This window comes from Prosopis cineraria, unplaced genomic scaffold (genome assembly GCF_029017545.1).
Source record: "Prosopis cineraria cultivar Desert tree isolate PC_DT_omini unplaced genomic scaffold, ASM2901754v1 PC3, whole genome shotgun sequence".
Classification (NCBI taxonomy): domain Eukaryota; kingdom Viridiplantae; phylum Streptophyta; class Magnoliopsida; order Fabales; family Fabaceae; genus Prosopis; species Prosopis cineraria.
The window spans coordinates 41,104,971-41,171,921 of NW_026555334.1; the positions used below are offsets into that span (position 1 = coordinate 41,104,971).

The 66,951-nt window shown below is 33.4% G+C and overlaps 5 protein-coding genes across 9 annotated transcripts; 2 read left to right on the top strand and 3 right to left on the bottom strand.

Annotated features, from left to right (window-relative positions):
- Window positions 1-2,999: 2,999 nt before the first annotated feature.
- On the top strand, window positions 3,000-10,430 carry LOC129307078 (increased DNA methylation 1-like). Its single transcript, XM_054947943.1, has 21 exons — window positions 3,000-3,281; window positions 3,361-4,160; window positions 4,440-4,511; window positions 4,604-4,808; window positions 4,992-5,100; window positions 5,460-5,552; window positions 5,691-5,783; window positions 5,880-5,978; window positions 6,101-6,182; window positions 6,261-6,320; window positions 6,395-6,447; window positions 6,554-6,720; window positions 7,541-7,751; window positions 7,939-7,996; window positions 8,158-8,214; window positions 8,321-8,566; window positions 9,109-9,173; window positions 9,245-9,301; window positions 9,387-9,480; window positions 9,835-9,975; window positions 10,087-10,430. The coding sequence occupies exons 2-21, from the start codon at window positions 3,399-3,401 to the stop codon at window positions 10,189-10,191; spliced, it is 2,829 nt and encodes a 942-aa protein (XP_054803918.1). The 5' UTR covers window positions 3,000-3,281; window positions 3,361-3,398; the 3' UTR covers window positions 10,192-10,430.
- Window positions 10,431-11,632: 1,202 nt separating this feature from the next.
- On the top strand, window positions 11,633-15,443 carry LOC129307448 (probable pectinesterase 15). 3 transcript variants are annotated; one of them, XR_008592369.1, is made up of 7 exons: window positions 11,633-12,088; window positions 12,190-12,361; window positions 12,467-12,673; window positions 13,314-13,564; window positions 13,665-13,881; window positions 14,678-14,898; window positions 15,310-15,443. XR_008592369.1 is itself a non-coding variant. In XM_054948420.1 (6 exons), the coding sequence occupies exons 1-5, from the start codon at window positions 11,676-11,678 to the stop codon at window positions 13,849-13,851; spliced, it is 1,230 nt and encodes a 409-aa protein (XP_054804395.1). In that variant the 5' UTR covers window positions 11,633-11,675; the 3' UTR covers window positions 13,852-13,881; window positions 14,678-15,063. The 3 variants fall into 3 exon arrangements, 2 of the variants coding, with proteins under 2 accessions (XP_054804395.1, XP_054804394.1); XM_054948420.1 differs by lacking the exon at window positions 15,310-15,443 and having other exon boundaries at window positions 14,678-15,063; XM_054948419.1 differs by lacking the exons at window positions 14,678-14,898; window positions 15,310-15,443 and having other exon boundaries at window positions 13,665-14,111.
- Window positions 15,444-17,749: 2,306 nt separating this feature from the next.
- LOC129305087 (UDP-glycosyltransferase 73C3-like) lies at window positions 17,750-19,509 on the bottom strand. The gene has a single exon (XM_054945004.1). The coding sequence runs from the start codon at window positions 19,442-19,444 to the stop codon at window positions 17,909-17,911; it is 1,536 nt and encodes a 511-aa protein (XP_054800979.1). The 5' UTR covers window positions 19,445-19,509; the 3' UTR covers window positions 17,750-17,908.
- A 6,358-nt stretch (window positions 19,510-25,867) lies between these two features.
- LOC129304608 (UDP-glycosyltransferase 73C25-like) lies at window positions 25,868-27,624 on the bottom strand. The gene has a single exon (XM_054944328.1). It carries the CDS (start codon window positions 27,482-27,484, stop codon window positions 26,000-26,002), a length of 1,485 nt encoding a protein of 494 aa, XP_054800303.1. The 5' UTR covers window positions 27,485-27,624; the 3' UTR covers window positions 25,868-25,999.
- Window positions 27,625-30,043: 2,419 nt separating this feature from the next.
- On the bottom strand, window positions 30,044-60,202 carry LOC129304607 (protein SHOOT GRAVITROPISM 6-like). 3 transcript variants are annotated; one of them, XM_054944327.1, is made up of 51 exons: window positions 60,146-60,200; window positions 59,977-60,067; window positions 59,834-59,888; window positions 59,603-59,734; window positions 58,959-59,030; window positions 58,478-58,568; window positions 58,254-58,349; window positions 56,833-56,911; window positions 56,675-56,738; window positions 55,462-55,565; window positions 55,169-55,274; window positions 54,253-54,342; window positions 50,574-50,651; window positions 49,850-49,917; window positions 49,680-49,779; window positions 49,419-49,556; window positions 48,605-48,694; window positions 48,407-48,472; window positions 48,085-48,180; window positions 47,916-47,990; window positions 47,393-47,452; window positions 45,586-45,675; window positions 45,078-45,199; window positions 43,597-43,726; window positions 43,434-43,513; window positions 42,476-42,611; window positions 42,010-42,091; window positions 40,620-40,762; window positions 40,464-40,544; window positions 40,284-40,384; window positions 39,822-40,060; window positions 39,628-39,737; window positions 39,320-39,451; window positions 39,111-39,185; window positions 38,899-39,032; window positions 38,703-38,775; window positions 38,372-38,503; window positions 37,889-38,067; window positions 37,680-37,802; window positions 37,153-37,213; window positions 36,965-37,067; window positions 36,085-36,178; window positions 35,106-35,211; window positions 34,239-34,352; window positions 34,077-34,151; window positions 33,166-33,264; window positions 31,616-31,687; window positions 31,429-31,514; window positions 31,259-31,352; window positions 30,650-30,757; window positions 30,044-30,571 (listed from the first exon to the last, which is right to left on the bottom strand). In XM_054944327.1, exons 1-51 carry the CDS (start codon window positions 60,165-60,167, stop codon window positions 30,374-30,376), a joined length of 5,145 nt encoding a protein of 1,714 aa, XP_054800302.1. In that variant the 5' UTR covers window positions 60,168-60,200; the 3' UTR covers window positions 30,044-30,373. The 3 variants fall into 3 exon arrangements, with proteins under 3 accessions (XP_054800302.1, XP_054800301.1, XP_054800300.1); XM_054944326.1 differs by lacking the exons at window positions 30,044-30,571; window positions 30,650-30,757; window positions 31,259-31,352; ... (4 more) ...; window positions 34,239-34,352; window positions 35,106-35,211 and having other exon boundaries at window positions 36,104-36,561; window positions 36,972-37,067; window positions 60,146-60,202; XM_054944325.1 differs by lacking the exons at window positions 30,044-30,571; window positions 30,650-30,757; window positions 31,259-31,352; ... (4 more) ...; window positions 34,239-34,352; window positions 35,106-35,211 and having other exon boundaries at window positions 36,104-36,561; window positions 36,972-37,067; window positions 59,576-59,734; window positions 60,146-60,202.
- Window positions 60,203-66,951: the final 6,749 nt, after the last annotated feature.

The following is a 66,951-nucleotide window of genomic DNA, read 5'->3' on the forward strand; positions in this document are numbered from 1 at the left end:
ACCAGATCGATATCTGTCCATTTCAATAATGGAGATCACATGTAGCTAGCTAGCTAGGGCTGGAAATGAACTCATGGAAGATTTCTTCATAAACGAGTTAGTTTGACGGTTCATATGCAAGTCGAATTTAAGGGGAGTTACTCAACTCGTCTAGATCTTGAATAGCTCATTTGAAGAATAATGGGAAAATATATATCTTTTTACTGATAAAAAAAACTCACAAGTATTTTGCTTATCACATCCCAATATCATCAGGGTGGATATTGGTCATAAAGGTAAAAACTACTGACATTCAGAAAGATTACCGCAGAATTATCGGCAATTAATTGCATATTCTTTGAAGGTTCTATCCTGCGACTGCCATTGATACGTTAAGAGAGATATCACATAAATGTAGGGCGTGATTGGCTTGGTTCTGGCTTCATCTGATTTGGAGATGAACTGTACCGCATGACTGATGCTTTGGTAGACTGAACCACGATTTGTATCGGCCGGTGCAAATCAGTTCCCCCGGGCAAAAAGCCGTCCATTTACACGAGGTTGGGTTGAGAAGTTGTTTGTGCTTATTGTGAGATGAGTATTAGTGTATTACTAATCTAAATCTAAACAATAATATAGTGTTGGATTTGGATTTTGTAACCCTAAATCGAACATCTTTCTTAATTGAAAAAAATAGTAACCATTAAATTATAATTTAATGATGTTGAAAAGGAAATTATAAATTTATTTTTAATACTAAATAAAGATTTTTATCTCAAAACTGTTAGATTATAATCAATGCGATCGACAGAAATGGTCTTATTGTACTCCACTCTCATCTTCAATGGGGTTTGCTAGTTAATATTCCTTAATCGAGGGGATCCGAATCCATTAATTTCAAGTCTATTATGATTATTAGAGAATGGTAATGTGAAATACCCTAGAAAATGAATAAAATATATATATAAATTCAATTTACAATCATGAAAATTCATATCATAACTGGAGGTGATTATTAAGGATGGATTACTAAATGAAAAATCTCAACTGATTTTCATATGAATGAATCCCTAGGAGTGGAAAAAATCATGAGTGATTTTTAAAAGAATGAATTATTAGGTGGAATCTTATGAGTGATTTTAGTATAAATGAACCATGAGCTTGAAAATTCATTTAGGAGAGATGATCAAATAAATGAACTATAAAAAGAGAGGGAGGGCTACAAACTCCAATCCAAATAAACTATAAAAGCGTAATTAACCTATCTTTGATATCATGAAAGAAGTCAAGGAATTTTTTTTTTTGAAAAAGTAGTGTTTTATATTGACCTGAAAAGCTTATAATATATAGATAATAGCCCAATAATACCTAATAAATACAAAATGTTTTTTTTAAACCTCAACAAAATAAATCTCAATGGATAACTTAACAAATATTAAATTGAAACATGCGTGATTCATGGGAAGTATATTTAATTCAGTGGCCAATCAATCTACGATTGAGCATATGCAAGGTTTTTCTGACATTAGTTCCATGATTATTGTGTGGGGTGCAAAGAAAATTAAACTCAATCTGTGGTGTATCAACTTTCTTTCAAACCTCATCAAGATCATCGGAAAGACATTTTTTTTTGTCACTATAGAGGCTTCCTTATGAGGATGATTATTCAGATAAGGAGCTTCGTCGTTATCCTGGCACCAGAAGCAAATTAACATCAGCTCATTATATTTAGCCACAAACATTCTTTCTTAATGAGCTTAATATCCTTTGGCAATCCCTTGATGACAACTTTCAGATATTTGGCCGATTCACTCACAACTGGATATATATTATAGTTATCTTACAGAAATCGTACATGGATCAGACTTTATTCAACTTCTTTGGATTAATATCAGTATAACTTATCAAATCTATAGTAAATAGTTATCATAAATCATGAACAATGAGACTTGTTTCTTAAACTTGCTGCATGCAATTTATAAAAAACGTGCTTAATTATAACTAGCTACATGTTTACATAAGAAAAAAAAATTAAAATTTTAAAATTTGAAAAAATATCAAACAATCAAATATATTGAAAGACAAACCAAGAAGTAATAAATAATTTTACTTCATCATCAATTTTCATTCACTTTTCAATAGTCGCCCCTTTTAATTTCTGCCAAAACCCAAACTCACGCTGCATTTTGTAATGTTTAAATACTCCTATTAAGTATGAATTACGAGTGAACAAATAATATTTTTTTCCCCTTTGAAAGAACTTCTCTTTCATTTATTTTAAAAATATAGAATCTTTCCTTGAAATAAAAATATATAATTTGTTTATATAAAAATAAGCTAAATTATATTTCTAAAAAGTATTGATGATACATGTTTTAAATGTTTATATTTTTTAAAAAAATATTTATTTTTAATGTAGCAAACTAAAATATTTAGTAATAAAAAATTAATTCAAACATGACTTAAAAACTATCTAATGATTAAATATTGTTATTGTTAAATAACTAAATGAATGAACACATGGCCGGCATCCCAGTAAGATGGATTATCTCAAAAGATTTTCATTTACAAAAAGCCCGAATGAGAGCCCAAATCCATTGATATATCTTTTTTTTGGGCTACACATTGATATATCTTTTGAACCCAAATGAGCGAGACCTCGTTACCCATTTTTAAATTCCTCTTATATTGGACTGCAACACCGTTAATCGAAGTTACAAGCCCTTTTGGGTCAAGGTTTCAGAATTCAGCAGCTTCGTTTTGAAGGTTAAAAAAAAAGAAAGAAAGAAAGAAAAAAAGAAAAAAGTGTCTTTGTAAACATTTTGAAGTGAAAGGACCACGTTAAGTCAACATCACTCAAAAAAATTATTTATAAAAAAAATTAATATAAAAATATTATTATTAAAATAGGAATGTAATTTTTTTTTTTTTTAATGAGACTTGTCCCTATTCTTTATCTAAGAAAAATTGAGTGTGGTTGTCACTCTGTCTTTCAAAATTGGCTTGAATTTACGGTTCTGTCATTTACCCCTTTCCCGAAATCCCAGATATCATCCCACTCAACTCCTCCCCCCCCGTCCCCAGCGAGCATGGTTAGCTGACCTTCCTGGAGAGGGTGATTGAAACTCCTGGACCCAACCCCGTCACCCTTGTTTGCTTCGTCACTCCCATTCTCTTTAAAACCAATCCAATTTTCGGAAAAGGGAGTTACCTTCTTCAAAACCCTTCTCTATATCTGCTCACTCACTCTTGTTATGCTATTCTTCTTCGATTTCTGCTTTAATGGACCCCATCTCTTATCCGTAGGTTTTTCCGTACCTTAATTCACAGTTCAATCACTTGGGGCATTAGACTTTTATCAATTTGTTTGTTTTTCTGCAGATTTAGGCACTGATTTGCTCCCTGTGTTCGAACCGGCCATGAAGCAAGACTCCCGATTACTATCTGTTTGGGAAGGCCAATCTCATGATGCATTCGTTCCAACTTCGGCTTCGGAAGCTCAATCTGGTTCTCACTTCCAGACGATGCTCGATGCTCAGGTCTCTGGGAATGGTAGTTCTAGCATGGTTGGAGGTGCTGTGGTGAATGGTTATATTGTTTATACTCGACAAAGGAAGGCTCGGCGTTTGTGTGATGGGTCTTCTGAGAACGAAAAGTTTAAGAGGCTAAAGACTTCTGTAGAACCGCAAACAAATGCGCACATTCCAGGGATGGAAGGTGGAGGCGGTGTGGAGGTAGATAATGTAGAACATAGAATAGAAATTGGAGTCAGTTGCAATGTGGAGAAGCCTAAAAGCTACAATGAGCTAGAGAACGAGCCCAGACAAGATCGTGCTGGGGAAGGTGGCTTCAATGGTGTTTCTGTAGTAATGTCTAACGGTGACGGTGTGCAGAAAGATGCTGGAGTTAAGACATTGAAGCGCTATTCTCGATCAGCTTTGAAAACAAAGGTTCGCTCTTCTGGCAAGGCGGGGAGTGTTTCAGAATCTTCCCAGGCTGAAAATACTAAATCAGACGGGAAGGTGAACGCTGCCCCCATCGCATTAACAGCTCCAAGAAACAAATTGGAATTGAAGATGTCGAAAAAGATTGTGCTCAACAAGAAGCCTATGACCGTCAAGGAGCTCTTCGACACTGGTCTACTGGATGGTGTTCCTGTAGTTTATATGGGCGGGAAGAAGGTTATTATTATTAGTCTATTTATTTATTTTTATGCGGATTACAATTGATGGATTATGGTACGTGTCCAAGTTACGTCCTTTGTTATTAAAGTAATAGTTTGACTAAAGTAGGACTTCCAAATTTAGTAATAGACATTTGAGTATTTTAGAGAAGTGTTGAGTCAAATAATTAATAACCTTTTATTAACGGGCTTGGCCTCCGGTAGAGTTCTAATCATCCTTTTGCCGATAGTTTAACTGGAAAAAAGTATCTTCAATATTGGTGCGTTTATATTACAGGCTTCGGGACTTCGAGGCATTATTAAAGATGGGGGAATATTGTGTTCATGCTGTCTTTGCAATGGACGCAAGGTCAGTTATGATTTTCTTTTTCACGTGCAGTGGATTTCTTAGTCTATACACTCCCTTGAGTTTTTGCCCCCTTCCATTTTCTGCCCACTTAGGTTATTCCACCTTCCCAATTTGAGATTCATGCATGCAAAGCGTATAAGCGAGCGGCACAATACATTTGCCTGGAAAATGGGAAGAGCCTGCTTGAGCTATTGAGAGCGTGCAGAGGAGCTCCCTTACATACTCTGGAGGCGACAATACAAAGCGTTGTTTGTTCTCCACCTGATGAAAAGTATTTCACTTGTAAAATGTGCAAGGGTGAGCTTAGCTTTGGTTACTCTTCGTCATTAACAGTTTTTTAGTCGGAGAGGTTATCACTCTGATCATGGAATGTTGAGGCAAAAGTCAAAGTAAACGAGGATAGAGTTTTATTTTATTTTATTTAATTTATAAGATTTGCTTTGTGTACTTATACTTTTCTTATAATTATTATTTCTACAGTATGTTTCCCTCCTTCATGTGTGGAAAGAGTCGGGTCTATATGCAGTTCTTGCAAGGAGACCAAGGAATCTCAAGACAGTTCTATTGATAAAGTGGGCAAAAGAGTCAGGTATTCGTTTTCTTCTCTCTCAGTTAAATAGGTTTTTCGTTTTCTTCTGATAAGTGTTCAGATGTATAATGCAATAAAGATTTAAAGGTGTCCTGCTTTATCATCATCATCATCTGATTAGAGTCCTGTTGTTTACCTAAAACTTACAATTAAAGGCTGTCTTTAAAGGGGTGGTGTTTTGTTAATCTTAGTCTTTGTATACCTACTTAATAAACATTAGAAATAATCTTCTAGACTGAATACGTTAGAAGTGCCACAGCTATCTGATGTAGCCTCTACCGGCCAATTTGAAAAATGGAAAAGAAAAGGAAACCATCCATATGTGATGGGGGTTTTTATTCCATGTTGCTATATTTCAGGTCTCCTAGAGCGCTTTCTGTTTCTAAGCAATCTGATATTTCTGAGAAGCGTATCTCTTCACAGATTAAGAGACACTGGAAGAAAAGGACAAAGTTGGTATTTATAACTATTATTTGTGTGTGTGTGTGTGTCACTAAATTTGTTGCAGAACAATTTTGTGCTCTCTTTGCAGTCTTTCATTTTAATTTTTTTGAACTTATATACTGCAAACTATGTTGTTACTTGTTAAGGTCGCCAAAATGGGTTAGCCGTGCAAAGTCTTCCAAGAATTCTTCAGTGACTATCCTATCACGAAAGAAGAGTCTTTGGAAGATGAAAAAGAAGTTTGTATCTTCCAGTTTTTATCTTTTTGGCAGCCATGATGTAATTTGGATATTTAACTTCCTTGTCAATCTTTAATAACCAAATCCTTTTATCAGGTCCTCCAAATTGTCAGTGAAATTGAAGACTGCAAGAACTACTTCAAATTCAATGCCTTCATCTTCACCAAACAAGAGTCACTGGAGGATCACTAAGAAGTTAGTTCTCTAGGTCCCTGTCACTTGCGTGTGTCTGGCTGTATTATTATAGTGTTACGATTTAAAATATCTCTTTTAATGATGACAATCTCCGTTTGTTCATCTGATATGCTATCCTCAAGGCACCAGCAGTTGCATAAGTTAGTCTTTGAGGAAGGTGGATTGCCTGATGGAGCTGAAGTAGCTTATTATGCACGTGGGCAGGTTATTTACATTAATTTCATGTGCAGGCTCATGTGCTTATGCCTTTTGCTGTGTTAACTGGTATATTCTGGTTGACAGAAACTGCTCGAGGGTTACAAAAAGGGCTTTGGAATAATGTGTCGATGCTGCAACTCTGAGGTATATTCCATTGACACTTTTCTTCTAAGTTTGTAAGCACTCCTCAAGATTATTTTATTTTAAACATTCTGCAGGTCAGCCCCTCGCAGTTTGAGGTCCATGCAGGCTGGGCTTCCCGCAAGAAACCGTGAGTTCTCCTACTTATTTTGGTTTGGGGCAGTATTTTTTTTTTTTTAAATTTTTGAATTGCTTGGTGCTGTTGAATTTTTTAAAACTGCAATACTTTTGGGCAGTTATGCATACATCTACACATCAAATGGGGTGTCTCTCCATGAGTTAGCTATATCTCTCTCAAAAGATCGCAAATACTCTGCAAAGGATAATGATGATTTATGCATTATTTGTTGGGATGGTGGAGATCTGTTGCTTTGTGATGGATGCCCAAGGGCTTTTCATAAAGGTCAGATATGCAGCACATAAAATTTGATAGACAAATTAACTATTTACTACTTTGGTCCTATTTATAAGGTGTCTTAAAAAAAGCAAAAAATGGTTCTAATTATAAGATGTCAAACAAAAAGATGAAACATTCACCAATAAGCGTTGGTCCTAGTGGAAGTGGCTATGGCCGTTTTAGCACTAGGTATCAAGTTCGGGTCTATGTAAATGCAAAAAAAGTCCTTAGGAGAGCTACCTCCTATTGGGCTCAACAATGCTCAAAAGTTCTGCTCTTTAACTTGAGAAAGTATTTTCACAAATAACAAGCTGACTCATGGTCTTCCTTTAATTAATAAGAGTATAATTGGAAAATTGGGAATTTTTTAACAAATAAAGCAACATAGTAACTTTTTAACCTTGATTAATGGGCACTTTATATAAAGCCCAAGAGATGACTCAGTATAAGATAAAGTAAAATAAAAGCACAATTAATAAAAGAACAGTTGAAGCACAAAAATAAAAATAAAAGCTATTTTAATAAAATAAAGTTCTAAGTCTCGTGTATCCTTTGTAGATGGCTTAATCTCTAATTTACAATTAATTACTAATATTATCGCTCCTAATTTTCTTTTCTCATTCTTCATTGTCTTCTATCATATTGCTGCATTTTTTATAAAGAAATAACCTTCATTTCATTTTTTTAAACAAACAATATTATTTTCTTAAATTATTTTAAATGATTTATTGAACTGGAAATAACACTTCCGAGAAATATGTGTTGTTTGACAAATAAAAAGATATTTATCTTCCAAGTGGCTTCTATATTCCATTGTAATGTACAGAATGTGCATCTCTGTTGAGCATTCCGCGTGGTAATTGGTACTGCAAGTTTTGCCAAAACATGTTCCAAAGAGAAAGATTTGTGGCACACAATGTCAATGCTGTGGCAGCTGGGAGAGTTGAAGGAGTTGATCCTATTGAGCAGATAACCAAAAGATGTGTGCGCATTGTCGAAGATGTTGATACTGAGCTCAATGGATGTGCTTTATGCAGGTACTTCATGGGGATTAAATGTCTATGTATGAGCTTGGTGTATATTTTTATTCTGCTGTTTGGAATCAGCAACTTTTACCTTGCTGTCTACTGCTATATTAAATTAATCATTTCCCAATCTTTTACAATTGTTAATTGTTAATTTTATATTTACCTGCACATTATGAAAATGAATTTGTGCATGTAGGGCTTGTGACTTCAGCAAATCAGGATTTGGTCCACGAACAATAATAATCTGTGATCAGGTATGCATGCTAGTCCATTGTCATGAAGCCTCAATATCAGCATGAAATAGCTTTTGTCAAGTTCCCAAGTTCATAAAAGGGCATGATTATTGATGCAAGTATTAAATTCCATGGGGATCCTTCCATGTTCATCTATTCTTGCCCTTCTCCATTTTTTCCAGTGTGATAAAGAATTTCATGTTGGCTGCTTGAGGGATCATAAAATGTCATTTTTGAAGGTATGCTGTGTGTTCCCATGTCTTAATATGTGGATACAATAGTTTGGATTCCAATCTTGTGTGTAGTCTACTGGCCATGTTATAATTTTTCTAGGTCTAATGACAGGAATTGCCAGAAGGGGATTGGTTTTGTTGCCATGATTGCTCAACCATACATTCTACTTTTCAGAACCTCCTGGTTGGGGGGGCTGAGAAACTTCCAGAACCTCTCTTGGATGTTATAAAGAAAAAGCAAGAGGAAAAAGGTTTAGAATCCCTTAGTGATATTGATGTGAAATGGAGGCTTCTTAGGGGCAAAATTGCTTCTCCTGAAACTAGGCCATTTCTTTTGCAGGCTGTCTCAATCTTTCATGTATGTTCTGTCATACTTCAATATAAATTGCTTCATCCTTTTGTTTTCCCTCTTGAGGGGATCAACATCATAATTCCTGCAGGTCTCCAATTATAGATCTGCTTTAATTCTTCCATGCAATATACTTTATTTTCACATTTTATTGGTTATGGATGGTGTTAAAGTTTGTTTTTAAGCTTATTCTCTATTTTTATCTATCTGTTTGCAGCCTGGATGATTTGTAATTTATTAATTGAAGTATTTAGATAAAGGTCTAATTGAAGGTTAAACATATATTTCCCGTTCAATATACAATATAAATGGCTCCATGTCAAAGTAACTGATGTTATTATATTAATATTATATCACAAGTCAGCTTCTGTGCAGGCTTATGCCTGAGCGTGTGTCTTCATGTTCTATGAACTCGGGATAGTAGATAGGGGTATGGCTTGTGTTTAGGGGCAGGGTTGATAGTTGGCTACAATGATTATCTCACTTTGAGAGAGCATTTGTGTTTTACCTTCTGGACCCAATTTTGAGTTTGCGACCATGGCATGTTTCAGGAATGCTTTGACCCTATAGTTGATTCAATTACTGGACGCAATCTTATTACGGCCATGATATATGGGTAAGAAATTCCTTAATGGTCATGTGTTTGCTTTTCTTTTGTCTCCATTAACATGCATCTCTCGCGTGCAGAAGGACTGTTCGGAGACAAGAGTTTGGAGCGATGCATTGTGCAATATTAATGGTCAAGTAAGAAGTGGTTATCATCGTTTGACTCTTTTTTTTTTTTTCATATTTATATTACTGTTCACAAATTGTTTTCTTGATATTGCAGTTCAACTGTGGTATCCGCTGCCTTGCTTCGAATTTTTGGAAGTGATTTTGCAGAGCTCCCACTAGTTGCAACTCGTAGTGTTAACCATGGAAAGGTGCGGGACTATAGCCTGGCAACCATTCTCGCATTAACCATATCTGTCTTCTAAAATCTTCCTTGCCCTATTTTTATTGTGACCCACACGTGTAAGATCTGTGCGTGCTTAGTAGGTCGTGGCATTCCATGACTGTCAGCAGTGGTATTTACTAGTGAAGCCAAAGCATGATCTCTCTATTGTGTTTTCCTGTAGATGGACTTCTAGTTGTTTGACCTGGTGGCATCATATTCTTCCTTCCCGTTGAAACTTTCTGGAGATGGTTTCATTATTTACTGTTGATATGGATTTGTATGGGGAAAGCTTATGTTGTAGTAGTGGATTAAGTAGACGTTTTTTGGTTTGACCTGACAGGGGTACTTCCAAATGCTATACTCCTGCATCGAGAAATTGCTGACTTCTTTAAACGTGAAGAACCTTGTGTTGCCAGCTACCGCTACTGCAGAGTCCATTTGGATTGAGAAATTCGGGTTCACGAAGATGACAGCAGATGAGGTATTCATATTGTTTGCTTCATTACCTAGAAACGTTGTGGTTAACATTTTGGCGCTGCTCCTACTTGAGCCTCCCAAAAGGATTTGACTGGGCTCTCTCTTTATGCTGCAGCTTAGCAACTACAGAAAGAACTACCAGCAGATGGTGATATTTCAGGGGACATCCATGCTTCATAAAATGATTGCTCCGTGTCCGGATATCAAAAATTCTTCATGAAAAAGATAAGTTTTAATTATAAAAGCGGAAAGTTTGTAACTTTTATTCAATGTGTAGCCAATTTTGAATCTGTACCTATCAGTTGTTTTTAAGTATTTAGAGTTTCATTAAATTAAGTTATGGTTGTGCTGTTGAATAAAACGTGGGTAGGTTGTACCGTATGACATTGCAATATTTCCTGGGCATGACCTTCATGGATGTCATGGTCAAAATGATGAAAATTCAAGGTATTTGCACCTTGCCCTACCTCCCTGATGAAATCACTTGCGGACTTGGCCTTCGATGGGTGGGGCGAAATTTTTGTATGGCTTTTTAAAAATTTTATTGGAAACTTTTAATTCGTTATTTAAATAAATTTATTTAAGTTAAAGAAAATCAACTCACTAATAATATATTTACCTTTCTAAAATTAAAAAGTAAAATGTAGTCAAATTAACATCAATCTCACGTATTTACATAAAGATTGCGCGGAAAATGCGCAAAAGCTGCAGAGATTTTACGATGCTTCAACGAAGATTGCACAAAAACTAACCAGGGCTTACAATAACTTGCCTAGAACTTTTACATAGATTCATTTTCTAATACTAATAACAACCACAATAATAATAACTATAGAAGGTCAATTTATAAAACAAAAATATTAAAATTCAGCATATGAAATCATGGAAGGTCTAGACACGTATCATCCTTTGTTGTCCTGATCACCTTCGGAAAGTGAAGAAGGGCACATGTTCACTTTTAATTTAATTCAGATCAAGCACAAAAGAAAATCGTTCGATTCGCTATGATCTGTGACTGGTTTTGTATAGGTGCGCCGCGGCAGCTTGAGTAAGCTCTGAGTCTGGGTCTTCAAAAATGAATTGTGAGACCGAAAGCATTTAAAAGGAATAATAGAGAAGAATTGTAATTAATCCATTTATAATAAGTTTGAATATTTCTTCAACCAGACTATGGATTCAAATCCAAGTATCGGTAATTGTTTAACTGAATTAACACAGTGCATTACAAGCCAAGAAGACAGCTTCTTGGATTTCTTACACACAAACAATCATATAGTCGTTCCGGATTGCCGCCGGCCAACATTATCTTTGCTTTCAAAGTAACCAAACAACAATATTGACCACTACAGAGAACCTTCAATCCTTCATATATTATATCATCTATCGCCTTATATTCTCTCTCCAATTTTTAGCTATCTTAGCTTCTCCACCTTCCAAAACTTCATTCATTTCTGCACATCTCTCTCTTCTCTTACCATTAAATTAACTTTTCATTGCTCTCACCATAATGCTTATAAAACCAGACATTAGAGAAGATAGGTCCATACATTTCTTGCCTTCCACTCCAATCTTGCGTCAGTCAGACCTGATCACATGCACATAATATAACCATACATACCTCACTCTGTCCTCCACGCCAAACCCGTTTCCTAACTCAAAATAACACAATCTCACGATCAAGCTAACTCATAAAGCTTTTTAACTATGGGATTCAACAGAATCCTCTTCTGGTCACTTGCCTTTTTCACTTTTTCCCTTTCCATCATCATTGTTCGCCATTACACGCCACCTTCCCTCACCACCATCGCTTCCATTAATCCTCAAAGAAATTTCAAACAACATGTTATCTTAAGTAGGATTATAAAGCTCAGTGGGGCTGAAGACTTTGTGTCTCTAATAACAAGATTTGCGAGGCTTCACCCCAGAAGGAAGCAGAAGGAAAAATGTGACAAGGCCACCTGGGATTCTGATCTTATTTTGGACTACAATGTGAGTCTTGTTTTGACGGTTAGCTTAAAGGATTGTGGAAATTTTAGCAGCATACAAAAGGCATTGAATGCTGTTCCCGAATCGAGTCCTGATAAAACGCTTATCATTATTGATTCTGGCATATACAGGTTCGTCATCTATCATTTAGTTTTGATAATTAATTTTTTCATTATTAATAAAGTTACTTTTTTTCCCCAAATAATCGATATTTTAACTGGGAAAATGATAGAGAGAAGGTAGTGGTGGAGGCAAGCAAAACAAATTTGATATTGCAAGGTCAAGGATATTTGAACACAATCATAGAATGGAATGATACTGCCAACTCGACAGGAGGGACCTTTAATAGTTACACAATTGGAGTCTTTGCTTCTAAGTTTCTTGCTTACAAGATTAGTTTTAAAGTAAGAAATTAAACAAACGTGTTGGTTTAATTTTATTTTACACCTTCAATTTTACGGATTGGGAAAATTAATCTAGTTTTAACATTTGATCATATGAAAATTGAGAATACGGCCCCAGCACCGTCGCCAGGTATGATAGGAGCACAAGCAGTTGCATTAAGAGTGAGCGGTGATGAAGCAGCATTCTACGAATGTGGAATGTATGGTGCTCAAGACACCCTCAATGATGATAGTGGAAGACATTATTTTAAAGAATGTTTCATCCAAGGATCCATTGATTTCATATTTGGGAATGCAAGATCTTTTTACGAGGTAAATTTCAATTGGGAAAAATAATATTAAAGTCTCAAACAAAGAATTTATAACAGTTAAATTTTTGATAAAATTTTTAAAAAATTAACTGTAAATATTGATTCAAACAGTTAAAAATTTTAAGAGTTTTAATTGTAAATAAGAGATTTAAATTCTAAATATAACTTTTAATTTGTAATTGCAATCCTTATTTACACCTATCTAAATCAATATTTATAATTTATTTTTCAAAAAATTGTCAGAATTTAACTGTCATAAATTTCTTGTTTTGAGACTTTATTATCATCATTCTCCCTTTTAATTGCCTTTGCTTCAAAGAAACTTATCCTTGATGATCATATCGTATTTATATAAATAATTCTTCAGAACGATGCATCATGGCAACTGTGTGCAGTAATGTGGCATTATTCGCGCAATCGTCAAAATTTACGTAATTTATTCCCTAAAATCTTTGATTACTTTATGCTTATTCCTATAAGGCCACCTGAATACACGATTATTAGGGGATTAGTTGAAATTATGCAATAGTTTTATTTGGAATGAAATTTCAATGTCTGTACTTTTGAAAATAGTTGATAGTTTAAAACATTAATTAAGATAGTAAATACAAAAATGAGTGCATTATGGCTTTTGATGCTAGGATTGTACCATAAACTCTATATCAGCTGAAGAAGGAGCTATGATTTCTGGGTCCATCACAGCTCAGGCAAGACAGTCGGAGAATGAAGAAACTGGATTTTCATTTGTGAATTGTAAGATTATTGGGAGTGGAAAAGTGTGGCTTGGAAGAGCATGGGGAGCATATGCCACTGTGGTCTTCTCGAAAACATTTATGTCTGAAGTTGTTGCTCCTGAAGGATGGAATGATTGGTCTAATTCTACCAGAGACATGTTTGTGATCATTATCTCTTCATTTTTTTTTCCTAATCCCTCTCTGTCTCTTCTATGTTGTAGTCCAAACGCACAAGTTGTATTTTTTTTTTTTTAACAGGACTGTCTTTTTTGGAGAATATCATTGTCTTGGAGGTGGAGCCAACTACTCGTCTAGAGTCACATATGGAAAGCAACTTAAAGACTATGAAGCAGGACGCTTCATGAATGTTTCATATATTGATGGAAACGATTGGCTTCTTGATCATCGAACAAACTTAGATGTTCTTCTAATGTCAGAAAAATAGGGGGGAAAAATCTTCTCTCTTCTTGAATTAGTAAGTTAATAGTAAACCAATATATTGTTTACGCCGCTTTAATCTAACTCGCACATGATAATGGTGAGGAGGAGAAGATAAGGTTTAGCTAGATTGAAACCTTCTTTTTAGAATATATTGTTCATTATTGATTTGTTTAGAAATGTTGTCTTTTAGTTGACTTCTTCAGTCTTCATTGTGAACCGTCCTATGAGCGACAATAGTGATTCCAGAATTATTCACTTCTTTGTATAAATGCATACAATTCAAGCATGCAAATGTTTTAATTAAATTGTTACATTAGTGATTTAATTCTTGAATTTGGCTAAAACTGATTATAAGTTTTGAAATGATTCAATTTACTCATTGATGGCAAATAACATGGAAAAAGAGGAAGGCCGATGTGACGGAGAGAGCAATTTGGGACTTGCATGTGGGAATCTTGTGGGTGACTATGGATGAGAATGCATGAGAGGGAAGGTGGGGGATGTACATGATCCATTGGATATAGAGAAAGTTTTGCACGTGATACTAAAAACTGTGTGATAAATGTCCATGTTACATTTATACATTAGACAATCCTACTTGAAAGTTTTACTTTTATATAAATTAGGCAGGGTCATAACTATTATATTATACATGGTCCAAAATAATTATTTATATAAATATAACTATTAAGATATCTACCCTATGTTTCTTTGATGCATAGGATATGCACAAATTATGCACGAATTATAAAATAGATGTGCACGAATTATGAACAATTGTGAATTAATATAACCTTAGTAAAAAATACCAATGAAAATTATTGTAATAGGAGAACATGGGACATTGGAGATTTTTCAAAAGTCATGGGCCTTTGTTGACCATGGGCCGAAGCCTGCATGGCAATGGATCAACTTGGCCCATTTTGTTCTGGATGAAGGATCTGCAGTAGGAGTGAAGAGACCCTTCTCCTTCCACCGCTTCAAGAGCCATTTCTGCAACTGCAACCGCTCTTGGACGAGGATATTGTTCTTTAATTTTAAGATCGCGCAGGTTAAAACTCAGCCGTTCAGATCTTTATTCATTTATTTCTTTATAGTTTGTAGTGTTATTATCGGAGTGACTCCGTTATGATGAGTGGCCACGATTTGACATGCATTAATTTAGTTTATACTAAATATATATTAAAATCTAGGTATATAATTTTTTCACTCTGGATTTTAATAGATTGAGTCCATATTAAACTGAAGATAAGCCAAATCCGTTTGAGTTTTGCCCCCTTAATCTTTGATGTTATGAGGCAATAACATTGAATATAGCTGTAATACGGATTTGGTTAATGATGAACCCATTATTTTTTGTGATTTTTAGAGGCTTTTAGACTTAAAAATGCTCTTTAATTGCGATAAATTAAGGAAAAATGAGTCATGTAGCCTCACTTAGTTGTTGTTTGTAAAAATACAGGAAATGAAAAAAGAAGGGACCCAAAATGAGATTAAAATAAGAGAATTCGAATAAAGTTCCAAGAATAGGCCCAAGAAAACTCATCCACCCATAGATGAAGCACAAAGACACTCAACTCGTCATGAATGAACAAGGTTTTAGAGCTGGTTCTGACCTCAGTTATGTCTAGTCACGGATGAAATATGAAGAAGCATGATCGATTGCAGATGAAGAGGGGATTCTCTCTCCTTGACCTTCTGCCGCAAGTAGATCAGCTCAAGAGAGCCACGACCGTGTGTGGATGAAAGCCTAATGGGGACATTCCTTGCCCTTTTGCCGTGCGCAAATGAGCGTGCTGAAGGCACGACCACCTATGGACGAAGATCCGTTACACATGAAGGCCCATATTTAAATGAAATACTTTCTTTAATCCTATTTATATAACAAAAGAAAATAATTTTTTTTAATTATATTTATAAGTCACGTCATTAAATTGTTATCACAAATTTTTCTTTTACTCTCTATTGAATGTTAGAAAGAGAAATATATTATTGAAATATGTATATTTAATATAGACAAAGTTGAGAATTTATTAAATTTTAAGACAGAGTTAATGAGTTTTAAAGTTTTTCTTGATACTCATGAAATATATTGAAAGTGACTTATAAATAAGACTAAGAAGTAAATGTGAATCGTCAGATCCAACCTGAAAAGATGTAAAGCATCAAGATTAGGGCTCTTTGGGGTGCAAATTATATAAGAAAGCCTTATAAACACTTGGGATACATTCATTCTCTTGGATGCAATCTGGATGACTGAGTATGGAGCTTGAGAGTGATTTGTTTGATTTAAAGGGATTTTCTATTCTCCTACTTTGTTCTTTACTTGATTGTTTGATGGATTTGGAGATTATTATGGCTAAGTACATGTTTAGTTTCTAATTCCCTAATTAGGGTAAGGTGTAGCTTGGCTATGATGTTTCTATTCTTTTCTTGCTTTACTTTTTATTCCTATTGGTTTGGATTTAATGTTTTATGACCATTTCAAAATATTTTATCAATTTCAATTGCTTTTCCTTATTTTATTTTTGAGTTTATATCCAGCTAATATATTCTTTGTTGACGGGGCTGTTCTACAAACTAGAAGAAGAAAAGCAAATCTAGATTTAGGAAAGTAGTAAAAACCAACTAGATTAAAAATAAATTAGGGGTTTGTGGTGGTTTTAATTGTAGCTTAATAATTTAATTAGAGGGTTAAAATAAGTGAAAGCTAGTTTAACTTCAATTAAATACAACTTAATTTGCTGGAAGGTAATAATTCACATTTGTAATGCTGGTTATTTGAATTGAGCAAGAATGATTTTGGTAAATAAAAGTAGGACACTCCGATCAGTGAACCTTATCCCTTACACTTCATTGTTGAATGAATCATTATTTAACTTTTTTTGTTGTTTTATTTTCATCATTTCAATTTAATATTCTATTTTTTAATTAATTCATAATTGTTGCTTTCGAATGATAATTATCAATATTCTTTTTTGGATTTGACCCAAAATACTTTGAATTTATTATTACATTGATTCCGTACACTTGCAGAAGCCAATTAGTTAAAAAAATTGTGCAATGAAAAGAGTTACATTGATGCAATTCAAAAGGAACATGGTTTATGAATTTTATTGGAATGCAAGAAATGAAGCAAGTAGCAACAGACCAGGAGATTACTGTAGCAAAGAGTCTTCGCTCTAGTTTGCTGGATGTTATAGAAGAACCAATGCAAAGAAGTCTTTTCCCCCAATTGTTGTATGGAGAAGGATATGGCTTTTCTACTCTGGTTGTCTCTGGGGATATAAAACTTGGGAAGCTTGCTTGGAGGATTCATCACAGGAGGTTGCTTAGTAAAATGCAATGGATGCCACTTGGATGGGATTAGATTAGACTGGATATTGACGGTTCTGTCAATAGTTCTATTTGGACATGCTTCCTGCGAGGGGCTCATCAAAGACAGTGAAGGAAGATGGAAATACTGTTTTGCTAAAAAGCATGGCTACATCCCGATCATGATGAAGGCTAGACTCTTCGCTTTGCAAGAGAGCTTACAGCTTTGTTGGCTTCACGGTTGAGAGAAAGTTAAACTCCTCTCTAATTCCTTGGAGGTTATTCTTGAAATCATGAACATTCATGACGAGAACCATCTGACTTTCAACATTGTGCAAGATATCAGGTATCTCTTAATGAGAGATTGGGGGCTTATTTACTTACGAGCATTTTTACAGAAGCTTAACGTTGAGATTAACGTTTAGAAATTAAGCTTAACTTTTGTTCAATGAGAAAACAGTGAGCAGGGTCATAAAACCGTTATTGAGATTAACGTCTAGAAATTGATTCAAGGGTTTATTTAAAAGACCTAATGAAAAAAAAAAAAAAAAAACGCCTGCCAACTTAACGTAATTAACTTGTGAAGCTTGGACGACAAGTATTAATTCCCAAGAACTTTGCCAACAGCCAAAATCACGTGGTTTTCATTTTTTGTCAGCTTCTTTTTATGCCGTTGTAAATCAGGCATCAACAACTCAGCAATACAAGAAGTCAGACCCCAAAAGCTGAGTTAGTGCAAACGCTCTTCATGCATTAATTTTGGCCGAGTCGTGGCTTTTTGCTCCATTATTCATCTTCAACCCTTTGACATGTTGTGTTATGTCATCAATTAGCAGTGACATGTCGAGAAAAGAAGATCCACCTTTCTCCACAGCCTTCTCCGCCTTCTCCGCTAACAATCTCGCTCTTTCTCTTATTCTTCTGCTGTCTTCATCTTCACCCAATGCTTTCTCTACAGCCTCCTTCACTTGTTCCCTTCTCACTTGAACTGCGCCAAAATCCTCTTCCTCCCCAAGATGCACCACACGCTCACATCCCACCCTCACGCCGGTCTGCACCACTTGCACGATAACCTTCTCATTATAGAACTGCTCTCCAAACAAAGGAAACGTTATTAATGGTACCCCACTGCATATTCCTTCCAGCGTTGAATTCCAACCACAATGTGTTAAGAAAGCTCCTATCGCTGCATGTGACAGTATTAACACCTGAGGTGCCCAACCTCTTATTAATATTCCTCTTCCTTTCACCCTCTCCTCTAATCCATCTTCTGACAGTAATTTCTCTGCTTCGTCTCTTTTGTATGCACCTCTTAGCACCCAAATGAATGGTCTTTCTGTAGCTTCCAGTCCCAAACCGAGCTCCATCAATTGTTCTGGTGTTACTCGATTTAAGCTTCCAAGGCAGACATAGATGACAGATCTTGCCGGCCATGAATCAAGCCACTTCGTATAATAATGGCCTGCTTCTTCGTTGTCATTTGAGTCATTCTTGCCTCTTTGAGCCTTGTCCAAGTTGGTCTCGTTGGACAGTGAGACGGGGCCAATACACCAGACCTTTTTCCCGGTGACTTTTTTATACTCTTGCACGTACCTTGCTTCTAATTCTTGGAAGCTGTTCACCAGCGTTCCAAATGCGTCTCCTTCAGATTCTCTTACCATCTCACGAGCAATGTTCAGACCTTGGTTTTTAGCATTAGGATTGAACGCCCCCGGAAGCTGATATTTTTTAAATTCAATTCTGTCAGGCAATCCGGGCACAAAGAATGGTTCTGAGTCCGACACATTCTTATAGACCTTAGAATCATGCAGACAGTGATTGCATAGTAAGAAGAAACAACTAGTCCCATCAAATATTATTCTTGGGACTTGGAACTTTCTGGCAACATCAGCAGCAGGTAGAACATATCTGTCAGATATTATGCAGTCCGGAGTGGGATCAAGCTTTTCAAAGAGGTCTTCAAGTGGGTGCTGCAACAAACACAAAGCTCTGAAAAAGTTCCCCTGAAGATCCATGGAAGGCAGAGTATCTACGCTCTCATGTCCCTCAGGTATTCCGGACCCCGCATTTGGGAATCGTATAAGTTGAATTTGGATTGGTGAGCCAAGTTGAATCTCTCTGTCGATGTTGGCACTGACTCGAGCAGCATTGAGGGGTGTGGTCACTATGGTCACCTTCACGTGTCGCCGAGCCAATAGTCGAGCCATGTCCACCATGGGAAGAAGATGACCTGGTGCCATTAAAGGTATCACCAGAAAGTGCAGCTCAGGCTTGTACGCCATGGCAGGGAAATTCCAATGTGAGACTTGAACTCGCAGATTTGGGTGGTAAGGTAGTGGAGGCGGAGTTCCTGTGGGCTGGCTAAGTGGCCTCGGGTACTTCTATCCCATCATAAAAATGACGCAAGAGCTTACGTCAAATCATAAAAGGTAAGGACGGAAAAACACAGGATCACATTCGTCGGTGTTTGGTTTCAGTGTTCATTGCATAGAATGCATGTCTGTCACATCACATACCATACATGCTTCCTCCAGTCCTATTTATAAATCATTTCTACCAACTTTATCAATACCAATACAATAAAAGTACAAAGAATAAAAATAAATAAAATTCCAAACATGCCCCTATAAAATAAATTTAAAAAGTAATGTCCTGTTACTTTTTTTCTCTCATGAAGGGTAATTTTAAAAATATCTCTCAAATATTATCTAAAAAGACGCACCATGACTTATAAATGGGACCAAATGCACCTTCTAAAATGGGACTTATAAATGGGACCGGAGGGAGTATCTGATACATCGATTTTTTTTTAAAAAATATAAAATATGATATATTTATAAAAAAATTACAAAAATATTAAAAATATAATTTTCATTTAAAAAATATTCCACCTAACATTCATATACAGTTCTTTATAAAAATATTTAAAAAAATATAATCATTAATTATATTTTAATTCCATCGCTACCCAATTATCTACGGCCAAATCTCTGTTGATAGTTTTATATCTAGGGTTTATATGTTAAAATATTATATTATTATATTTTTATAATTGAAAAATATAATTTTTATCCCTTTATTATATTTAAAACTTATTTTTTTAAGAAAAATTTAATCTTTAACTTTAAAAACAAATTACAAAAATATATCATAAACAAAAAAAATTAATATCATAATGTTTAATAAAATTTAATTTCTTAAAAATAATTTTAAAAAATTAACTTAAAAGTATTAACTCATAATTTAAAAATATCATATATGTATCAAAAAATAAATTATCTTAAAATTAAAAAAATATTATTTCAATATTCTATGATTACATATCAATAAAGTATTAATAAATATCGATATTGAATATGATATCAATAGAAATATATAAGGTAATTTGAAATATTAATGTTTCATAGATCATGAGTCTCATGATAAATTTTAATTTAGATAATTAATTTATAAAATTTTAAAAAAATTAATATTAAATTTAATGATTTAAATTGAATTACCTAAATTAATAATAAAATAAATTTTTATAATTTTTATAATAAAAATAAACATAAAAAATAAAATTTAGAAATATGAGCCGTCCAAAAATTTTATGCTCATCACCAACCCGAATATTCGGGGCACATAAACAAGACGTAACGGATGATGTTGGGGATGTAATCCAAGTGAGGTTATAGGTGCAGAGATATGTCAGTCAAACAAAATCTCTTGCTTATCGTGCGAAGTTGCACGTGATTTTCAACGGATGGGACAAGAACCCAAAGGTTTTAGGTTTAGAAAAAATGACAATGAAGAACTCTATAAAAATATTAATTTTAATTAAAGATTATAATATTTTAAAATTTTAAAGATAAAAATATAATTTGTGAGATGAGATTTATTAACATCACTTAAAAATTTAGTAACTAATTTAAAAAAATTATTAATATATATTGTTAAAATATGAAACCTAATTTAGAAATTGATTGTTTAACAAAAAACGTCACTTGTAAATTTACTAACCCAACTTAAAATATTTTTTAACATATATTATAAAAAAATGAAACCCCACTTAAGAATAAATTATTTAATAAAAAATCACATTTTGAATAATTTATTTTTTATTAAATAATTAATTTTTAAATGGGATTTTATTTTTTTATAATATACGTTAGAAATTTTTTTAAGTCTGATTAGTGAATTTTCACGTGGTGTTTTTTGTTAAATGATCGATTTTTAAGTAAAGTTTCATGTTTTCACAGTATACGTTAGAAATTTTTTTAAATTGAGTTAATAAATTATCAAGTAGAGTTTCATGTTTTTATAATATACGTTAGCAATTTTTTCAAGTTGGATTAAAAAATCTCCAAGTGACGTTAGTAAATTTTACCTCAAAAATTATATTTTTTTATTCCAATTAAAGACTATTGAGATTTATAAATATTATGATCCTTAATTGAGATTAATGTTCTTAGATAATCCTTGATTGTCATTTCCCTTTAGATTTTTCTCTTGTGGGTACATAAAAATTAATATTTAAAAAATGAAGTACATATCGGCATATTTGTTTTTTGAAAATTATGTTGAGCTAATATGGCTTTTTTTATAATATACTCTTCATACATTTTCTCAATAATTACAGTAATATGATAAAGTATTTTTTTAATTTAATTAATTACAAAAATTTTAAAATTAATTTAATTTTGTTGTTTTTGATGAACTTACATGTAAGATTGTGATAAAAGATTTCTTATTATATTGAAGGGAACTTATTTAAATTAATTGAAAGAGTTAAATTAATTTATTTTAAAGTTTTAATTTTGAATATTAAAATATGCTAATAAATAGTTCTTCAAAGTTCAAAAATATTTCTATTTTTATATTCAAAATATAAAAATCTTACAATTACTTAATTAAAATTTCCTAAAGAAATCACTCAAAATTTTATATGAAAATTATCAAAAGCATTGTAGATATTTTCTTTGTTAAAAAATATATAAGATATTTTTAAAAGAATTAGATGTTAAAAAATATACGGTATTTTTACTCTTTTGAGATATAATCATTGTCTCTTTTCTAAAAGTGAACCCTAGTTATGAATGACTTTGTATGTATTGAAGTGTGTTTAATCAGAGTAAATATGAAAAGATAAACTTAGTTTAAAAGTAAGTAATTACTCTCTCAATTAAAAAATGTAAGATATTTTTAACCAAATCTCAGCCTTAATAAAGTAGTTACTTATTTTTTAATTAATCTTATTAAATACTCTATAATAAATATAAAGTCATTATTAATAGGGATACTTTTTAAAAAAAGACAATGACTACACCTCAAAAAACTAAAAATGCCTTATATTTTTAAACATCTAATACATCAAAAAATGCCTTACATTTTTTAATTGAGAGAGTATTTTATTGGAGGTGGGATTTGATTAAAATTGCTTTATATTTTTTAACAGGTGAAGTAAAGTATATATTTCAGTGTCAAAAAATATAAAAAAAATTATTAGCTTATTATATATAAATTATTAATAATATTGTTTTCTTTCTTTTTCTTAAAATAAGGAGGGAATATTAGTCAATGGTTTAATTGGATGACCAGTGGTTGATGGAGTTTTTCTGTGAAAGAAAAAAAAACTGCCAAACAAAAAATGATTTAGTTTTTTCATACACTAAAGTAACTAATTTTTGGAAAAAAATATATTAAAGTTTGGGTCTAACTTTTAAGTCTAAATAATTTTTATTTAATTTAAAAAATATAATATATTAAGAGTAGGGAATATAAAATTGTAAAAATTATGTCCTTTACTCGTAATTTTTCCTGAAATGAAGCTCAGATTGTCTTACGTCCTATTATGGTATAAGATGGGGACAATACTCATGAGTTTTTGAAATTTGATGCACCTGTAAAATTTGTGAAATTTTGAAGCAGAATCCAGCCACCCCACCACATGGATGGGGTCGTGGGGATGTGCACAGAGCAGATTCAGTGAAGGAAGCCAAACAAAAACTGGCAGGGCCGTATAAATTGCTACTGTCAACTGACAGATGATTTGCAGAACAAGAGAAGTAATTTGGCAAACGTAAGGTACGATGGCCCATGACAAGCTGTCTCTGCCAATTCTAAGCCAAATCAATGTCGTCTTCTCTTTTCCACCCCCAATAAGCTGATGAACTTGAGTTTGCTTCTGCCCTTCCAAAGACGGAAAAGCAGACACATACAGTGCTGGAGACATCGATTCAGTGCGGTACGGATAATGTTATATGTTTTAACGTGTGTTTGGCTTTCACTTTACCCTGTGGAGATTTATCTCCCTTCTTCCTTGAAAATTATTTTTTCCCACCTCGTCAATATCAATATAAAAAAAATATAAAAAAATAAAAATATATAAAATTTTAAATATACTCTCATATAATAAATTTTAAAAATAATATCATAATATTATATTATTTTTTTAAAAAAATAATTTAAAAATATTTTTAAATATTATTGAAAAAGTTGTATTATAATTTATAAATAAAATTAAACAAATTTTTTATAATGTGCTTTATAAATAGAATTGAAGGGTGTAATCTTTAATAAAAATAAGTGCAATAAAAGTCAATTATTATAATAAAATATTTTATTTGTATAAAAATATAAGATATTTTTTAAAAAGTTGGACGTTTAAAAATGTAAGGTATTTTTAATTTTTTAAGGTATAATTATTGCTTTTTTTTAAAGTGCTTCTATTGATAGTGACTTTATATTTATTATATGATGTTTGATATGGATAAATATAAAAAAAATAGGATTATCTTGAAAGTAAGTAACTATTTTATTAGGGATCAAATTTGATTAAAAATGCCTTACATTTTTAAACCGAGAGAGTATTTGTTTATATTTTTTTAAATTCAATTTAATAAATTAAAAGTAATTTGAATTAATGATAATTTACACTTTTAAAATGTATTTTTAAATAGACAATGACAATTTTTTTATTTATACTGATTTATAATTTTTTATATAAATATAATGTATTAAAAATATTTAAAGATGTGAAAAAATTTAAAATAACATAAAATTTAATATGTTAAATAGTATGAATAAAAAATATAAAGTTTAATATGCTAAATAATATGCAGGGAACTGAATTGCAATGCTACTAAAGCATCATCCAACTAAAAACCACCAACTCTAAAATTTGAGCTCACACAGACATTATAAGATATCCCATGATAATGGGAGATAGGATCACAATCATGAATAAACAAAAGAAACTCATCCTGAGCTGGTTTGGAAAGTTATCAGTAATGATGGCCAATAGTGGTTAAAAAAATATGACTATCATGTGGGAATTCTAACGCACCTAAAAAGAATTTAAAATGTTGAGGACCAAGAAGGCAACTGAAATTTTGGTAGATCCATATCAATACACAGTCAAGGAGCCACGTGGTATTCAAAATAACTCCTTGTGCAAACAAAGAGAGAACAAAAAATTAAGGGTAATATGGTCAATTAAAAAAATAGGTGAAAATTATTTTCCCTCATTAAATGCTTTAACTCATTTGGCGTTTTAAATCCATCTTAAAGTCAAGTTTCAAAATACACTTTCAAACCTCATTTTAATCCACATCTCAAAAGTCATTTTGTTCAATTAAAAATTTGTCAAACAACTTTTCATATATGAAAAACTCAAAACTACTTTTCTCATGCTAAAAGCTTTTTATTTAAACGGTGCCTTAGTTGTCAAAGTTACTGCATTGTTGGTAAAAAATAATGTACATGTCTCAGGTTAGTCTCTATTTAATTTGCATCACAATTCATATTTTGAGCTCAGAGCACAGCTCACAATTGGTAAGCGGTAAGTGAAGAGAGGTCATGCAGTAAGTTCCGCGCCAGCAAACCAAACATTAAATCAAATTTTGTTATAGCACAAGTTATTAATTGGAAAAGAGAATAGGTTCATTTCAATTTTCAAGAGGCTAGTCTATTATTCCTCAATTCCTATATATAAGATATTTTTAATCAAATTACACAAGCTAATTAAAGTTGATTATTTAATTAAAAATACAGTAACATTTTAATTTTGTTCTTAATTATTGTAAATAAAAAATGAATCCTTTTTTCACAGTAAATTAATAAGAGTATTTAATTTTTTTAATTTAATAAGGATATAATGATCTATTCATTAAAAATATATTAACAACCTCTTATATTTAAAGATAAATAAAATCTAAAAAATCTTTTATATACAAAGACGAAAGGGGGTATGTATTTGTCACTCTTAATTTGCATCATGACTTGAGTTTTAGAGCATGTGGCACAAGTTACTAGGAGATAGAGAGAGTCCTTCTGGAAACATAAACTCAAGAAAACATGCGCAAACGTTAGGAGTACAAGTATTAACTACATCTACTTGAGAATAGCCTATGATTTATGGGGTGACTGAAGAAGTTAAGAATGAGAATGATTTTAATTGTTTGAGGCTTGAATTTGGAAATTAAATTGTGGAAATAGGGATAGGAAGTGAATTGGGAGGAAAAATTAAGGATAAACTGCACTCATCTATTTATAAGCAAGGTTTTAGATGATGGAGTGAGTTCTTATCTACAGATAAGGTAAAACTCTTAAATAAGTTTATGAGTTTAGAATTTTCTTTTTTAATAAACTAGTCTTTTTTAATGTATTTTCTTTTTAAATTTTTGCTCATAATTTTAATGCTTTTATTAAAAGAGAAGACTTCATGTGGAAAGTTCTCTTCTGCAGGAGGTAAGAGTGAAGTGCCACCATTAAGAATATACATTAATTACAAAACAAACAGTAAAAGGAATATTAGTTCAAAGCTATATAAGCAAATGGAGGGACCATTGACATGTTCAAGTGTCAACCTTATTCTCCTTACCTGCTTGTTGGAGGATGTCTTCAATCAGCAGACTTATGTTACGATGAGAAGATCCCCCATTCTCAACAGCTTTCTTTGCCATTTCACTCAGTTCTTTGGCCTTTTTCCTTCTCTCTTCAATTTCTTCTCCTTCGTTCATGACCAGGCATATTGCCTTCTCAACATCTTCCTTCTTCACCACCACACCAATCTTATCCTCCTCCCCCCACTTCATCGGAGCTTCTACCCCAATGCTCACTCCAATCCTTAACACTTGACAAACCAGCTTCTCATTTAGAAATTGATCTGCAAATAATGGCCAAGTCACCATTGGCACGCCTGCACTTATCCCTTCCAAAGTTGAATTCCAACCACAATGTGTTATGAATCCTCCTATCGCAGAGTGGGACAATATCAGCACTTGTGGAGCCCAGCCTCTGATTAAAAGGCCTCTTCCTTCCATCCTTTCCTCAAATCCATCTTCCTTGATCCAACTTTCTAGCTCTTCTAACCTATTCCCTCCTCTAATGACCCAAATAAATGGTTTCTCTGAAGCTTCCAAGGCCAAGGCAAGCTGTGCTAGTTGTGAAGGAATGAGGTTGCATAAGCTTCCAAGACAGACGTAAACCACAGACTGAGTTTGCTGGGAATCAAGCCACTTCAAGCACAGCTTTTCATTGATGGAGGCCTTGTTGCCTCTCTGTGCTTTATCCAATTCATCCTTGTTACATAGTGAGACTGGCCCAATACACCACACCTTATCCTTTCGTTCCTTCTTGTAATCCTCGACATATTCTCCCTCCAACTCTTCAAAAGTGTTTATGATTGCACCATACGAGCTTGTCTCAGCATCAACCATCTGTTCATGAAACTCCTTTAGTCTATCATGTTCCATTGGTAATGGTATTTGAGATTTGTTCACCTCAAAATGGTGAGGTATGCCAGGCACAGTGAAGAATTGCGATTCTGATGTTATGCTCTCAAGAACCTTGAAGGTACGAATCTTGTGCAAGCAATGGAGGCAGAAGCAAGAGAATCCATGGAAAGCAATTCTTGGAATGCCGTGTTTCTGAGCAATTTGAATTGTCCAAGGAATGCACATATCGGAGATAATGCAACTTGGCTGAGGCGTCAGTTCTTCAAATAGCTTTTCTGCTTGAGTTTGAAGCATGCTGATTGCATCGAAGAAATTGAAGATCATGCCTAGATCTAGAGATGTCATGTCCATATTCTCACACCCTTCAGGGAGTCCAGCTTCTTTGGATGGAAACTGGAGATGTACTACTCGAATTGGAAGACAAGAATGAACAGCACGAGATAGAACAGAATCAAAACGGGAAGCATTTTTTGGTGTAGTGAATATCGTGACTATCACACCACGTTGTGCTAATAGCCTTGTGATATCAATCATCGGGATAAGGTGGCCTTGGGCCATCATGGGAAACAAGATGAAGTGAGGATTGAAAGCTTGGGAAACCATGGCCACTAGCTGTAGAGGGACAAATCTTTGTTTTCGGTTTCAACTTCTTATAGCAAGGAATCGTGCTAGCTTTTTCTCTCTTTTATATACAGAAATGATTAAAGTGTATGATACGTCTACCACTGAATTGGGGATGCAAGAACATACATAAGGGCATTGGATTGTATATATGGGGGTGAGACTAGAAGTGTATGGATGAAACCAGATTGTAGAATTTTGTGGACACTACGAACTTGTTTTTTAGTTGTGTCATAAGAGTTCGTCCCAGGATGCAGACAAAATGATTTAAAGTGACGTGATATTTCAGTTCTTTGTATATGTGACTTGGAAAATTTAGATTTGCCTTGTCTATGGATCCTCTTTTCTTGCAAACACAGCAGGAACAATATTCTTTGGACAAGGAACTAGGTCCAACCAAACAAATGTGGAGGATTCGTAGCCAATAGCCATTCTCAATTATTTGTTCGCATGCATTCTATCATTCATTTTTTTAATCATGTAAAATACTATCTACATTCGAAATATAGCCACATTAATTTACCTTCTATTATATATATCTTTTGAGTTATGTCCCATGAATTTTTCTTGTAAATGAATTGTTAACCAGCTCCATCTATAAAATACTTCTGGGTCTTATATTTTAGCTAACGCAAGATTTTTAAAACTTCATGTGTTATAGCGATATAGTTATAATTTTGTTAGACCACAGTCTTACCTCCGTTTTCACCTTTTTCTAAATAAAAAAGCTAAAAGTATCCATCATTTTCTAAATGACAGTAAGAAAATCAAATGAAGTTGCTGCTTATTTAATCCTGATCAGCTTGGAACTCTAACATAGTCAAGTCATTTCAATAATTATCTTTAAAGAGTGGTATGATATTTCAATTTGAAGCTTTGAGCCGTTGATAGTAAATTGCATTTGAAACATGAATGGCGAATGATTTGACGAGAAAATTAAATCAGGGGAAGTTCTGGAGGTGGTGTGACCTTTCTGGGAGAAATATAGGATATGCGCTGCTATGTGTGAAAGAGAACAAGTTGTTTCCTTGAAGAGCACCGTAAGTGGGGCATATATCCATAGGAATGGTTCTTTGACAAAAAGAAAAGAGACAAAAAAGAAGCAAAAAAATGTGGCCATTCAAAGTGAGAATAAGAGGCTTGAAAGTGATTTATACTAAATCTTTTACAGCCAGTGAAGCTGTCAATTTTATGACAAATCTCAGCACTAAGCGAAAAATCCTGTCAAAAAAACCAAAGCATTAATCTTAACCTATACAGATTATAGCACAAAACATACACTATTATAGCCAGAATTTTTTATGCGTCACTTGTGAGGAGCTTTCTACTTTACTGTTGAGAGGGATTTAGTTTCAAGAAAAGCTTTTAAAATGAACTTTTTAAAATGAACTAAATAATTTCAAAAATACTTCCCATCAATTTCACATGGGCTCAGAATTCATCTCACTTTTGACCAGAGCATCATTAAAACTAAATGCAATGGAGGCAAAAGCAAGAGAACCCATGGAAAACAATCCTTGGAATGTGATGTTTTTGAACGATTTAAATTGTCCAAGGAATATACATGTCGGATATTATGCAGCTTGGCCGAGGTTTCGATTCTTGGAATAGTTTTTCTGCTTGGTTTTGAAGCATGTTGACCGCATCAAAGAGACTATAGAACATGCCTGTGGGTGCCATGTCAAAATTCTCACACCCTTCAGGGAGTCCGACTTCTTTGGAGGGAAATTGGAGTCAGATTGAACAGCATGAGAAAGAACTAAATCAAAACGAGAAGCATTTTTTGGTGTGGTGAATATAGTGACAACCACCCCACGCTGTGCTAATAGCATTGCAATGTCTATCATAAGGATAAGGTGGCCTTGAGCTATCAGGGGAAACAAGGTGAAGTGAGGATTACAAGCTCAGGAAACCATGACAAGTAACTATAGGCAAATGAGCTTTGTTTTTGGTTTCAAGTCGTGGCAAGGAAGCGTGCTAGCTTATCCTCTCTTTCATAAGCAGATAAGAAGCTTCTGCTTTCAAATAAACTGTTGAGGTGGTCATGCAAGGGTATACATGAGCCTTGAGGGCATTGCATTTTGCGGAGGTGAGATGCTTTGGGCTTTTGGCAACGTATGGATGAAACTAGAATTCCGCAGACAACTTTAACTTGCTCATATGCTTTAAAAAATTCGTTCCCTGGATGCGGACAGAATGAATTGATGCGTCGTGAGCTAGTGATATTTCTCTGTTTACAATCATACGGCACAAAAATTTGATTCTACGCCATCTCAAAGTCCTCTTATCTTACCGAAAGGACAACCTTGCTTGGACCCCATAAACAGAGGAACTTGTGGCCATTCCCAATTATTTGTTAGTATTCTATCTGCCCGTAAAACCCAAAATAATAATAACAATCATCATCATCATCATATACAATATCTCCATATTAATACCATTTATCTCACATATCATTCTAACTATGTCCTATCAAATTTTATTTTCAATGAACTATCGAACAGCCGTAGACCTTTTGGCCTTCTATTTTAACGCAAGATATCTAACACTTCTATGCTTTGTTATAAAAGTATACAGTCTGATACATATTTTCATTTGCTTCTAAACTTATGAAAGTATAACTATGGCAACCAAGCAGAAAAAGTTAATGTTTATTTTATGCTGAGCTTGGAACCCCGACGAAGTGAGATAATTTAAATAACTATTTTCATAGAGAGTAGTTTGCTCCTTCAATCCTTTACATACTACAGAGAGAACGGGAAAGAAGGGTAAACCAAAATGGAGATAACTTGTGGAACCAATCAAGTGTAGATCAAAAGCATTAGCCCATAGCTGCAAATAAGCAGAACAATCTGCTCAATCTCGCAATCATTATGGCATATCACTTTGAGAATTCTTGGGAGACTCCGGATGATGGTTTCCCCGTGCCGAGTTCATACGTTCAAGACGAGCTTCTCTCCATAAATTTGAATTGGAGGACTTTAGTAACAAGCCCAAGGCAGAAGAACATGTTGCTCTAACAATTGCATCTGGTGATCGACTCATTTTGCTCACCATCGTCCCAAACACCTAAATGAAGATACAAATCCTGTGAAATTTCAGTTTTAGGTGAGCAGTCTAGAGTGCGCTCGCATTTAAGAAAAAGACCTTTGTATGGTAGAGAAATAGAATATGCTGACTGTCCGATAAAGAAAGAATGCTGCTGCACAAGTATATAGCATTTGCCTGAATTATTGGCCATGATGCATCAAAAGCCTGCATCATCAAGAAAGCAAACGGCCCCATTACTTACATATGTGGTTGAAATATATGTTGACAACTGAATTACTACGTGCTTTGAAATGATGAAAGACAAATCCAGCTACAACAGTAGCCACAGTGGACAGCTTGATCCTTGATAGATCAATCCTAGCGTTTCCATTTTAAAGTAGCGATACTGATGAATGATGAATTGAGAAGACAAGAAGATGCACATGAGCTACACGTATGAACTATTCATAACATGTGTGTTGTTCAGACTAAATACGAAAGGAAAAAAAAAACTTATTACCAAACCGAGAATCCAAAAAGAAAAATAGAGGTTGTTTGCGAGCAGAAAATAGCAGAAAAATAGAAATTATCTAGTGTCCCTAGCCTTAAGTAAACAAATTAGGATCAATTTCATATCAAAGCAAAATCATGAAGGTACCGTAATCATTTAGTTATAGCAGATAGCAAAATAAGTTCAGGCATCATTGACTCGTCGAATTAAAGAACCTGAACAGTTGGCGCCATATATGTATCAAGTCTGGAAGGAAGATGCTGAGTAAATTGTTTCGCAATGTCCCTAAGGAAGTCCTCATACTCGCTTCTAAAATCACACAAAAAAGTTGGGTGAAACTTCAATAAACTTTCACATAACAAAGATCAAATCAGTCACATCATACCGGTGATCGGAAAGGAAACAATTTGTATTTAGAAGGGCAGGCAATCCTTCAATCTCCATCAAAGGGCACACCCTTCTTAGGGTATTCTATCAATCAATGCATTAAAAGAAAAATCAGTGAAACGTTAAAACTTGATAGTTTATTTAGAATTTCCAATTCAAGAAAATCCAAAATAGTGGTTGATTACCCGACAGGCCAGTCGCACACCAACATCTTCATCATGAAGATGCAAAATCAAGCGAGGAACAACAGCATGTACCTTTTATAAAAAAAAAAAAAAAATCATCAGGATGAAATGAGCCTGCTGACATAATGCCAAAGAAATATAGGACAATGATCAACTCAATTTAGCCATGCCAAAACTACACGATGCACAAAAAGAATAAGACATGTTACCTGGAAAAGCCTACAATAAACTCAGTTGAAAATTCCATGTAGAATATTTGTAATTTTTCCAAATAAATCAAATTCGAAAACAAGTGTCAAATTGAAGGCCATTGCTGGTTGGTCCACTTCCCTATTCTGGTCTGGCTATTCAAAACATCATTTTCGCAACTATGAGAAATCTAGCCTAGTATCAGAGAAGTCTAATTAGTTTCCACCACTGGCTAACGAACTAATCAGGGATGAAGGACGTCTTCAAATTACTCATAGTGATCATTGCCCAAAAAAAAAAGGAAAAGAAAAAAGAAAAAAAGCCAAAGACGATAATACCAATCTTGTTCCAAATGAAGGGACTGAAATGGCCTAGCCCATTGAAACTTACCAAGAAAGAAAAAAGACAAGAAAGGGATAAGCCGGAGTGAGATGATGAGGAAAATTCTTATGAATTCTAACAAATATAATCGGAAAGATGGCAGGAGAAGGAGGTAATTGACAGTGGAGAGTGCTAGCATCTCAAACGCTAGCGTGTGAGGTGGAGAGCGCTCTCTTCCTATTTCCTTTTTGCAGTGTTTTCCTGAGCTAAGTCCTTCAATCTTACACTGATTGAAGGCTTCTCAGTAATTTAGTTCATATATGATAAAATACACATCCATTTTCATCATTTTTAGCCTGGGTTCCATTGTAACCAAATAAAAACAAAGCATAACAAAATTTAGAAGTCTGATGGATGTGAGGAGCGTAACAGCAGATAGCCACCATGATTGGATTGCATAGGTCTTCATAATTTTGAGTCCACATCAAGAGCACAAATAATTCGGGCGCAACTTTCTGACCAGCAATTCATATGCAACTTAAGAGGCGTGATTTTTGCCTCATATACTAGATTTAAGGACGACTTTTCTAGCTTTCTTAGGTCTCCAGCACGTCCATGAAAAGGGCTACCCTTAACATATCACTTGATCACCTGCAGAGAAGGTGCAACCTGATATCTAGAACTTGCTGACCAGAACTCAACCATCAAGGATGTAGGCCCTTCATGAGTGGCGCCATGATAAAGTCCCATGTGAGCAAGCCACAATTAATTACGTACTCAAGAGGCATAATTCTCTTATTTTACTACACAGTTTTAAAGGTAACTTCTCCATGCTTGCTTAATGTCAAAATCTCGCCAATGCCTTATGATTCCCCCCATGAAACAAGCTTGTAATTTCCAAAAAGAGAAATTCATTTCCCCATTTCATTCTACAAATGTCCATTTTTGACAACTATAAAGGGACCATAGCTGGTGAATTAATAAAACCAATTCATTTGGGTAAATATCCAATAATCTCATATGAGAGTTAAGAAACATACCTGCTCAACAAATGCATCATTCAGTGCTTCAGTTCCATACTTGCTTAGCACACCAAATGCTTCAAAGGAACTGGCTCGCATCTTTGCGTTCATGCTTGTCTGTTTTTAAAGATTTCCTATTTAAATTAGTTGAAATTATATGAAAGTTGCAAATCTATTCCAAACAAGAATAATAGATAGAAAGGAAAGAATTAATTTCAATAGCAATAGATATAGAAAATGATACTTCTAACTTGATACAAGGGAGTGAGGTCACTAGGCTTCTAAGCTATAAAGCAGATTATCAAAACCTGAAATGTCAATCATCTCAGGAAATTGTCTACAAATTCAAACTCTTACTTTGATTATTTGTTGCCTATCACCATTGGTGAATCTGTTTACAATTAAACTAACGTCAAAATGAGTAAGAATATAGGAAATCCATGAAGTTCCTAATTCTTCTTTTTCTTGCTCTTGACAATGATTTACCAAAGGACTTGAAAATTAACTGCAGTTGTATCTTAATTTCCAAGTGCTCTTTTGAGTAAACTCTTTCTGACAAAAGATAGAAAGAAAAGCTGTCTAATAATAAAAGTAAAGACAAAAGGCCATCAAACAAATCTTTGAAATTAACTCAACCAAAGACCCATTTTTTAGTCTCTACGTCTAATTTTCAGTTCTAATCCATACAGCAAGTCGAAAAAAGCTTTTTTCAATTGGAAACCCTTTTATCCTAAAGAAGATAACCTGATGCACTTTTGTTATTGTCAACTAACAGGTCACTCAATGTGAGTAATACGGTGCTTCAAAATAGATCAATCCAGTCTGTTTCATGCCAAAGCAAATTGCATTTATTCAATTGTCCTAGAGTTTAAAATAGAAAGAAGAGGAAGGGGAGGAGGAGGGACACATCATAAAGTAAGAAGGCGCACTTGAAGATTTCGAAGCCGTATTGAAAGATTAGGTAAAATGGGTGCAACAGCATCATCAAGTGAAGACTCGAGGATCTAGAACAAGCCAACAACAAATGATAAAGAACTGAATTTAAAGAGAACAATAAAACCCAAGCACACCCCAAGTGAAAGAGAGCTCACCATCAATAAGCATGATACTGCAGTTAATTGCACAGATTCATCACAATCATCTAGCAAAGCTAATATGACACCCAAGACTTGAGCTGTATACTTCAGAATATGAATGGATGGAATCTGCATTTTCAATATTTTGAGAATTCAATTCTTTAACAAGAGGGAGAAAGACAAATATACGCATTTCTCCTCATAATTAAGAACCCAACTGCCAAAATAAACTTGCTAGGATCATAGAAGATTTATCTCTTTATTATTTAGATATTGTAATCTGTATAATGATAGCTTAATATTAGGGATAGGATATTATTATGTGATTATGAGACATTAATACCAAGGCTCCTCTCATATATATTTCGGTCCTCAGAATGAATGAAACATACATTTGAATCATATTTACCTTCCAAACTTATCACCTGTATGGCACCAAGATTTGAAAATGATATACCCAAATGATATAAACAACAGTATTCGAGAAAAACTATTATGGTAAAATAGATAAGATTTTCGGTAACAAAAATGCTTTTGAGGCTTCGTTTATGTATAATAGTCTATAATCAGATAATTTTTGTTTGTTTAGTACTTTGTCTATATGAAATGTACTCATAAAAACAAATTATAAACCTTCAACTTGCAGCCAAATAGCGTTGAGCTTGCAAGATTTTTTTATGGTAAAGCTAAAATGTAAGCTTCGTCCCATGATAAATGAGAAAATTTGTGGATAACTGAGGGCTTCTCATAACAATAATGTTATTGATCAAGCAACAACTCATAAATTTAACTATTGAAAGCAAAAGGGCAGATCATGAACAACCAATCAATTGTTCCAAATAAAAGTAATAAAAGTATCATGTGTAGATGTAATAAATGTACCTGTACAAGCCCTCTCAAACATAAGCGTCGAACATTTGAAGAGTCGTCTGATACATGACGACATAAAACCTCAACCATTTGCTCCAAAAGCGAACCATATCCACCACTGTAGCATTGACAACAGGAAGCAATAAGAACTTTCTCTGAAAGCAAGCCATTCAGAAAATAAAACAAAGAGAGAAAACTACTGGTATTTAACTAAAATTAAGAGCCTGTGGAAAGGAAAACTTTGCAAAGATAACTAATAGAAGTGAATAGGAGGAAACCAAAGCAAGTAACATCAGTTAAGAAACATAAATTTATTATTATCCAACAGCTAACATTGCCGTTTATACATAGTTAATGATATGTTAAGTCAACTAGTAAATATATTTAAATTTTCTATATGTTTAGGTATGATCAAACAAATGATCTAATTGATAAACAAAGATAGTTATATGTGTTCATATGTATATATAATGCAAACATGACTCTATATATCTCAGAGCCAGCTTAGAATCAACAGAGTATATGGGAAATTAAATGCATACACACCCCAAGTCAATCTCTAGCTCCACCACATCTAAATAAATTTAAATTCTTGGCAATGACAGCCTCAAATTTACCAATGAAAATTTTCCAGTAAGTGTGCAGATAGCTCAGGGAAAGAAAACAATGACATGACTAATCAGTAAAAATCCTTAAATGAACAAAGATTTGGTTCAGAATGAGAATAGCAAAGCCATTCAGATGCTTGCCATTTCTTCTCCATCTATGTGATACCTTGTGATGCTTCAAATTAACTGATTAACATGACGTATTTTTTCCAAGCTCACCCTTGTCAATTACACTCACCCTTTTCTCCAACACAGACATACAAATATGACCTTTCCTACCCATTATATGAAACGAATACTTCCTTGCAAAGCTGTAGATAATAACAATATATCCAATTTTTCCTGAAACATTCTTGGGAGGTAGACTAACATTCTATACCCACCTGTAGCGAACAAACTCTGACAGTGCTGCAGCAGCGGCTTCCCGTTGGTATTTATGGGTTCGGTCTAATGACTTTGTCAAAGAATTACAAATATTTGCACCTAAGGTTTCGACCAGACCAGAGAATTAATCAAAATTCACATATAAAGCAAATAGTAAATAATTACATTCATTGAATAACCATAAGAAAGAAAAAATGGGAAAATTCCAAGGAAGTCTACAATGTGATATTTAGAACCAACGGTGATCATTGCCTATCCAACTTTGACTCAGGAAAGTAAGTGACCCCCTACCAATGTACATTTTCAACCATAAAATAGAATATCATATCCCAGAAAGTTCAAACGACCCATTTGATCATAGAAAGATGAAGTTTTAATCACTTTAGCCAGAAGATTACCTAAACAAACTAACCAACTAGGGAAGAACCTTCAGGAAAACACAGGATTCCAAGCACAGGTTCTTCTTCATGGATGCCCTTCATGTCTTACTCAATACAATCAGCAATTATTCTAATCATGTCCACCTTGACCTTGTTACAATTTTTACTTTTAAATATGGAAGTAGAGGGGAAAAAATTTGAGTCACTAAAAACTTGATCAAATACGTCAGGTTGCCAATAAAAGATGGGAGCGCCAAAAAGAACTTTTAAATTCACACACACACACACACTAATTACTGTCAACAAATGAAATCAAACTTCAACGTTCCATGAAATTTGTGAAATGACGCTCTAAATCAGGAGATTCTTTTTTTGTAGAAAGGATTGGTGCAAAGACAGCATATAATTTATTGTGTTTTAAACAGCCATTGCAATATCTTTCAGCATTTTTTCGCAAATAAATATGTATGCACTTGACCATATAATTATACTTGAAATAATGTTACCTCTTTGGGTCTCTTTATAGATATGCAACCAGCTATTTCTCCAATTAGACCAATCCACCTCTCATTTTCAGACAGTTCTCCATCTCTAGCCAAAATCTGAATAAATATATTTTAATATTCACCTTCTCTCCAGACAATATCTACATTCGTAGAATAGAGCAATATTTATATGTTTGTCTACCTTGCCCATCTCAAGGTCACCAACACATTCACAGAATGCTTGAAACGCAGTTAAAAGATCCCTGCACAAGGGAGATAAAAGAGGAACTATAAAAGAACAAAAGAATGCTACTCTCTATATTTGTCTGTGATAATATGAATTTCGTCCATGAATTTTTTTCACTACAAGGCGCCTCTAGCTTAAGAGTCATGGATTGCACTCAAAACAATATCACTCATTGTTTTAACTATTATTGTAACATACCCAAGATGGTACAAATGCTACTCTCCCACCGCAAAATGTGTGTTTGGGATGCCACATTTTCACTTCCATAATGTCTTCAGGGGAAAGATAATTTATAACCACACCAAAATGCTTAATGGCTGTTTGGAAGCATAGTTATATCTACCCCTGACACTTCCCAAAACAAGCCATTGCACCATAAAACCACTCCCAACATGTAACCAATAGATTGCATTCCAAAAACCATTATACAGCAGATACGCAAGCATGAAAATGAAAGAAATAACTACACACCAAACCCTTACCGCAATGGTTCATGTAGACCAGAGTTAGCTAAAGTATGACAGCTTCCAAGTTGGAGTGTAAGCTCAGAAAGAACAGAAGCATAATGTAGTTCAACAGCCCTTTTTCCAACTTTTCCCCCACCTCTGCATCAATATGATAGATAGGCTTGTAAAAACTGTTAGACCATGTTACAAAACCTATATTTGATTAGTATAGTAGATATACGGACCTGAAGAATGCAGTGAGAGCAAAAATCGCAGCTTGCAGCATTCCATCCTCTGTCTGGTGGTAAAAAATATGGCTATCCTCAGCTCTATCAACATCACCTTTAAGGATAGGAGTCTGGCTAAGTACAGATATCACATGTTCTAGGAACAAAATTGATAGCACCATGTGCTGAGAAAACACCTGGAAGAGACAACTAAGTCATCAGGATTTAAAAAAAAAATACAAAAACAATCCAAAAATCATATCCAAGTAACAAAAACTAAAGCAGATGTGGAACAACACCATCGAATTCAATTTAATGGCACATAGGACTTCTTTTGCGTGAAATGCAGTCCTTCCACACACTGTCAAAACTTCCAGGAATACTTGTTTTGGCACCACTTAAAGGACTATTAATGAGCAATGTAAACTAGATATTAAACAAGTAGTCCAATCAATGGAAGAGCGGGAAAAAAAGTGGTATTGAGATTGAATACAGACTCACATGGAATGCATCTTGCATTGGCCAACCTCCACGCAACCTAGATATATCCTTTGTCATTATGTCCCTTCCAGCGGTAGCTAGGACTTCATTAAAAACAATTTTCGCACTGGCTTTTTCAGCCAGAGAAGAAATCTTTTTTAGCCAGTATAGGATGATTCTAGCAGACAAACAGAGGTTAAAAATAACATAAACTGAGAAGGGAAAGAAAACACATGATTTCTTGCATAATAAATTCTAGAATGTTGGTTCGAACAAGTCAATGACAAAAGACAGTCAACAATAACTTCAACATAAAGGTACCAACTAATAAAATTGAATGACAAAAGGATACAGCGCCAAGAGTTTCCATACGAAGATGCTTATCAGTTACGTTGACAGAGGCGGATATCAATGATTGGGTTGTCCTGTAAGCATATATATCATATTGCACCATCAGTAGCCATCAATTTTTTTTTCCCCAAATCAGGAGGAGGAAAAATCAGATGCAGTTACTGCTAAAATACAAGTATACAAGTTATGCCTGAAACCTCGAGATATCAATGTCATTCAGCTCATTCACTCTTTTTGTAACAAACTCGATAATAGCTTGAATAGCCCCTTCAGCAGACTGCTTGACCTTATCAGATACAGCTACAAAGCAACCATGCAAAGTAGTTGACAACTGCCAGTAACCATCAGTAAAGTTGTTAATATGTCAGAAGATCTTAGAAAACAGAAAATAGGGAGAGAAGACAATTGCCTCATCCTTTGTCAACAAAATACAGAGAGAGGACACAATTCGGTTGAAAACCTCTGATGGATCAATAGAAGTATCCTGAATAGACAAACATACAGGAAGACAAATCTTTGGTCTCAGGGTTTCGGTTTTTCTCTTCTGCAATTTTAAAAAGCAACAAAGAAAGACAAAAATGTATAAGCATGGCATTAAATAGGAGCCAATGAACTTACATTCCTCAATATGGCTATGACATCCTCGAGAGAAGACAAAGCACTGTAGGACAATTCTTTATCTTCAGAAGATGTACAAGTAGCTGCAGACCTTGGAAGTGACAGAGAAATGCTGAAGAGTTGATCAAGAATCTGGCAATAAACAACAAATATAAATATTAAACAATAAGACAGCAATGATTAGCCCACAGAAGTGAGCAAGCAGTGCGCAAGCATTTATTCAAAAAAATAATATTTTGCACTGTATAAGTACTTTGATAGAGACTGCAATTTATTTATTCCACAGACAATATGTGCCAATTACTCACTTGAGCAGATATCTTTCTAACTTCAGGATTTGTATCCAGGCATCGTGGAAGATATATTATTACCCTATCTCCCAAACACATAGCTTCACGACTTGGCAATACAAATGCAGCTGGCAGTTGAACAATAATGAAAATAAAATATTAAATACATATAAGAAAAAATAAACAAATAAATAGCAATGGAACATATTTACATGGTAGCCTTAAAAATTTCCCATATAGAGTTCGATCAATTTGCTTGACATGAACGCAAATTGCATGGCAGCCCAGGGCACAATACCCACTAACACAAACCATCTGAAACTTGAGAAGCATCTCATGGACTGCAAGACAACCTCTTTTTCTCTGATACTCAATGGAGGAAGAAACAAATTGATCAATTTGCCTCAAGATATAAAGTAACAGCTCCGCCCGACTTCTTCCATCCTCTCCACTAATTTTTATATTACCATTAATTAGTAAAAGTTAAAAGAAAAAAATTAAGTCACAAAAAGGCAGATCTAGTACAGAAATTCCAATATCTGAAAGGATAATTGCATGATCAAAACTCAAAAAAAAAAAAAAAAAAGGCAACAATATAGCAATATCCAAAAGGAAATCTAAGATTGAAAAATAGAAACTTCAGTAGGATTGCGCAAACTTCATACTTAAATTACCTATTGAGAAGAATTGCACATAAGAGAGTGATCAAGTTGCTTATAAGAAGACTAACAACATCTACTGGATCATTCGGTATAGCAAAGAACCCTAATGTGGCCTGTCACATTCACCAGGAAAACACATAACGCTGAAGACACTGTCATTGATACTTTCTGAAAATTAACAAGAATTCATACCTTCATTACACGGTTTCTGGTTTCAACTGTTAGTTTTGGTTCCGCTGAGACCAATGTCGTGCAGGCGCTTATAGCAAGTGCCTGCATAATATCAAGGAAATAATAAACTCAGACTTCTTAGTCTAAGGCATAATCATGTGACATCTTTTAGCTTACCTGAGTACGCAAGAGCTCATAGTAATCAACATAGCCATCACTGTCATCTCGGCCCATTAAAGTTAATATATAATCAAGCAATTGATCCCTTCGTTTCAATGGGAATGATGCACCACTTTCAGCAGCCTTAATGACAGCATTACCTGAGTTAATATTTAAGATTGAGATCAAAAACTTGTCAACGAGTAGAGCTTGTATTGCAATCTTAGGACTTTATTCTTTCCATTTACCGTCACTAGCATGGCAAAAAATATAGTTGGCCAAAGAAAAAGAATCTATCAACTAATCTTCAATTTTTCTTGCTTAACATTTTTCATTCAGCAGTGTGACTGACAACATGCTCTTTCATGGAGTACTCCCGCTATCCAATTCGTTAGTGGCAAAGCTTCTTGTCTAATTGTGTTTCTCTTTCCTTTCTCTTTTTCTTTTGTTGACCAATTAATAACAGCAGCATTAGAAATCCAAAACTCGCTCAAAGGTTAAACTGTTCATACGAACTCTAGTACCTAAATAGTTCAGAGGATGCATACACAGGTTCACAGACCATCCAAAGCATTCTCTCCTGCAGTACAATAATTTCATAAGAAGGGTCACGGGGCATACACTAATTCATGAGATTGTAATGCTTACGTATTTTTCTGACTAAGACTACTAACTATTCATTACTAAGTATTTCGGACTAAGACTACTAACTATCCATTGGTCTTTGAGCATCATTGATTACAGTAGGATATCCTATCTTCGACTTATGTGACCACCTACTTTTATCACTAATTTAGTTATTGTCTAAGAAGGAAACAAGGTTGAGAGAACCTAAAACATGGACTTAACAAGCCTAGCAGGTGATGACTTTGATCTCCCAAGCGGAATGCACCCTATAGAGAAGAAAAAATAGCACAGTCCAGGCCAGTAAAATTAGCCAGGACAAAAGTGCGCATTGACCACTGTAGAGAGGAATAGTGGAATAGCTTAATTTTATTCACATGTGAATCCCCATTTATATACATCAGAAATCTCTAGCATTAATTTCAAAAATATTTACAATTAATGTTGATTATTCTCTAACAAGAACACAGCAGTCTGAACGAGATGAAAATAGACTTTTGGTCACACTCTTATTAACACTGTTAAGGCCAATTCTAATGGATTTCATCCAAATGATAATATAATGACATGACGAGCTACTAATGTAATAATTTTAAAATATATATATATATACACTAAAACAAGTTCCAAACTAGAGGCACTCAAGTGCAAACAAGCCAAACTACAAGCCAGGGGTAATTTACCCATACTAATATCCCTTAAACATATAAAGATGAGAATAGCTTAAAGAAAAAAATTACAACAATGATAAATGATAATATGCTTTGAAGATACAACTACAGACCTAGTAAATCAATTGCTGTGATGACAGCCTTCCTTGCTTTCGGGTGACGCACATGAAGAAGCCGTGAAAGCATGTTGGTCCCCTACAAGAATAAACGGGTTTAACTTTACCAAATGGTAAACATTAATGGATTCAATAAAAAAAAAAAATACAAATAACTTCAGGAAGTGAAACATCTCATTTTGCAATAAAGTTTGATCATCCAACTAGTGAATGTTAAGGCATAGTATGAGTCCAAACATCAATTGCTTGCATTGTTTAGTAAATCAAAACAATGTTGTGGTTGCTCTAAAATATCGCTCAGACCCAGGTTAATTGCCACTTTATTGTTTTTGTCCAGGATAAAATCACAAGGAATTTAAGTGAGAAAACAGGGAAAAGGAGAACTTTTTGGTAGCATCACAGAGGCAAACAACAAAAGACAAACCCTTATTCAAACACCAAGTAAGAGGATAAAATGACCTACAACAAGGGCATTTATTCTGGCTTCAATAACTGTTGATGGAGCATACTTTGCAGCATACCCGTACATTAAAGCCAAAGCAGCATGAATATTGTCAGACTCTTCCGTTCGAAAACTATCAGAGAAGAACGACATAATCCTGCAGCAGATGAAAAATACAAAAAGTTCCAACAGATGCTTAAAAAATAATCCAAGTTAAAGGAAAGTGATGAGAGCATGTCAATGACATGTTATGTTATGAAACAAATCAAGAACTTATCAGCTCCCCTAAAGAATAAAACAAATGCAATTCATATATCCCATCATTTAGGAGACACTTTCATCTTGAAGTGAGTACTCTCTGTTGAGAAAATGAATGCGAAAGTGAGGAAGAAAAAGGAGAGGTGCCAAACGAAATATATTAAACTGAAGGACTCAACTTAGATGTATATAACACCAACACCACAACCACGGCTTAAACTACCTTAACCTCATGATAACACAAGAAGTTCACTTTACGTGAACTTCAAAAAACTATTTCCTTAACCTATGAACTTCTTAGATCCTTAATATCTTTAAACATGGAAACTCCTTACAATTACATAACCTATAGACTTACCTAAATTCCAATATCCTTTTGACACTCCCCATCCTAATAAACATGCCTCATCTGGCTGTTGCTTAAGGATATTTATTTTATCTTAAGCCCTATGATGATCCTTCTATTTCAGTTTACAAGTGACCGAAATTGAATGTTTAATGAATGCGTACATTCATGTGCTCATAGCATAGAATTATTTCTTGATAAAAGAACTTGTATTATGAGAGAATGAAGATAATATGAGGAGGACTACTGGATTAGGCATCCTCCTCCAGAAACTAAATTCAGAAAGAGATAAGAAAATGCATAAAATTGTGATATGAGCTGGTAAGCAGGAAAAAAATAAAATCATAAATTAAATCCTTCAAGTCTGGCATCAACCTCTGGAATATGCTTTGTCCAACATTATCCAAAATATCCTTAAGCTTCTCCAACACTGTATCCAAGTGGGATGCAGCAACCTAAAACCAGCAGAAACTAAATAAGATAAAAAGCAACAAAAAAAAGGAAAAAAATCATCGAAAAAGATAAACCTACTAAGTACCAATCCCATTGCTTTTGCTAATCCAAGCCTATTAGTTGGAATTGCAATGTTTGATTGCTTATACATCCAATCTATTTTATTGTAGACATAAGCTCTGTCAGTGATCTTTTGAAGCAGCATCCCCAAGCATCTGTATTAAAGAGCAATATCATTTTTACATCAACCCCTTTCCAATATAAGCAAGTAGCACATAGCTTTGCTAACAGCAGTGTAAGAGGGAAGCAAAAGGATTCATGATCAAGCCAATAAAACTGGAGCAAAATAATATGGTAGATAAGATCTTAGGTTCAGATTCAGATAAAGAAAACCATATGAACTTCACAAAAGGCAAACAGTTCTTCCATTTGGGGTCTTTCATCTCTTTCAATCTCCTTTAAATTGTGTCATCCTTCAGTCTAAACATACACAGTTTAAACTTTATTGACTAGTTTGATTTTTACTTTCTCAATAAACTCATTTCTAAGACAATAACCTTCCCTCACTTTACTTTTACAGAATTCCAGACTGGGGTCTAAAGGATACACAAATATATTCGGTGATGAAGACTGTTATCATTAACCAAGCATTGAAAATGAAAGCTTATGGTTACAGAATTCAAAGACACAAACAAAAGGAAAAGAATACAATCAGCAGCAGTTTACAAAAGATGGCTTCAAGTACAAGTCCTTCTGTCAAATTGCAAATTTACTTCCCCCTCTCACTTTAGCAGGAAGAAATTAGCAAGAGCAAACAAGCAAGAAGACAACCTTGCATCCTTTGAAATTTATGATAAACATGAAGGATGCATATTAAAGCACAATCTTTTCAGAGATATACTTCATCTTATCAAAATCATGTCTCAAAACAGCATTCAAAGCAAATTGTCCTGCATCATTATCCTAAAGCTTTGCATGAACTTGGAGACTATTTGAGCGTGTTTGGTATACGAAAAAGTGTCTTCTAGAAAGGAAGTAGAGAATATCTAGAAAGCAAATGAAATAGATGCATTTATCATTTCCTTTTTGGAAAACACTTTTCTTTTTTCCCCCTAAAAACACTTTTCTACCAACCAAACATTGCATTAGAGAAGAAGGCAGAGACCATTAAATAAATAGCAAGGGAAAAAGAAAGAATAGAAACTGTGATGAACTGATGCAATCTTCATGACATTCCAGTCATCACTAAATTTCTTTTCTACATAATACAGCTTCAGATTATTAGGAATTAAGAAAAGAAAATTATTTAAGTTGTGGATAAACCACAAGTAAAAAGGTACAAATGTCAAACGAACTAATTGTGATGAATCAACAACTGAAATTTCCTAATTCCTAAGCAAACCATAAACTTGGTATTACAATCTCAACAACTTTTCCATGTTACAGATTTATATATTATTCAACTTTTGCAGTAATCAACTTCTGAAATGGGGAAGAAAGCAATATCTAGTATGTCTAGCTTTTACTAGATCTAATTAAGCATACTTGAGGGTTCAACATTGATACCTGTGAAGAAGTGCAGCATGTTCATCATCAGGTGTATAGAGCTCATAATGTTGGGTAAAAACATTGCCAAGAGACATTATCCAATCTGCATCTCGAATCACATCCAAAGATTCTGCAAGAAACTGTAACAGAAAACAAATATCGAAATGATGAGTATCTCTGACATTTCAAAAGAGATTAAATACCACTTCCTGCATAATATCCAAAATTTTATTTTTTATATAATAATATTTTCATAACCACAATAAATATAGTCATATATCAATTTGCCAACTTTGAAAAGTGTACCAATTTCAGAAATATATTTGACCATTTCAGCAAATCTATTGTTTGCTTCCATCGACACTAGTGAAACATAATCTGAATTGCAAAACAATCTAAAGAATCCCATTTACCTGAATAAAACATCTCATGTACAAAACAGAAAGTTTGAATAAAATGCAATTTCTTTCTGAAGACAACATTAACAAGAGGAAAACAGGGTGTTTCAGAAGAAAATCACACTCACATTGATTATCATGTCATCCCAAGTGTCTTGATAAGATGGATCCTGTTTCAAGTCCTCAGTATCGCTGACATATGACTTCATCTTTGGAATCTAGAGCTTGGCAAACTCACAAATTAATTACAATTGGATATGCAGCCAGCATCTTAAACTTACAAGTATCACAAGAAAGAGAACATGACAAATGATTAACTTGTGAAGCCTCTGGCTGATTTATTAATAAAAATATAGATAACTGGGGAAATAAATAGAGAAATAATAAAGAGGTTTTAGAGCTGCTAAACTTTGTCTTATTTAAGTGTTTTAAAAGATAATAAAAACTAAAAAAAATGCAATCAATATATTACAAAAGTAGAATGGTGGGTGAGTATAATACTATTCATCAATGTGATTGACGATTTACTTTTTTTTAACACCATTTGTTTTTCCCCATAAAAAAAATTCCCAAATCCCTTACTTGCACAAGGTTGCTGCTAGTATTTATGGTTTCAATAATTACATTAACTTACACATACACGCAAGAGAAAGTAATTCTGAAAGTAAGAACTATGAAATAATTTAGTGTGTTGATGACTTCTACCATAATACTCTTTAATTCAGCTAATGGATTTTTTTCAAAGGGCATCTGTTATGGATTTTCAAAGGGACAAAAAGCTGTTCCATGGCAAAGATTATAAAGTTCTTTCCTTTCATCTTGAATACTAGCTCTCCATTTTTATATTGTTCTCCCTTCTCCAAAAGACTACATCGGGGATCATCTTTGAATCCTTATTTGTTTGACTTGATCCTAAATGTTTTAACTGAATATATGCAAGAAGAAATCCCCAAATGCATGCTTTTTATGGATGATATAGTTCTTATTGCGAAGATAAGAGAAAAGATTAACTGCAAACTTGAGTTATGGAGGAGGGCATTGGAGTTGAAAGGTTTTTGCCTAAGTAAGACTAAGATAAAATATTTGCATTGTAATTTTGATAAGAGGTCAATCAGTAGTAACTTGGAAGTGAAATTGAAAAATTGGATCATACCTCAAATGAGAAAGTTTAGATATTTAGGAGCTATTATTCAACATAATGGGAAAATTGATGAGAATGTTACACATAGGATACAAGTTGGGTGATTTAATTAGAGAAAGGCTAAAGAAGTTATTTATTATCGAAAGGCACCTAATAATCTTCAAGGAAAGTTTTATCGAACTGCTATAAAATCAATTATATGATATGGTAGTGAATGTTAGGCTTTCAAGGGACAATAAAAGCATAAAGTTAAAGTGGCATAGATCAGAATGTTGAGATAGATGTGCGAGTATACATATAAAGATAAAATTCAAAATAAACATATACGAGGAAAAGTGGTTGTAGCATCTATTGAGGAAAAGATTTTAGAAAATCAACTAAGAAGCTTTGATCATGTAAAAGAAGATCACAAGAGACATCGGTGAGGAGAGTGGAACGAATAATTTTGAGTCCTGTAAAAAGGGATAGAAGAAGGCCAAAAAGAACAATCATGAAAGCTATTAACCGAGACTTCTTGGTTAACAATACTCCTAAAAGCTTGATAAATGATAAAGTATAATGGCGTAATACAATTCATGTAGCCAACCCCACCTAATGGGATAAGGCTTTTTGTTGTTCTCTTCTCCAAAAGAGTTTTTTCCACCAAAAACAAAAAATATTTTTGAAAAGCTTAAGATATTATCTGAATCTTCACCACATACAATTAGCTCATCTTGCCAGTACCATGACTATCAGTTCATGTAGAGCTTAGCATAAACCAAAATTCAAATTGAATCTCTATCTCAAACAATTACCTCATCTTGCCAAGACAAAATGATATTTTTTGGAAATAAAGGTGCCAGATGACAAAGAACCTGCAAACAGAAAATATTTCTTTCAAAATAATTATAAAAATTGAGACTAATCTACTGAGAAAAATCGATGACAAGATATCAAGAAAATTTTCAAAACAAGGGCAAAAGTGTCAAGTTGAAGTACAATATGTAGACTATAGATTATACAAAATAGGACCACTAGAATAAGGCCATTCATGTATATCCTCTTCTCCTTAAATAAAAAATGAAATTGTGTATGTCTCGCACACACGCATGCACCATGAAAACAAAGAAAATTGCAGAGAAAAGTGACAATATTTTTGTTCTAGCTGAAAGCAAGAACTGTTCTGTAGATGTTGAGTCAAAGCAGACTGAAAACAAAATATCTCTCACTTTCCCACTGAGATTTAATTATAAGTCATGCTACAAGACTGTAGGTATATACCAAACAATAATTTAGTTTGAAAAAAGGGCACAATGTTCCAGTATTAGATGTTCTCACTGTCAAAATATGGGTAGCCAGCTGATCCCTAGCCAGAGGATCATGCAAAAGCACCAGCAAACGAGCAAAAAGGTCCTATACACAAATCCACCGTAAATTATAAAATTAGGACTGTTGCGCTAATCAAAAAGATCTTATGGTAAAAAAGACTATCTACCAAGGATCATACTTCAACAGTAGGTATATCAACATGAGTTTTGCACAGGCTCAGCATATCATTGCCGTAAGAACGATGCCGCCACAATTCTGAGATGCATCTGCAAACCTGTAAAAGTAGCAATGACATGCCAGAAAAACTTCTGCATGAACAGAACATCACTTTCACAACAAATGCATGTAAATGTCCAGACATGTTGTAATAGAAAGGATATCTTCAAGCAAAAAAATATCAAGCCTGAAGCTATGCATGAAAGTGATCGGTCAAGCATCTGTTAATCAAATTGAACTACCCTATTCTAAGTTTACTAGGAAAGAGTATCTTCAACTCTTACCACAGAAACTGCACCAGTGTAGGCCCGTGGAATAATCATCTTTAACAAAAAAGGCCAAAGAATGTTCTGAAAAAACATATAACAGTGCTGTTTAGGTGAAATTAGCAAATAGGGAATTACTAGAACCAGCAGGTTCCCGGAAACGAAGGAAATCACTACCATAAATATTATGGACCAGGAGAGGATTTCATTATTTACCTCCATTTCAGGAATTGTAATAGTCAGTAAAAGAAGACCTTTCTCACAAATTGCTCTTAATTCTTCCAGCGTAACCACACCAATTTTCATCTGACAACAGCAGGGTTAGGAATCTGATGAGTCAAAAAATTAAGAGTCTATTTTAGAAAGTTTAGACAGATGAACGCAGAACAGAGGAGTGATTAGAGAATTGATATTTAACACTTTTTGGGCAGTTTTAGGTATTTTGGGAGAGTGGATACATGGTTTACAGGTTTAGTTTTAGTGTTTCAATTACGAGGGAAGTTTGTAAAAAAGAAGAAAAGGAGGGCATGTGGAGAGATGTTTGAAAGTGTTGTGGGAGATTCCCAGTGGGCCTCAAACCAATAGGGAAACTTGCTATTGTGTTTATTTCTTAACAAGGTATTGTTCAATCTAATTCATCAATTCTTAGTTCTATATTTCCAATTTCCATAGAGTTCATGACATGTAAAAGTACAGTAGCATACAACATATATTTGTGAGTTTTTTTTTTCAATAAAATAAGAAACTTCTTTTATAGAATATCATACTATACAAGAGATCAAATCATGGAGACTTCGATAATATCAGCGCAGGAAAACCTTCCAATAATATTGAGTGCAGAACTACACTGCAAAGCTGAGAGGATTTCTCTAAACGGAAAAAAATAACCAAATAAGCCAAAGCAGCACAGAAAAAATTGAGCATCAAAGAGGAGAGCAACATTGTTTAAAAATATCATGAAAATCATGACAACTTAAAGTTGGAAAGTTCAAAATAGATGACAATGACAAGAAGGAGAACAAATGTGTACCTCTACTCTCTTATTTGCAGTATTCTCAATATCACTCTGATTTTGATTTGTTAAAGCACAATTGCGTACAAGGTATTCAACGAACAACTCTCCATAAGCGCCAACCAAGTAAAAGTGCGAGGCCATGACCACAATTAACTAACAACAAATGAGTGAATCTCAGATACGGAAGAGAGCAAAAGGTTCTCTAACATGCCAAATGAGGCAAAAGGAGTACAATATTGAAAGAAACAATCAGAAAATCAATCTATAGCGATTTACCTCTGAAAGTACCATTTTCACACCTAAATTCTGCTCATCTAATAAAAACTTTACAGCTTCAACTAGAAGAGGCCTTTTAACATGCCAAGCTTCAGACAACCTTCATAAAGATTTTTAATGAGCTCCTATTACAGACTTGATAATAATTAGCATGTTAGAAAAGCAGAAACCTTGGCAAAAGATGCTTTAAAACACACAGGGCACCAAAGGTCAATGGTTCTTCCCTCAACCTGCATTTCTGACAGTAAAGAACCAAGGAAAAGTTGTGATGAAATTAAAGAAACGTGATTTTTTTTTTGTAATAAAAGAAGATAATTTAATAGAATGAAAGATCAAAAGGATAAAAATATGAAGACAAGATCTTACTCCATGCATTTCATTTTCTAGAGTATGAATTTAATGATGCAAGTTCTTTTTCAACATGATATCGGATAGGATTAGTTTCTATGAGTAGGACTTCGTAGAAATGAAAGAGCAAATTACTTTTGACTTCTCATGAATCTTAGATGGAACCAAATGCACTTCTCCTTAGCGGATAGGTGCACGTAATTAAAGTAGTTTTCCAGATCATAGAATCCAGTCTGTTTGAGTTTTTCACTCAACTGAATCAAACCCCTACAGTAGTGCAGCATCTTTGGATATCACCAGACCATTGCAGAACTCTGACAATGATACTTAAAAAATTGCCGCTGAAAGATGTTCAGGGAGAATGGAATGCATTATTGCATCAATAATTTTAACACTTTATTGTTGGCTGAGAGTTTGTCATCTGCAACTTAATTTTATCTCTCATTTTAATCAATGTTCTTTTTTTATGAAGTCAAACAAATAGGAAATGCGGCAAAGAAATAATAATTTCAAGAAGATAAACTATTAGGAGTTGCAGCTACTTACATTTACAAGGAATGTAAACAAATCATTTGGATACACCAAGCCAACTGTGAGAAAGCAATGTTGCACCTCATTATACATCTGTCATACGGTTACAATAAATTATACATCTTTTTTTAAGGGGGGAAAATCATTAAAAGGGAACTAATACTCAAAATAAAAGAACAAAAGAGAAACAAAATCATAAACTCAAGAAGGTTCACCAAACCCTCTCCAATTCTCAAAAAGCAACCAGAAGTCCAGAATCCCCTTCCTAAAAAAATGAAAACAGGAAAGAAAAAATACAACGTACTCTGATCCAAGGCTTTTACGTTTGGGCCTATAACATGTTATCCTAATACTTGTAGGGTGCATTCAATGCACTTCTTTCACTTATTAGTACATGTGTACGCACACATGTACCATAGTTCAGGAGACTAACTAATTAAGTTTACCAACTTAGCCATCTTTCTCTAATTACAATGAAGGTTCTTTTTTTTTTTTTTGGCCTGATTACAGATAAACTTTAGCACAAGGAATACATAGCAGTACGAAAGTTTTAGTTCTAAGCAAATGGTCATGGCCCAAAGTAAAAAAAAAAAAAAAAACTACGCAAATTATCAGGATAAAAGCAACTACTTGAGTGCATCCTTTGCTTTATATTTAAAATTCAATCTAGGGTTGGATGTTGACTTGTCAAGAAGTGTAACAACAACAACAACAACAACAAGCCTTTATCCCACTAGGTGGGGTCGGCTACATAGATTGCAAGACGCCATTGTGCTCTATCATTTATTAAGCTTTTAGAAATATTATTAATTAAGAGATCACGTTCAACAACTTCCAAGAGTGTTCTCTTAGGCCTTCCTCTACAAATGACATGAAAATGTTTTACTCATTGATCCGAACAAAATACAACCTATGCATGCACATATATGCAGTAAGTTGAATCTGGAGAGGAGTTAAACTCCTCAATGCACAAACAGAACAAAAGCAGAGAACTAGAAAGAAAGAAAAAATTCCAAGCTGACTAGAAGGAAATAAAAGTAAATATCTCAATGGATGAACGAATTCAAGATTCCACACTATCATCATTTTTTATTTTATTTCCAACAACTATACATATTAATATAAACTTTAAGTAGTTTGCAAATTTTATGGATAAGATAGATAGCCAATTATACGAGTCAATAGATAGATGGATGCTCCTCTACAAAATGGGTCATGGATCGATGGTATTATTTTAAAATCTTCTTTACTGGATCTTAAGCAGGTCGAGCGGCAATTCTAATGCACAATTCACCCATTCACAACCATCAGTCACTGATGATAACCTCCAATAAATCTCAAGGGAAAAAAAAAGCAAATGTGGACTATAACCATTGAAAAAAAAAAAGAACACATAAAAGACCACACCAATTTCAAGGAATTCAAACATCAGATGGAAAAGCAAAAAAAAAAAAGTAATCTAACAGTTATAACCTACAAGAAACACAAATTATGATATGCAGCTAAATACTACAAATGAAATGGATAGTATTACCTTTAGTCCCATTAAGAAGACCATGAGCATGGAAGGTGAAGCCGCCAAATCTTAGGTCCCGTTTGGTTACTAGAAAGGAACGGAACGGAATGAATTGAAAAAATAAAGGTAAAAATGAGATGATCAAAAGAGATGGTGAACCACATCCATAAGGGATAGGAGTAATTTAGTTCACAGGGTTGGAAATCATGATTTATAAGATTTTTGGTGTGATGATTCCTACATTTATAGTATATATTAATAAATTTTAGAATGCTTATCATGAGGGAGAAGGATGATTTAGTTTATTTTTGTATTAATTTTTCAATCCATTCCATTCAATTCCTTTCTAGTAACCAAACAGGACCTTAAACTATAGCATCCTCTAGGTTAGTAATACACTACTTAGATAGGATAGGATGAGGTCTCTTGACAGTTTTAGAAATGACGATAAAGGAATGCACAGAGCTTGATAGTGCATAAGCAATTTGAGAATTACTATGGACCACCTGATAATATGTGAGAAATCCCTTGAGAAGAAACAATTCATTCATCATCTACTCGAATTGTCATTTCTTGTCATAAGAATCCTCACCTCCACCTTCCAAACATTTCATCAAAACCCCACAAGACCTTCCTTTTTTTTTTTAAATAGATAAGATAGGACCTCCCTTCACACCACTCAAGGTCCATTTCAACAAGTTATTTTGTTTAGAACTACCCAACAAGAATTAAATCACTCGATAATAATAGCAGTAAAAATCTTGGATGAGGCTTAAATCTCAAGAAAAACAATAGACAATATGTCATGAAATGTTCATAACATTACAACACCTTATCACATTCACTCCACACAAAACATGAATGATTCAAATTAAACAACAACATAAAGAAGCAAGAATGAGGTTTGAGTCTCCACTAAAATTATAGGAAATTTACCAAGAAAATTTTTAGAAAATGAGTAGATCGTTAGCATGAAAGGTGAAACCACCAAATCTTAAACAATAGCATCCTCCAAGATAATGATGCAATGCATAGATAAGAGAGGATGAGGTCTCTTGACAATTTTAGAAATGATTATAAAGGAATGCACAGAGCCCCATAGTGCATAAGCAATTCAAGAATTGTAATGGACTACCCGATAATCTGTGAGAAATCCCTTGAGTAGAAACAATTCGCTCGTAATCTACTCAAATTGTCATTTCTTCATGTCAGAAGAAACATCACCCTCCACCTTCCATACATTTCATCAAAACCCCAAAAGACATTGTTTTGCAAAGATAAGACAAGATCTCCCTTCACAACACTCAAGGTCTACTTCAGCCAGACATTTTGTTTAGAACTACCCCCCAAGAAAAAAATTAATTGATAAGAATAACGCTAAAAAGTGAGGGTGAGGCATAAATTTCAAGAGAAACAATAGACAACATGCCATGAAAATTTCATAACTTGACAACACTATCATAATCACTATGCACAAAACATGAATCATTCAATTTAAACAACAAAGTAAAGAAGAAAGAATGAGATCCAGGTCTCTACAAAAATTGTAGGAAATTTAACAAGAAAATTTGAAAAAATGAGAAAAGCAAAGACTTTGAGGAAAAAAAACTAATCACAATTCATTTGTTCAAAAAGATGTAGTTAAGACTAATAAAACTTCCTAGCTGAAAAGATTAAATCGGGAAATAAAAGTAAAAGTCTCAATGAATGGATAAATTCAAGATTTTACACAGTCATCATTTTTTTATTTTATTTGCAACAACTACACATATTAATATAAACTTTAAGCAATTCACAAATTTTACGAATAAGATAGATAACCAATTATATGGGTCAATAGATAGATGGATACTCATCTGCAAAATGAGTCATGGATGGATTGTATTATTTTAAAATCTTCTTTACTAGAATTTAAGAAGGTTGAAGGGCCATTCTAATCCGCAATTCACCCATTTGCCACCCTCAATCAATAATAATAACAACCTCCAATAAATCTCAATTAAAAAAACAAAAGTGAACTATAACCATCAAACAAAAAGAAAACATAATAGACCCCACCAATTTCAAGGAATTCAAACATGAGATGGAAAGCAAAAAAAAAAAGTAATCTAAAAGTTAAAAATGAAACAGAAATTATGATATGCAACTAAATATTACAAATGAAACAGGTAGCATTACCTTCAATCCCACTGAGAAATCTGATTTTTCTTTGCTATCATAATTAATACAAACCACGTGCAGAAGGGTTGATAGAATCATCGTTAGGTCCTATGTATCAAAAAAGAAAAAACTTAACCAGATGGGGGGGAATTTCTTAACTCAAATTCTTAAAAGATAACAGATAAAGCAAATATTTACAAGGAAAACATATAAACTAAGCCAACTACAATTTATACATAGGTTACACTTAATGCAGCATAAGAATCTAGATACCTCATTAAATAATTAATTCAGCGAAGAAGGGTGTTCAAAGAGCAAAATAGAAGAGTATTGGGAGTTTCAAATTCAGTTTTTCTCAGATCCATCTACTGTTTGCCAATGGTATTACACCATCTTCCACTGGTATTATCCATTCACAATAGCCACGGATGAGATTTGTTGTTACTTATAATGTTAAAAAATCCATATCCAACCACTCGTTTATAAATATATGCTGAAGTACCACATCACTCAATAGAATGACATGAAATGTTTGATCAACATCTAGTTGCCAGTTTAGAAACAATTTACAATGCATATATGCTTGGACATATATCAATATGTTAGTAATAAAAGGAAAAGAAAGCCAAACAAAGTAAACAATATCAAGTTAGACTTGTAATTCAAATGACAATATGGCCTTGCACAATTGATTTTTTTTTTTTCTTGTTATATGCACATTTACTTGTAAACAAAAAGAAATTCAATGAAATAGATTTTTTTCAAGAACAATTGAAATTTCATAATAACAATTGGGATGAACCTAAATGGTACAATTAAGTAAATAAAAATAACATGATGTAGGTTTTGAAGAAACTAGGTAATATAATGATACAGACAAAAAGTACTCAACTAGCCAGGAATTTTTGAATATGAATTTTATACTTAATACCACCTCAAAATCAAGCATAGGAGGGCCACTTTCTGATAGTAAAGATGCATTTAAGAGGTTGTGGATACTACATGTGGCCAAAAAAGCAATATCTTGATTCTTCTTATACCTGACAACAGGAAAGAAGAAATATAATATAAATATTGTGGTTACTCTAAATATTTGTAGCATTACTTTCTTGCACCAAAACAAACTCATGTAATGAGAAAACATAAAATCAATACATGAAATGTTTTGCATAAAAAATAAAAAGGCAATTGAATAGCAGTTTGAAGCAATATGTAGATGAATCTTACAAATCCAATATTGTAGGAATAAGCCTAGGCAAAGCTGCCTTCAATTGGGTTCGTGTTATAAGACCAACCATCTGACCTAAGGCTTCCACTGATGCTACCCGAACCTAAATCCCAACAAGTTGAAAGAAGCAAAAGACAAATATAAATCAAATGAACACAACTAGACAAGCATGACAAAATGTTTGAAATTCCTGTGCATTACCAATGAGCATACTGCATGGGTATTTATAGATACAAGAGAGGAGGCTACTCAAGGAGACAAGTAATTAGGAACTTAAAAAAAATAGCTAGTATTCAGATGTGGCTATTTAAATTATTTCTAACACTTCCCCACAAGTTGGTGAGTGATTAATTTCCCTGTCAAGCTTGATATTATATCCTAGAATATGACATTCGATATTAGATTGATTAAATATATCTATAAGTTGGTCACAAGAAGAAACAAAAGGAGTATGAATCATACATTTTTTTTCTTCGATCAAGTGTCGATCTTCTTCAATGTGCTTATTACAATCATGTTTGTACAGATTATGAGCATTATTTGTAGTGGATTTATTCTGAAAACAGAACCTTGCACATTAATCTTCAAATCTTCCAAGATTATCATTAACCATCATAATTCACATACCCTGAGTGGCATAACTCTGAACTCAACCTATGCACTAGAACTTGGGGCCATTGCCCTAGGAAAGTGTTGTATCTTGATATTGGTCTACTATCTAGATCCCGCATAGTTTGTATTTCCATAGGCTTCAATAGTGAATCATTTCCCTCTTTTGAACAAGATTACTTTTCCTAGTGTACCCGTAAAGTACTGGTCTTAAAACCTTTAAGGAAGAAATAAATAACCACATGATGCACCTACTTATTTTAATATTACACATATCTTAAACAGAATAACACCATGGTTTAGTTATTTTTTGTCCATTAAAATAAATATTGGGAAAGTGGCTTTGACTTTTACATTTCTCTCTTACAATTGTTTTTTCTTAACAGGTATGGCTTGATAAAAAGGCAACATTTTAACAATTATAGAAGATCTGGTAGAAGAGTTTCTATTGCAAGAGAATTATTTTAGCTACCCTAAATCACATGATTGACTGAATATTAAAAATCAAAAATGGAAATTACATGCCAAAAAGGGGGGGGCAAGGGAGAAAAGAAGAATGTAGCAAAAGGCAAATCAATGAAAAAACAGCAATTACAGGCAAACCTTTAGATCACGTGAAGCAGCCCAAACTCTCAACAAAAGCTCAAAAGCAGAATTTAGAAAGGACCTGTACTACTTGTTTTTATTTGTCAGACAGGAAAAAGGTGAAATAAAATATCAGAATTCAGGAAAAGAACTAGAGGACTATAAATTCTTCTCACATGACATCAGCATCAAGGGAGGAATGTGTAGGGCAATCCATACTCCATTGGTAAGCAGCTTGACACCAACACTTGAATGCTACAAAAAAAGGATAACAAATGTTACAACATGCAAATGAATTAAATGGATAGCAAAGACTCCAGTATTAACACATTTGACTAAAGCAGATAAAACTCCCCAAACGCCCTCCCCCTCCACACGTGCTTGGAAGAAAAGAATTAAATAACAATGAGAATATCAAATTTTGTTTCATGAAGTGAGGGCATATGCAGGCTTCATAGTTTACAAAAATGCATAGAACCAAGACAAATTAAGTGGAAATGTTTCACTATTATCTATGAACCTAAAATCCACTTATCTAACATTATAGTCTAAATCTTAGATAAACATTCAAAATGGAGCCAGAAAACTGCCAAAACTAACATGCTTTAACAAAAAGACGCTTTTACTACAAATATTCAAGATAAATAGATATTTCCAATCAAACTTAACATTTTTCCCAAAATGTTTTTCAAAATAAGAAGCCTCAAAAATTTTTTAGTAGAAAAGATTGTTTAGATAAAAGAATAAATTTTATTTTATTAGCATGAAAGAAAGATGACAAGAAAAAGTAGATATTATATCCTGCAAGACAAGATCTATAAAAAGTGAAAGCAAATAAAGCCACTGAGTGATAGTAACGCAAGAGAATGCTCCAATTCTCTACATGTCTACTAATATGTTTATTGAAAGAAATCATGCATTGAACAGCAAAGAGATGTAAAAAAACACAATGCAAATATATAGACAAAAATTCCCTTTATTACAAATATTCCCTCCAACCAAAGACACCAAGAGTTAGCATACAATAACTCAGAAGCCAAAAACTCTGAACTGAATCGAAAGAAAATGCTTCAGATTTTAAGGGCATAAATAAGAATCACGAGACACACCAAAAAGCCTATTTCACAGTTAACTAGCTAATGGATGAAGCAAATAAGAGTGCATTTGTTTTTGGATGAAAAACATCACACAAATGTTGGGAGACAACCTTGTTAGGCCAGCAAATCTGCAATACAATATTTAATGAAAGACGCTGAAAAATGTTGTTAGAATCAATCTTCTTGAATATGACCCATAAAGGAATGACTGGACTTTGGAAGGGACCTTAAGAGATGTCTATAATTGATTGCAGTCCCCCACTATCTCATGTCCACATGCATATTGTATATAATGTATTATATTCTGCCCAATGGAACATGAAACTTGCTCAAAGTAATTTCACAGGCAAATTTAATTTCAGAGATGTGCATAACACGCTCATCTACAACTTCGACCATTTCAAAACAAGTAGTAAAATATACCACATCCAACCCTGAACCTAAATGTCTAAAGTTGAAATCATTTGTCTATCAAGGAAGTACAACAAAATTTGCCACACCATTTGCAAAAATTGGCCGGTGAATATCTCGCACATTTCCTAGAATTGGCAGAATTTGTGAAAGAACACCTTTCCAATGGGGAATGAACTGCGCTGCTGTAACAGATTTAGAAGGCAGGGGGTAAAAAATCAGTGGTTACTTAGTGCTGAACTGAACACCCCAAAAAAAAAAAACAACTTAAAAATTGTAACTGTAGAAAAAATCCAATAGACAATTTACTTACGGTCAGAAGAAGCAAATTCTGCAAGAATTTGGACCATAGCCGGTAATGCTGAAGTTGGCCCTAATAAATGAAGATAAATCTCTTCCATCATCTGCAATTCCAATTCAAAAGTGAGGCAGGCAAAAGACAGAAGATTGAGAACCCAGTTTAGAATCCAGGACAAAGTAGAAGAAGGGATATAAAATGAAGAATAATAAATAGGAGCCACTAATATTGCCTACAAAGCCAAAACAGAAAGGGAGATGATATTTTAAAATGTTCAAATCTAATTCCTGCAATGAAACGTTAGACAAAAATGAAAATGCAAAGATAGATAGTATGGATTTCATTGATTAATATCCAAAGATATTCGAGAGCTCTATCTAACAATATTTTGCTTTCCACCTATCTCTATCCCTTTAGCCATGTGTTTTCATTCTATATTAAAATAAAGAATATTAAAAATCTTTTGAATAAAATAAAAGAATAAAAAATAGCTCACTAGGTCAGGTAAACATGAGCCTATTGCAACAAGTAGGCTCGTTGCTGCTTGTAGCCAATCAGAATCGAGTTCCTGCAGAAGAAGCACAGGAACTAGTCATGTATACTAATTAAGGTAAAGCGCAGAATTTGATGAAGCTATTAATTGAAATGTCCTTAGATAACTGCCATAACAAGAAAATGATGCACAAGGGACGAACTTATTAGACGATGCAGAGAATGAGATAATCATTTCAAATCCATAGTGGAAAGACAAAAAAGTTGGTATCTAAGAGTACTGTGGTAAAATTCTACCAAACCTTAAAACTGAATGTGTTTGTGATTAGCGTCACGTTAACATAAACCACATGTACTAGGTGAAAAATGACTATTAGGAGCGAGAACTATCGTCAAATAAATCCAAGTTAGCCATCAACATTTTTAAACATCCAAATTGCAGATTTCAAAATGTAAACTATTAAATAGCAACAAGAATAATTAAGGCCTTGAAATCAACGGCATAGTCGTTCTCCCTTTAATTGTGTAGCGAATGGAATTCATAGAATATCGTCATAAATATCTGACACCAAGTGAAACTAAGTTATATATCGCAAGCCATGCCATTCAAGCAGCAATTACCGAGTTTTCCTGAATGAAAACAGAGACCTTAGAGGGTATAATCTCAGAGGTAGCAATCTTCGATAGCTTAGCCATAAAAGATTTATCGACTTCTCTTTTGTCTAGCGCTCGAACTCCATATGCCATCACCTGAAAAATTTCCGCCATGTTTCCGAATCGCTGAAAAATACAAATTCCAAACCAAAGGAAATTATTTACGGCACCGTCCTTGAACTTCTCGGTCGTCATCAATTTCAATGAAATGTCAATCAAAAGTACCCTACGTCCTCCTCGGGATTCCGCCGCGCAACACTCGAGAACTAGGAGTGGATTCCTGCAAATGCAATGCTATAAGATCCAAAGTGCAATGGAATACCGTAACAAATTAAACAAATAGTAGTTTTATAGAGAGAAATAATCACATGGCAGCAATGTCTTTGAGAGAGGCCATGGAGGCAGCTCTGACGAGGGAAGAATCATCAGCCAGTAACGACACCAGAACCTGGACGGCCTCTGCAACAGAGTGAAAAAGATCAAGGACTAGCGGCGAATTTAACGAGCAGAGAGTAATATCTGCGCAGACAGAAATACCAGAAGAGTCTGAAGATGCCATGAAAAAGTTGCGTGATGATCACACCATAGAAACAGAAAAGGGCGGGCAACGTATATAAACAAGATAGAATGGCGGTGTAATGCAACGGTCTTTTTTTGTTTTTTAATGACGGTGATGGAAGCTGTTACAGTAATAAATTCACTCATCAATAAACGATAAATTAGTGTAATGTCTTTCTTCTTTTTGTTTTTTCATTTTCTAATGGAAGAAGCCGTGAATTTGACGCTACCACTTGCCAGATGTTTTTTTTCCACCAACATATACTATCTGCCGTAAAAGAATAGTATTAATATTAATTTCAATCCCCCATCAATAAAGTATATCATTAATTGTTAATCAACTCTTAAAATATGTAAAAGTTATAGTTCAAAAAATGAATACTTGATGGGATAAATTGGCTTGTTGGCCAAAAAAAAAATTATGTCCAGAAAACAGAAATTAAATTTTTAAAAATTTCAGAACATGATCGATTTACATTAATATATAAAAAAATTATTATTGATATATAAAAGATTTATTATTAATATATAAAGAGTTTATCATTAAAAATTTTAAAATTTATAAAAGGCTTATCATTGATATATAATAGTATATTATTGATAAATATAATAAACCGATTATAATATAAAATATAATAAATGTTGAGTTATTTTTTTGTTTTGATCAAACATGAACTATATCTACAAAAGTTCCTAATCCATACTTCATTTTATTTCATTCAATACAAGTATAGTACTTCCACGGTTCGCTTTAATTTGAAGCTAAGGGGATAAATATTTATCTAGATGTAACATTTATTTCCTCCATTTAAAAATATAATGTATTTTTAATCGAATCTCACTTCTTAATAAAGTAATTATCTATTTTTCAACTAACCATATCTTTTCATATTTACGCCTATTAAAACTTTACAATAAATATAAAATCATTATAAATAGTGGTACTTTAAAAAAAAGGTAATAATTACATCTCGAAAGACTAAAAATGTCTTACATTTTTTAACATCCAACCCAAAGTATTTTTTAATGAAGGGAGTAACTTTTCTTTTATAGAATAATATTCTTTACATCCAAGTTTATAGGATATTTAAAAAAATTTATACATATCAATAAAATTTATTTAATGCATTTTATAATTTTAGTTTAAAAAATCATAAATATAAATGTTTAATAATATCCTTCATTTAATATAATCTTATTCAAATTAAGTAGGGAGAGAAAATATAATAGGAAAGTTAGTTAATATTGGAACAAGCATAGTTAAAAAAAAATTATTTTTCTTGAAGTTCTTTATATTTTGAAACATTGAATCACTCCCAAAAATATACTTCCACCATTCAAAAGGTATGGTATTTTTCTCTTGAGTTAGATATTCAAAAATATAAAGTATTTTTTATTTTTTTATATATAATGAATAAGTTTTTAAAAAAAATCCTTAAAAAGCAATAAAAAACATTTTTAATAAATAAACTAATTAATCATTTATCTTTGAGTAAGAAGAATAAACATGAAAAAAATTATATATATATATATATATATAATTTACTAACTTATTAAAAGGTGTCATTTGATTAAAAAAGATATACTTTTGAATCAAGAGAGTAAATAATACACTCATAATTGTACGAGACTTGATTATTATTTGATTTGATTTGATCTTTTATAAATAATTTTTAAGACACCATTTGCTTTCAAGAGAGTAAAGGAATTTTGCTCCCTCATTTGGAAAACCCTCGATGATAAAAGGAAAAATATAAAAATATATAAAAACACACATTTATATACTCCATTTAATTTTATTTATAAATAACTTCTAATATATTTTTTGAAACCAAAAAAAAAATTATTTAAAATTTGATAAGTTTTTAACTTTACTTCTATTATACTATATATATATATATATATTAAAAATAAAATACTATAATATTTAATAACCTTTTAAGTATTTTTTTTTTGGTCAGAAACCTTCTTAGTATGTAATAGAAATAAAAGAGTAAATATGGACGTAAAAACTATAGAGGTGCTCTGTAAATAAAACTTAAATAAATATACTCTCTCTATCTTGCACACAAGGCTAAGGAATATATTACAATTATGAGTGAACCAATTCAATTAAAATTTTAAAATCTGATAAGGGTCAATAAAAAATCAACGAGGTCTTAATAACTGTGTGCTTTATTCATGCGGGAAAAAAATTGGATAATTTTCTACAGAGCTGTGCTGCCTCTGAATCTATGTTGGTTGTCCTCTTGTTAAATCTTTTCAGATGTGATGGTCCTCTCTGTGAGTTGGATTTAGTCGTGTAATGTTAGTATTTGGCGCCTTCCTCATAATTGTGATCCAGTTTCAATAAGACGCACATATGGAATTGGAGGAAGGGAAATCATGCTTGAAAATTGCCATAATAATACACATAACATTAGTGGTTGAGCAGTCTTTCTCGGTTCCTTCATGGATCAATCATGCAACGCATTTACAGAGATTCGTGATACTCTCCATCACAGTCATGCTTTATTGATTCATGGGTCCCCCATCAATTTTCTCCCAGCTTAGCACTAGGATCCACTCAAGAAGACCTCCAACCAATAGCCATATATACACCTACTCTTTTATCAAACAAACCAAACACTTCGCGTTTACGGTCAATTAATCTGGCTTTTGTTGCATAACATCAATAAGCATGAATTCCGTCCAATTTTTTATTATATGTATGAAAATGAAATGAGAAATCAATCCGCATAAATCATAATTCAAATTTCAAACCAAGAAGTAATGCTCCCTTTCAATTACAAATTGATAAAATGCCGGGTCATAGTTAGGAATATTATTTGTTGATGTAGTTAGTATGTATGTGCGTCAACAGATAAGCCCCCACATTAGTCACCTAAGAAGAGCTCCAAGAGTATAGGTATCAAAGAGTAAAAGTGGGTGAGTGAATAGGCAAAGAAGAGAAGTTTTGCATGCATGAAAGCTATTATACCAAGGACTAAAAAGTAGATTGGTAAATGCCAACAATATTGACATCAAATGATAGATCTGAAAGTGCTCCAACTTGCATTGGATATTTTATAATATCCAACACGCTTGATACGGCCTCATACTTTTGTAATAAGCATACTTTGCTTGTTATGCCCATTTCTATTTGGAAGATTTATTCTCCTACTGTTATCCTATATGCAATGGTAAGAGGTGTGAGTGGTTAGTAGAAGATCCTGGATTCAAACCCCCCATCGTCTTAGGGAAAAAAAACCTTACAATATTGATTACTATTCGAATAGATAAATAAAGAAAAAATTAATCTTTTAGTCCTCCAATTTTTAAGTCACTTGTAACTCAGTCCCTCAACTATAACTCACCTATAACTCAGTCTCTCAACTTTTGAATTACTTACAAATTAATCCTTTAACCTTTGTTAATTTTTTTTTCATGTTAACTTATATTTCACATTAATGAATAAGAAGAGGATATTTTAAAATAATATATGAGCATTTTTTTATCCCTCTTATTTGATAAAAAAATTAAAAAAAAATAAAAAATAAGAATCGAGTTATAAGTAAATCAAAAGTTGAGGGATTGAGTTGCAGTGAGTTATAGTTGGAGGATTGAGTCACAGCGAGTCATAGTTGAGGGACTGAGTTATAAGTGAGTTAAAAGTTGCATGACTAAAATATTAATTTTTCCATAAATAAAAAATGGACTTGTGCTAGTCAAAAAAGGAACCAAAAAAAAAAGGACTTCTCACATAAGATTAATTTACCTGCATGCAGACTGCCATTTTCCATAACCAAATTGAATCTAGCATTGTGGAATATTGAATTGCGTGTTGGTTGTTGGATATCGTTCCATAACCAATTAGTCACAAATGGCTCCCTCGATGTGGCGGACAAGTTGAAACTTGAAAGCGAAATGAGAAATGTATGTGGAAGTAGCAAATTTAAAAACCTTAGTAAGCAAAAGAATGACTTTTTTTTTTTTTTAAGAGAATCATTTATGATAGGGTCATAGTAACCATTTGGCTCCTTCGAATTCATTACAGTCTGGGTATGAAATTGAGGGCCTGAAAGATATCCATTGAATAAGTGTCATATTGCTTGATGCAAAAGCGATTGCTTCCTCTTGCAGTCATAAATGCTTAGTTTCACTGGCCTGAGCATTTCATTACATACATATCATAAAAACTTGGACGGAATTCATGCTTATTAATTTTATGCAACAAAAGCTAGATTAATTGACCATAAATTCAAAGTGCTTGGTTTGATTGATTGAAGAGCATGCATATCACTATTGGCTTTGGAGGTATTCTTGAGTGGATCCTAGTGCTGGGCTTTGGAGAAAATTGAGGGACATGTGAATCATGACAGTAATGGAGAGTATTCGCGAATCTCTAGTAATTGTATGTGTTTCATATTGATCTCTGGAGGAACCGAGAAAGACTGCTCAACCACTAAAGTTATGTGTATTATTATGGCAATTTTCAAGCATGATTTCCCTTCCTCAATTCCATTTGTGCGTCTTATTCAAACTGGCTCGCAATTATGAGGAAGCCCCCAAATACTAACATTACACTAAAACCAATTCACAGTGAGGACCATCACATCTGGAAAAGTTCGACAACGAAACGACGACCAAAATAGGTTCATAGGCAGGCAGCACTGCCTCTTAGAAAAATATCAAAAAAAAAAATTCCCTCATGAATAAAGCACGCGTTTATTAATACCTCGTTGACTTTTTTTTTATTGACCCTTGTCAGCTTTTTAAAATTTTAATTATATTGAATCGGGCACTCAGAATGATTATAATATGTGTGTGTTTTATATTTTTCATCTTGTCATCCAAACTTCTCGAAGTCAGATAAAGGGAGCAAAATCCCTTTTCCCTCTTTAAACCAAACAATTTCTTAAAAAAAACATTTATAAATGATCAAAATAATTATCAAATCTCATGAAATTATGAGTGTATCACATACTCTTCATTCAAAAAAAAAATTTGACAAAATCGCTAAAAGTATTTCTTTTATTTTCAAAAACATCCTGCCTTTTTTATTTTGGATTTTTAAATATCTGACATAAAATGTATTTTATGCAATAGTGTTAGTTAATTGTCTTTGAATTGATATTATCTTTTTATATTTATTCTTTGTCTTTTCATGTTTGTTTTTTATCTTTTTATGTCTGTTCTTACTTAGTAGAGTATGTCACTTAAAAGTAAAGGGTTGAGTAATTTATTTATTAAATTTATTTTTATAAAAAATTCATTAAATACATGTTGAAAAATTAAAATTAAAAATGCCTTATGTTTTTTTTTTTTTGCATCTAAGCTTAAAAAAATGCCTTATATTTTTTACCAATAGAAATATATTTTTGGAGGTAATTCAACATCTCAAAATATATGGTATTTTGATAAAAAAATTATTAATTATACTTGTTTCAATATTATCCTTCACTCTTTATTATATTTTTTTTCTTTCTATTCAATGTTTCACAAAATAAGGTTATTTTAAATTAAAGATATTTTAAAAAATTTATATTTGTATTTTAAGAAGTAAGATTATAAAATGTATTTAATGAAGAAACATTATTATTGGAGGGACATAATATATATTATTGCTTGAAAGAAAAAGATATGTATTATTTTGATCTAAATTAATATTTTTCCTATCAACTTCAAATTAAAGCGAGTCATGCAACTAAAATTTGCTCATGACTCGATGGCTCAGTACACAAAAATTTGTGACAGCATATGGAGTAAGATGTGGAAGCTGCGGATTCCTAAACGATGTATTTTTTATGGCTTTCTTATCATAACAAACTTCTTATTAATGCAGGTCACAAGAAACGAGGAATGCATGATGGTGATCGATGAGAGGTTTCCAAGGATGCTGTTGACGACATCATTTGTGTACTCCCCGATTGCCATTCCACACAACGCTTCTGGACAGAGATCCTTCCACATGAATAAAGAGGGCCAATTTTTTTAGGCAAGCATTCAAGAGTGGATTAAAGGGAATGTATGGACCTCAAGGAAAAATGATGGTATTGCTCGGTGTTCATAATTCTCAACTATTTGTTGGCTTCTTTGGAGAAGGTGGAATGTTATTTATTCCAAGAAAAAATTGCCTCTAACTCTACCAATGATGCATAGACTTTGGCTATCGTTAATACTTTCAAAGATTATTGTAGCAAACTAAAAAGTATTGTGTGAAGGAAAAAGGATATTCATATACATAAAGTGTAATATTTTAAATTTTAAATTCCCAAATTAAGTAAATTAAGCAAGGACAATTAACTAATGTTGGGTATTGATTAGTTTATTAATGGTTAATGATAGCTAACAAGTTTATTGGTTTTAGGTATAGCCTCTAGGTCAAGTTTAAAGGCAAATTGGGCCATCTATGCCTAAATTGTGAGACAAAATCATGAAGGCCCATTTTGTACCATTCACTGTGATAGATGCACCATGCATTACGATGAATGGTCTAAAACATTTAAAGACGAGATATAGCTTAGACTTGAAATAGAAGAGGGGTGAGGGGTTGAAGACTTAGGCCTGCTAAAGCAAGCTCTTAAGGCAATTTTAAAGAGGTTTAAGTTCCCATAGTCAAGATAAACATCTTCCTCACCTTTTCCTCCTCCTCTATTTGATTTTTCAACTCGAGTCTTGCTTTGAGATGATAAATTTTCAAACCTTAACGCTATAAGTTCAAATCCATTGATCTAAATTGGATTAATGCAAGTTTTTTAACTTATTTAAACTTAGTTTTAAGAATTTTGCAAGGTTTTGAGTTT

Coding starts and splice junctions, on each gene's coding strand:
- LOC129307078 (XM_054947943.1), top strand. CDS start 3,399: ATGAAGCAAGACTCCCGATTACTATCTGTTTGGGAAGGCCAATCTCAT. Junction 4,512..4,603: donor GTCTTTGCAATGGACGCAAG/GTCAGTTATGAT, acceptor CTGCCCACTTAG/GTTATTCCACCTTCCCAATT. Junction 5,553..5,690: donor CACTGGAAGAAAAGGACAAA/GTTGGTATTTAT, acceptor TTACTTGTTAAG/GTCGCCAAAATGGGTTAGCC.
- LOC129307448 (XM_054948420.1), top strand. CDS start 11,676: ATGGGATTCAACAGAATCCTCTTCTGGTCACTTGCCTTTTTCACTTTT. Junction 12,089..12,189: donor ATTGATTCTGGCATATACAG/GTTCGTCATCTA, acceptor GGAAAATGATAG/AGAGAAGGTAGTGGTGGAGG. Junction 12,362..12,466: donor CTTACAAGATTAGTTTTAAA/GTAAGAAATTAA, acceptor ATGAAAATTGAG/AATACGGCCCCAGCACCGTC.
- LOC129305087 (XM_054945004.1), bottom strand. CDS start 19,444: ATGGCGTACAAGCCTGAGCTGCACTTTCTGGTGATACCTTTAATGGCA.
- LOC129304608 (XM_054944328.1), bottom strand. CDS start 27,484: ATGGTTTCCCAAGCTTTCAATCCTCACTTCATCTTGTTTCCCATGATG.
- LOC129304607 (XM_054944327.1), bottom strand. CDS start 60,167: ATGGCATCTTCAGACTCTTCTG. Junction 49,780..49,849: donor TTAAAGCATCTTTTGCCAAG/GTTTCTGCTTTT, acceptor ATCTTTATGAAG/GTTGTCTGAAGCTTGGCATG. Junction 30,758..31,258: donor ATATGGCGCCAACTGTTCAG/GTTCTTTAATTC, acceptor TTGATGATGCAG/GCTTTTGATGCATCATGGCC.